This window comes from Stegastes partitus, unplaced genomic scaffold (genome assembly GCF_000690725.1).
Source record: "Stegastes partitus isolate 25-593 unplaced genomic scaffold, Stegastes_partitus-1.0.2 Scaffold113, whole genome shotgun sequence".
NCBI lineage: Eukaryota > Metazoa > Chordata > Actinopteri > Pomacentridae > Stegastes > Stegastes partitus.
This window is the reverse complement of record NW_007577844.1, coordinates 591,482-660,651: the sequence shown is the minus strand read 5'-3', so window position 1 is coordinate 660,651 and position 69,170 is coordinate 591,482. Positions and strand designations below refer to the sequence as shown.

Sequence of the window (69,170 nt, the reverse complement as noted above, 5' to 3'; positions counted from 1 at the left end):
CATCCATCCATCCATCCATCCAATTTCAAAGTCTAGGATTTGTCTGTTTTTGAAGCAGTGCTGTGGTTAAATAGTGAACAGCCAATCAAATGGTCAACTTGACTTTGCGTTGGATCTAAATGCACATTATGGTCTTGTCTTCTCATATACCTTCTGGATCCCATGCTCTGATATGGTTGGGGGCAGGATGGGCCTAAAAGTTAGTCACTGCTAGAGGTAGTGCCTGTAAAACCCTCCATCTTTATGTGCTTTTACTGCCATATAAAGTGACATAATCAATTTCTAGTGATTCCTTTAACTGTTTTGGAGTTTCAGCGTTTTGGTTTCTATTGCAGTTTACGGTTCATCCCATTTGACTGTGGTGGTATCTCAGAGTAGAATAAAAGTTTCTGGACGTAACTCCAGTTCTGTGCTCATAGAAAACAGAACAATGGAGGCTTGTTGTTGGCCTGCGTGGAGACATTGAAAATGGCGACACTGGAGATAAGACTGTTACTTGAGGGGAGGCATTGAGAGGGCAGAAAAAGTAGCGCTCATTATCTTTTTCCGAGCTTCACCAATTGGCATTAGTTAGTCTTCTCCGAGTCCAACCAATCAGCTTACGCGGTTTTTCAGGGTCACTCAGAAGTATCTACCCAGCAGTAGGTTCTTAAGAAACATTATCCTTGAATTATCCATTATTATTAACACAACCAGCACTCAAAGTTTTCATCACACATGTAAAACACACACACACACACACACACACACACACACACACACACACACACACACACACGTGTCTAACAAAGACATTGAATCACCACGAACACGCATGTACACGTGGACCAGTCTGAATTATTTATCTGCTGTTTTATCTTGATTCTGTTTTTTAGTTAATTTGATGTTTTGAAGAATGTTTTAAAAACCTAACGTGGGCCAGAGACTGTAAAGTAGCTACAGTGAGTAAAAAAAAGACCCATAAACACATGAAACTAATGAAGCAGACGCCTTCGCTGTCCGTGCACACATAAAGACCAGGAAACATGAGCGCTGCTTCGTCGGTGTTCATGTGGTTTCTACTGGCTGAGAGGAAACATCAGTCTGTCTGTAGCTGCTATGTTCTCTACGTAAAGCGAGCTACTGCAGATAGTTCAGTACGGTGAGTAAAACATGTTTCACTCATTCTTAATGTGAAAATGTTAATTATTGCAGCTCTTGCACTTGTTTACTCTTCTGGTTAAGATGACTACTCAGAATAGAGGATTGTAAAATAGTTTCTTCCACCACTCAGCCATAATTTCACCTTCAATAAGATGAGATCTTGTGAATATCGGCTCTATTGTGCTGCTCCCTGTGCTTCCCATACCGCCGTCCTGCACGGACAGATGTCAGCAGCACGTGACGGCGACGTGATTACTCCAACTGTATATTAAAATACACGGTTATCACGTTGGTATTTTTTATCATTAAATCAGAAAGGTATGAGTTTTCAAGTTATATTCAAAGTGAAGCAATGTGCCCCTGATAAAACAAAGCAAAGGCACTTAGCATGTGTTCTCCTAGTTAAGATTCCCTCTCAGCAGTAATACAATGTTTCTGAGTGTCTGCTGGAAAACAAGTGGAAGGTCAAGAACACGAACAATAGATGTTGATTCCAATTATGTGTAAAGCATTGAACAAGATGCGCTAATGATGGCGTTGTCGGGAGAAAAAAGGTGTTTATGTGCTACTCTCCCAAAGCCTGTGAAACAGTTTATTAAGCAAAGGCTTTATTTCCATAAAGGCTGATAAGACTTCAAATGATTCACTGAAAAACAGTCCTGGCATCAGCACAGCAAAGCGGCGTGTGTATTTATCTCTCCCGACGCTGGGAGACAATCAAGACAAAGATGATAGCACATTTTGAAATGCAGCACGGAGACATAATGAGATTGCAGCTACTTCAGGAACAAAACCAGACAAAATGCTTTTTTTCATAAATGGCTCCTTGTTTTATTCACACACACCAAAAAAAGGCCATCGTTTTCAATTAATGAAGCAGGGAATTGAGTCCGAGGTCCTGCGGGATATGGATTAACCATGATGGCTTGAGGGCCCAATCTCACACTGAGTCTGTGCCGCGGTCTGCATGGAGGAATTTCTCATTCAAGGCCTCCACCACCCTCCACCCTCCCTCCTCCCTTCCCACTGCCTCCTACCTCCAACTCATCCATCCATTCCTCATCCTAAGGTGAGTTGCTTCAGTGCAGACCGCTATTAGTGGTGAGGGGAGATAAAACTGTAAGTGTTGCTCCCAATTAGTGCATCAGTGACCGCTCTGTGCCTCCACCATGGCGAGGCCTGCGAGGAGGGGAAGGAAGGGATGGATGGAAGGGGAAGGGAGGAGGGGCGATGACAGGAAAAGAGAGAGAACGGTGGGTCTGAAAAGGAATAAAAAAGAAGGAGCCAGATAAAGAGAGGACAAGGAATGAAACAGGAAGGGGGTAGGGAGGAGAGTGGTGTAGGGGGAGGAGGGAGGAGGAGGCAGAAAAGTGACTAAAAAATGGCTTAAGCATTCATTTTGAGTGGCGAGACAGGTCCTATTAACATTTAACAGCGTTTGCGCAACTTGGTGTGGAGGTTAGGATGCAAATGAGGAGGAATTAAAACTGGCCAGAGGTTTGTCATTGATGGATTGCAGTCTGGCGGTACTCACCACTTCCTAGTGTCCATCACAGACGATTACTGTATAATTAAACCTTATTTCTGGACTCTCCGACGCATAATTACTTGTGTGGGAATGTAACCATCATCTAAAAGCTCCAGCAAAATGCTTTAGCATTTAGTCTGGCAGGCTGCAGTCATTTCACAGAGCAGCTAGACAGATAGAGCCATCTGATGATCGGCAAAAGAACAGTCACTTTTAATAAGAGGTGGGAAAAAAATATTAGGCGACAGTGTGCTGATTATAGGAAAATTAGGCTTTCAAGTGGTAAAGTCCTTTGTGTTATTTGCATAATTTATTCCAGCTTTACCCCCATGTTCTACCACCTCTGTATTTTCTTTTTTTTCCACCACGAGCTGTGGGCAATTTCCTCTCATATTTGAATAGATTGCACATTTAAGACTACTTAAGGAAAACGATCACTTAGCATATTTTAATTGTAGTGCAAAAGAGTGAACAGAGGTGTGAGGCGAAGCTTATGGAGCGAGGACCCTTCAGAGTGAGGAGGACGCGGCGGTGTTGTGGCAGATAACCCCGGGGTGCACGGACTCAGGGAGACCTGATCCAGGATGTAAACCTTTAAATTGTGAACAAAGACTTCACACTAGAGTCTGGCTGCTGAATTTGGATAAAAACTTGTGGATATAATTTCCTTTATCGCTGCTGAGCCGAGCCCAGACCTGCTGCAGGTGTTTAGAGCGTCTCGTCACAAAATCTGCTAAAAACAAAAAAAAAACTAAACATATAGCTCACCTTGTGTCATGAATTATTTCTGATCATGGCTACGGCATGTTTTAAAGTGGAAAATAAAGAAAACAGCAGCCCTCGGTGCACTCTGACCTGTGGTGAAGTGTTTGAGTTTTCACAGATAATTATAGAGGCTATACAGCAGCTGCCCACACCTCAGCGCCGTATACACACATATATATAATGATACCTTGGAAATGCGGCGGACAAATGCACATCATTTTCATTAAGAGCGCTCGCGTAATCCAAATTCTTTGTGATAGAGGAATATAATTAATGCTTTAATGTTTTGGTCTTGCCACTCTTAGCACAGCAAGAGAAATGAATTGTTACATTTTAATGAGAGAAGCGACAGCTCTGGCTTCCTGCGCTACACGGATGATTTTATAATTGCACACAAGGGTGACTAACTCAAGGCTCATTAAGGCAATTTTTCAGCTGGGCTATTTTTTGGCAGGACAATACATTTATTTTCCATTCTACTGATAAATAAATTCTGTTATTAGTCCCCCATTTTATCCCTCGGAGCCTCAATGCAACCAGTGCCAATAAACAGCAAAAAAAAAAAAAAACGACATGTACAAGATATAATCTCCCAAGAAAATGTCTTTAATGAATCGTTTGTTGCTGCTTGTACCTCAGATTACATGAAAATACATTTAAGTTGACTGCAAGTATGGCAACATATTCACACATATAAACAAGTGGTGCATTTTGTATTGTATGTATAGGTATGTACAACAGAAACACGTTACACTCTGGTTTAAAGTTGTGCAAGTGTGTTATATATACTAACAATTTATAAAATTCAACACACTAAATAAAAAAAAGAAGAGAGTGCCCACGTATATACACATTCACACGCGCACAACCACAGTAGTTCACAAAAGATTAAAGCAAATGTATTGGATTATACATTTCCGGGTCGCCTCCGGGTCGACCCGCGCTGTTCCCGCCTCACAAGTCGCTTGTGAGTGTGTTTTCCACGTTAGTGTGTTATCTCGTGTGTGTGTGTGTTTTTGCCAATCTGACACACGGTGACAGACACACGCTCGCTCGCACACATACATACACACACGCACACACACGCACACACACACACACACACACACTAGGCTATGCTGCAGCCTGCGGTTGCACCATCAGCTAAATGTTTTAAGTACAGTCATCTGAGGTAGACTGCGCAAAACTTCACGGTGTCGTTCTCTCCTCTTCATCTTCTCTCTCCTTTTTTTTTTCTTTTTTTTTTTTTTAAATTTTCAATATATTTTTTTCCACAAATGTCTGACATTTGGAAAGACGAACAAATCAAATACCACGTGTGTTTTGTAGCCATGAGGTAGAAATGCTTTAAAGAAGAACTCCGTTTAAAGAAAGGTTTTCAATTTGTCTTTTTTTTTCCAAAAAAAAAGAAAGAAAGAAAAAAGCTAGATTTTACACCATGTAGAAAAAAGACACAAAAGAAGGAGCACAAACAGGAACCAAACAAAGCGCAGCGCTGACCGGTGTGTTTGTGGCTGGACGGCTGTGGAGAGCAGGAGGAGAAGAGGGAGGACGCCTGATGCTGCTGCTGCTGCTGCTGCTGTGTGCTCTGAAGTGCATTAGTAGGTTTTCTGTCCAAAGGGACTCTCTCTCCAGAGGATTTGCTGACAGAAGGAATTCTGGTACAGATTGTTTTGAGGGTGGTTTTCTGACGGACCACTCTGCTTTCCCCCTTGTGCTGCCGCCGCCGCCGCCACGCTGCCTGCCTGTCTCTCCTTTCCGTCAGTTTTGCTGATGCTCAGCAGAACTTTTCCCCACATCAGGTGCTGCACTGATGGCGCCTCTGAGATACAAACAGTCCACGTAGCTCCGCTTTCATGGTGTTTGGAAAAGCAGGAAGCACAACAAAGGACAGATGATCCGTTTGGAGAAATGAATCTCCTTCAACCAAAAACAAACCAAACACAGAGTGGCATCGAGACACTTGAACAGAACATCAGACACAGAAACGCTTCAGTGCAGTAAACGGGCCGAAGTCGGGCTCACGGACAGCGTCACCACGGCGACACGGAGGAGGAGGAGACAAGAATACATTCTAATGGAATACATGGGCAACAGATAACCTTCAGCCATGAAGGACTTCAGGACCAGCGCCAAACCCCCCTCATGTCACAGAGTAGGAACCGGGTCAGGTTCTGTGCTTCACACCGTCTGTGGAACTGGTTCTGTAAATACAGTTCAACAGCGTTCAGTCTAGTTTGGGTCAGATGTTCTGTGGTGGTCATCATGGATGAAACATCTTCAGCACTGTTCTGATTGCAGCCTGATGTGGCCTCCTGCTCGCTGCACGGCGCCACACCCACGGCTCGGCCCGCATCACGGCCATAAACATAATAACGCTAATTGCATCAGTGAGTCGGTCAATCAGAACCGCTATTATAAAGTGACCCGCGACCTGCGGCTGATTTTCTACTTTTCACACAGATTCCAGGATGAATGAGAACGTCTCATTTAAATAAAGTGGAGCAGCAGCCGTTCTATAGCCGACGCACTTCAAAGGCAATCAGCACGAGAACGCCGTGAAATCTGCATTCCTATAACGTGATACCTGTCAGCGCCAAGTCCAACTGAACCACTGGTGTGTTTTCTGTGTGTCTGGTGTCCGTCTGTCAGCACGATGTGGCACCGCAGTGTGATTTAGTCACATTTATGAGCTTTATGTTAGTCTGTTAAATGTGAGTTTGTTATCTGCATAACTAACGATTTGTAGCTCATTCCAGCCGTCACTGCTGTGTGCAGCTCCAGAGGTTAGCTTGTGGAGGAGAATCAGAAGCTTCAGCTTTAAGGTGAGACACTACAGACGTTGTTCTTCCATGTGCTGGTCAGCTCTGAGATATTCTGCTTCTACAACACATCTGCTAAAGAAAACGTCCAAAACACACACCCTGGTGTGTTACATCTATATACTTCAGTACTGCATCTTTAAAGTCCATTTCTCCTAAAATTTGTGTTTTTTTCTCACATTTAGAGCCAGAACAAACTTCAGCAGCTCCTACACACACCGAGCTCTTCACTTTCCTCCTTTCATCTATATGAAGATGTTTATTACAGGGAGGTTTGTTAATATAGTAAATTCTATAATTTCTACTAAATGAAATTAAAAACCTTAAGCTGGCTTTATTCAGTGAACTGATTTCTGTTCTTGCAATTTAATCCAAATCAGGACGTTTTTAGATTTTTACATTCACACATTTGCATATTTAAACTTGAAAAGTCAGCTGGAGAGGTTTCATGTGACATTAGATAAATGTTTGGTTTGCAGCGTGTCTCCTAAATGCAGTTAAACTTGTTTTAGATGATCTGATGCTGATGCGACAGACAGACGAGTCACGTTAACGTTACATCCAAACAGCTCTTGATATTTAACTATCGCAGCTGTTTGTTTAATTCATAGCAGAAAACATTCAGAATTATATTAGTTTGTGTTATTTTCTAATGAGAAAAGGTCATTAAATAAAGTCTCTATCAGCGTGTTTACACTGATTTTGGGGATTTAAACGCTCGTGTTTACACAGGAAGCGTTTCAGCCATATTTCTCTGTCTAACAGATCCGCTCCTGTTTCAGTCCGTCCATGTCTCTGGCTGGCAGCGGAACAATATGGCCGCTTTACAAAAACACAAACGTGCCACATTTCATTTCCAATGGTTATTTTTTTCTTTAACTGTTAACAGTACGTTTAGCTGCAGAAACAAGAAGCCAAATGTGATTCAGTTGGACTTTTAACTGGGAGGTAGCTAACATTAGCTCCTGTGATGCTAACTGACAAACAGGTTTCCCTTCAAACCAACTGGACCAAATAAAACCAACATGAATCCAAGAGCCACAGAACGAGACAGTCGACTGGACGTCGATGTGGTTTGAACGGATACCGTGACCCTTTGAGAAGTTTGTTTTCTTCCAGAGAGTTAGATGAAAAGTTTGTTTGTTGCAATGTGACAACCATTAGCCCGTTAGCTTAGCAGCACGTAATCGTTTATAACACCACATGTTTTCGTTTTTAAACCTCTTTTTTCATACGGATTTAAATAAATTGTAAAGTCACAGGGCCACAGTTTTTATGCTAAGCTAAGCTAGCTTTGTACTATCTTGTCATGTAACTCGAAGTAAAAAAACCAATAAGCGTCGTCCCAAACTGAATTACGTTCGTCCCCTTCAGAGAACACCTTGCTAACAGGATGACATTTTGCGCAGACGTTAGCTGATAGCCGATGGAGCCTCCACGCCGAACCATAAAGCCTAGATCACGTCACAGAAACAATGTCGATTATGGTGGTTTTCATAAATGTACAACTCCCACCACCCCAACACCTGCCCGTCTCTGGAAACCCCAAAACAACAACGCTGGGCAACAGAGTTTTACAGATTTGAAGAGCAAATGGAAATAAGCTTCAGAATTGGTCAAGTAGGAACAGGTAACGAAAGCACCTGCTGTGAGGAAGAAAGAAAACAACAAGACATTATGGTTCTACTCTCACTGTCGATGGTGTTCCATCAGCCCAGAACACATCGAGTACATTCATCGTCACCTCTCTGCTATTGTTCCTAGCCACTTGAGGTACACCGAACACTGCCAGATTCAGATCTTAGTGCTTTTCATCAAGATATCTTGAGGTACTGTACAATTCACAAACGCTTTCCTGAGTGTTGTTTGTTTGTTCGTTACGTTTGTTTGTTTGTTTTGCAGACACAGGATCAGAAGAGTTGAGTGTGAGTCAGGGCCCAGACTACTGCCACCCCATGGGTTAGCGCTCTCAGCGAGACAACAAAGGATGATGACCGCCCGCCAGCGATGGCGCCCGTCGATCGGCGTGTTTCAGTCTCACCGCTGAAGTTTTAAAGCTCTTAATAATCATCAGCTCATGCCATGAATGTAGATTGTGAGGCAAATGAACAAAGAAAATCAGAAAGCACCACTTCAGGCACTTGGATAGCCAACTAAATCTCAAGAACAACAACGGAACGATATATACACAGACACTGGGGCGTCTCTTCTGAAGTCAACTTGCTTGCAATGTGTAAACAATGCCTGTGTCAAGCATTTAAATGAAAACTTTGCTCATTAACTGCAAAATTGACAGTTGTCTCATCAAATCAGGTCTCTTGGTGCATCTAAACCTTTGCTTGTGAGAACTCAGTGGGCTTGTGTTGGCCTTCTGTGTGCCTTTCCCTCCAGCACAATGCTTCTGCCCTGAGGGGAGGAATTGTGGAAGCCTCTTTTTCTCAAGGGCGGAATCTATCTTTTCACTGACTGCAGCCGAACATTTTGTTCCACTCGGTGTACGTGTCAATCTCTTTCTGCGATATACTGGCTTGGAATTTACAAAAGACACTCTCAATGTCCGGGTAGGTGAGGGGCCTGATCTGTCCCCGGGGCATCATCCCCGTCATGTCCATGCCCTGTGCAGAGACGTGTAACAGACCTACGAGGGCCTCCTGGCAGAGTCTGGCCAGGTCCAGTCCGGAGAAGCCCTCGGTACGCTGGACCAGCAGCGCCAGCTCCTCCTCACTCAAGCAGTATTTGTGCTGAGATTGGACCAGGAGCTGGTTCATGATCTGGTGTCGGGCTGCGCTATCCGGGAGGGGCACCAGGACCCTCCGAGCAAAGTACCTGCGCAGCCCTTCGTCCATGTCCTGGGGTCTGCTGGTCGAGCAAACCACCAGCACTTGGTTGCCTCCGTCCTCCCCTGAGCCCATGAGAAGTGAGTCCAGCTGAGCTAGCAGCTCCCCCTTCAGCCGGTTGATGGGGCTCTCCTCACTGAGGTGGGCTGACAGGAGCATGTCCACCTCGCTAATGAACAGTACTGAGGGCTGCCGGCAGCGCGCCACCAGGAATGATGCTCGGATGATTTTTTCTCCATCTGCCACCCACTTGGTGGCCAACGTGGACCCGCTGAGCTGGAGGAACGGGGCACCCAGCTGACTGGCCAGGCAGCGGCCCAGCAACGTCCTGCCACTGCCCCGGGGCCCGAACAGCAACACGCAGCGCGGGGCCGGTCCTAAACTGCTGAACATGTCCGGACGCAGAATGGGCCACAGCACCTCCTCCTTCAAGGTGGCCTTAGCTATTTCTAGACCTGCAATGTCACTCCAGTCCACTGGTGGGCCCTGCTGAACGATTTCAGAGGTAACCATGTCCAAGAGGTGAGGGTCACTGGTTTTTAGCTGCTCTTCAGCAGGCCGGGAGGAGGAGGTGGACGAGGAGGAGGTAGGCCCTGGTGCTGAGTGGGACAGGTGGAGACGGTGATCATCAGCACCCTGCTCACTGAGGGACGGGGAGGTGAAGCTGGCGAGAGAGTCCGCTGAGCGGGAGCCCCCCAGGGTGGATGAGACGTAGCCTGGGGGGGTCAGCGGCCCACCTGTGGCCTGGCTGCTGTACTTCCTCTGCTGCTGCTGCTCTGACGGCATCGTGGACTGCTTCTGAGGATTAAACGGTAAAGAGGACTTCTCAGCACTCCTGTCAAATCCACCAGCGCTGGTGCTGTTGGAGCCTCCGTTAGCGCTGCTGCTGTCTGCTACCCTGTACATGGGGCTCTCCGCCGAGCTCCGAGCCTGGCTGTAGCCAAAGTTACCGTAAGCGGAGTCCAGCTCTCCTTGGCCTGTCATGTAGAAGGCTTTCCTCTTCAGCGAGTTGGAGGAGCTACTGTTGAGAGGGGTGGGGGCAATTGGGGTCAGGTTGTGGCTCTGGTAGGGGTATCCAGGTAATGCAGACGAGGGCGGAAGGGGAGTGGGTGCAGCGATGCCTGAGGGGAGGTATGAGGAGGGAGGGGGTGCCCCCCCAGGGCTGTAACCTGGCCCGACTGAGCTCTGAGCGGGGTAGCCTGCTGGGGGGTAATTATAACTAGACAAGTTCGGGGAGCCTCCATTGTAAGCTGGAACTAAAGTGGGATGGGAGGGCGGAGGAGGGGGCGGCTGCAGAAGCCCAGAGCTGTGCAGCGGGGACGGAAGTGCCGGGGTGGGGGCGGACTGGGAGCTGTAACTACTGTGCAGGTAGGAGCCGCTGTACGCCGGGCCGTATTCCTGAGAGGGCATGGAGGAGGAGTGCAGGGCGGTGGCGCTGTGGCTCCCACAGCTGCTGCTGGAGTAGCTGGGCTCGCTCAGGGTGCTGGACGCCAGGCCCGGGGAGCTGCACATGCCAGACACAACCTCTGAAGCCGCCGCCACGCCTCCTTTTCTAACAGAAACCCCCTCTGGGATGCAGCTCATGGGGTAGACGCCATCTTGCCAGGGCTCGGATTCACCTTTCCGTCCGTTCATCACGCCGGGCGCCTCAGAATACGAGCCCGGCATTTCCAGAATACCGGAGTACTTCTCGGCGTACTTCTTGAGCAGGTTGGAGGCGGTGAGGGCGGAGATGTCGTCATTGGCCCAGGCGTACTGGTAGGTGGCCGAGCGCTGCAGGTGGCCCGGTACCGCCCGGTAGGCCTCAGCCTTGTGGGCTGGTGAGCGCGTGGTGGAAGAGATGTCAAAATGCTGTTCGGCCCACTGGCTGTGCTCTGGGGTCCACTGCATCTTTAAGCCTGAGAGAAAAACAGACAAAGACACGGTGAAATACTAAAATCATTGTAGCAGTAATTAAAATGACAACACCTTCAAATTGCCTGAATGAGAGGCTGGTCAATTAAAAAGGTGACATTTATCTGCTAATGTCTGCAGCGCTGAAGGAGAAGCATGAGCAGGTATAGTGTGGTGCAGAGGGACGGCTGGTTACGGCAGCCTAATGCACCCTGGGCAGACCAATAAGACAGAGGCATTGAGGGTCACTCTATAATCCCTGGCTCATCTGAGGTGGCTGGAGATGGGTTTGAAAATGCGCCTCGCCGAGTGCCACAAAGCAACACACACACATCCACCCCCCTCTGCTTTCATTCAGCACATACACACAGCCCTGTGCTCAGACTCACAGGCGTTTAAAAAAACTATCTATGCCGGCACTCATGCGTGCTGACGTGCACACGCTCACACACGAGCTTACATCCACTGACCCAGACGGACAAACACAGGCACGCACACAGGAGCTGCAGCCAGCTATGAATTACAACACATTGTGTCTCAAGCTTAGTTCCTGTCTGCACAGCTCCACCTTGACCTCCTCTCTCGCTACCATTCTCTTTACCTTTCTGTCTGCCTCTCTGTTTCATGCCTCCCTGCCGCCTTGTCTTCCCTCTCAGCCTCTCCCCTCTGCTTCTTTTTTTTTTGGTCATCCATTTTCCACCTCCCCTCCTGCTAGATCTGTCTTTATTTCTCTTCACCTCCTTTTATTCTGACTCCATCTATTTCGATATATATCTCTTTTTTCCATCCCCTTTCTTCACAGCCACCCCTCCTCTTATTTACTCCCTGTGTGCTTGCTTCGCCTCCTCCCCTTCCCTCCTTCCTTGCTCCATCTCATCTCAGACACACTCACCTGGCTCTCCCCTTTATTGCCTCAGGAGGCTGGAGAGCCACTGTTTCCTTTAATCCCAGCCAATGCCATCTGCAAACACTGACAGTCACACAGCGACTCCATCGTTGTCTCACTATCAAAGCCGAGGCGCTATCAAAGGCTGGACAGGGCGTAATCACAGCAGCCGCACGGCAGATTGAACCCCGTTTGATTTGACTTAGTGCACACAAATAAAGGATAATATCGGTGTCATTTAGGCTGCTTCCTCCGACTTATTGACTGGCAGCGGTTGCATGTAGAGACCCACAGCTGGGGGTCTGGTGAGCAATCCCTGCTTCACAATTGGTTTATGTGTGTGTTCTTGTGCTTGTGTGAGTACAGCAGGCACGCACAATAAAACCCATTCACGGAGGAGCACATCTTCCCTTCCTCCCATCCATTTATGCTACTACAAACACATACATGTGAAAAAAGCGCACGGCGGCGGCGGCACAAACACACGTTCACACTGTGGTGCTCTGTTCTGCGAGGCCTGTGTTTGTTTGGTAACAACACGGGCAGGGAGGGGGGAATCCCTAGACTCCCATTTCCTCTCTGATTCTCCTCTCTAGCCATCTCTCGGCAGACGCCAGTGGCTAATTAGCAGAATGGCGATCTGCTAATTGTGTTAATTTACAACATTTTAGCCGAGGGGAGTCTTGCAGGGGCTGGCAAGCCCGTCATCCTCCCATTGTACAAGCAGGGAACACCTCAGACAAAGAGCCAAGCCGCAGAAAGTTTTGTATTAGCTGGGAGGCTCCTTTAATATTAAGAATATATTAAAGTGGAAGAAGTGCTGGAAAAGGGCAGTATTTCAAGGAGAAAATTACAAGTCAGAAAACCAGACAAAAATAAAAGAAAATGAGGCTTTAGGCCAAATACAGATTCCACAGCAGCTCAGTTCTGATGTTAAAACGGTTAAAGTGTCTCTTATTTTTAATAGACAATAAGAGAAACGGCTGCATATTTACCAAACACATGCATGAGTCATGAGTGAGTCAAATATCTATTATTTGCACAGACCTAATGGCACAAAGTCTTTGCACACCTCAGTGATGACTACTTGTGATTCCATGCAGTGATGTAACAGCAATTTCAATCTCACTAACTTCAGAGCTGGTGGAGAAAATTCAATCTGAGTGTCGGGCTTCAAACCAGGACGTAGTTTGTTATTCTGTCAATAAAGCATTATTATCCATCAATACTTCATATCACAGCATCATCAAACATATCCAACACTTTCTCTCAGATTCGTGCTGTGAAGCTTCGCGTGTGATGCGTAGCCAGAAGCCAAATGTTCTTCTGCCAGCGTACATGAAACCTCTATTGTTCCAACATGAGCTGTTCAGCATCACTAAATAATACATGTGTGAAGAGCAGCGTGTTCAACCATCAGTCCAGACACACACCTTCTCGCGCTATTCCAAAGTCTGCTTCCCATCCATCTGCTCCAGGAGCTATAATTACTGGACGTCTTCTCACCACCTTTCAGCAGCCAAACAGGCCCAACAGCCTGAGTGACGCGAGGTCAGTCCACACTGCTGCAGAAAGATCCACCTTCGCATGTCATTTAAAGGCGCATTCAGCAAGCCTCCATTCACTAATCTAATTATTGACCTCTTCTGGCCATCGAGCACAACGTCATCATACAGAACTTGACCTCTGGCCTCAAGCACACATGATAATAAAGTCGGTTTTTATGGTGCAGCCGCTTCATGATTATGGTAAGAAGTGAGGATTTAAAGCAGCAGGACACAGAACAGTGTCATAAATATAGATCTTATGATGTGACACCTGCTCTTGCTTTTATTGGGCCACTTCATGGGTGCAAAAGTAAAAATGACAGATCTCACAGTGAGTTCAGCAGCCGATCAATAGAACTACGAGGCGGATGATAGATGTCGGCCCTAAAACACACAAACCAGTACGTTGGTTAGCACTGGAACAGAATGGGAGTGTGTGACGGCTGTATTACCATATAGAAAACATACTGTCAGAGAAATATGTAATTTTCATGAACGTGGCATCTTACATTTGCATCAGAGCTAAAACCCGACTGCTCTGTAGCGCTGCCCAAACGGCTGTTAGTGTCTGGCTGCATCTTTTTACAACTCTGGATGGACTCTGAAGCATTTTGTCTGACGGGGGAACGGTCAGCTAATCATGTCCCCGGCAGTTATCTGGAATTATAAAACCAAAATGTGATAAAGTGACATCCTGGTGATTTGGTGAGCCATCCCATATAATGAAGGTGAACTACATGGAGAAATAAACACCAAGCACAGAGAAACCACCTCAGTCTGATAAGGCCTCATTTAAATGGCATTCGTTTGTTTTGGTCTAAACCATGTATTTATATGTGATTTAAATATAAATAAGATGAACAGACAGTCACAATCTAAACACACATTTAATTACAATTAATTATCAAACTAAAATATTAGAAATAATGTTTATTTTCTTAAATACACTTCTTAATCTGCACTATAATTGAATGTTCGTACTATTCAGCTAAAGCTAGAGAGCTACATCAAGCGAAAGCTAGCTGAGACATTAGCCACAACTAGCCTCAGCTAAAGCTAAGGTTAACAGTTTCTCAAGCTGTTATATATAAAGTTGTGATAAACTGTGACATTTGGGAAAATTAGTTAGCCATCTCATTTAGCAGAGGTAGTCAAGGAAAAAATACAATATATTGAAGAACAGCAGTCAACTAGTTAGCCAAAGTAATGCCAAGCTGGAGCTAACGAAGGCTAGCATAGCTAAAGTACATTTTTTCCTTTTGTTACATGCAATTAAAAAACTAAAATGTGACAAACTGACATTTTGGTAGCTTAAATAGTATTTCCAACAAATTACGTTAGTGCAAATACGTTAATAATTATAAGTTTGTGGCTAAAAACTGTCCATTTTCATAGTTTAATTTAAGTAGCTAGCCTAGCTTAGCAGTGTAGCATCATTGTTTTGTTTGGCTGAATCAGGTATTTAAATGTATTTACGGGTTAGTTTCTTTCACAGTGATGTACAACGCAAACAATAACAAAAATAATAATAATAAAAATGATGCTCCTTTGCAGAAAATCCAGACTAATGGAATAAAGAAATAAAAACAAGATGGAGGGAGGGATGCTGACGAGGAAGAGGGAGGAAGATGATGGGGGGAAATATCAAAGCAGGACCGATAGCTGGAAAACACACAAAAACATCCTCGTAAGTCATCCCTCCGCAGAGCCTGACACTCTATCAAATCCCGCTATGTGCTCTGTTTAAAGAAACACGAATCTTTCTAATTCCATCATTAATAAAGATAACATATATATAAAAGAGTGTGTCAGGCTCCATCAGGGCTTTCATCTCTTCTATAATGAGGTTAATGCAGAGACGCAGTGATTACCCCAGCAATGCAAATGAAGGCCAAATGATAACTTGCACTATTTAAATAAGGTAATAGCGATTACTCTACGTTATTCAAATGAGGACAGATGCTTTGAACTGAGCGCTTTGAACTCGCTGCTCCTTCTCCAAAACATATGGACGAGATGGAGGAGGATTGACTTTGGTATCGTTCAGGGGTGTATCCTCTAATTCAATGTGATGTAAACCAGGGGCAATGAGCACAGCAAAGTCGCTTAACGTGGCGGCGCAGGAAGGGCGGGGCCTTATTACAGCCCTTTGCTCACCCTGAGCAACCTTGAAAGTCATTGAAAAAGTCAGTGGAATCATTGTCAAAGGATTCAAAGACACGGATCCAAATCAACACAAATATCCGTCACAGTGTTTTTCTTTGGGTGTTTGATAAAAACATCCCCCTTTCATTTTTAGAAACTGTCAAGGCCCTTTCCTTATTTAAAATATGAAAAGAATTCAGCTACTTGCGGAGCCCAATTTGCGCGAGCTTTAATATTGCAATGAGTGTGTTTTGGGTGCAGTGGCCTTCATCAGGGTTACAGGAGGCTTCATCCAAATTTTAGCAGAGCAGCTGAATTCTTTCCATTCATTTTTTTTTTGTCTTATTACAGCACTTCGATGGAGCTGCAAGGCTGCAGCATATTTGATTTTCTCTATGTCCAGCATCTTTCAGGGGTTGTAAGGCCTGGGGGGAAATTTGCAAAGCATTTGGATGGACACATGCAGTAAAGTGTGTGAGTTAAAAAAAAAAATATCAAGAGATGTGTGTGGTGCAGAGAAGAGGAGAAAAAAAAAAAAAGGGAGGGAGAGAGATCGTGCACTCAGCTGAAACAACATCCAACAGAAATCTTCTCCACCTTCTGAAGCGTCAAGTCTGCCAGTTTTTTTCTTTCTCCTCCAGCCTCCACATAGAGAAGCCTAATCATTCTCATTACACTCGGCGTCCATCTGCATCAACAGAGCTGCCTATTACTGTGCGTGTGTGTATGTGCAGTAAACAGCTCTTTAGAGAGAGCTAATGAGCTCTTTTAAGTCTGTCCGCTGTGTGATTCTGCAAGCGGGGTGTCAGAGCAAACTGCCCATTTTGGTAACGTCATAATTAAGCCGTATGTGTATGTGTGTGGAGCAGAGATGCCGGCACACATGTTGCCGCCGACATGCCAGCGCGCACAACACACACACACACACACACACACACACACACACACACACACGATCCGAGACAAGACGTACCGACGTGCGCGCCCTTTCTTTGTCTTTCTAACATAAACAGACACCGGAGACCTTCAAAAACAAACTATCGTGTCGTAATTCTGTTTTAAAAATCTGTTCCGGTGTCTCGGGGCAAGCGTTGGAGGAGGAGGAGGAGGAGAGGGAGCTGCATGACAAGCGATAACTTCATCAAGAGAGACCTGTTTTAACACACCACCGGGGAAATCTAACCAGCCAGTTATTCAAATCCTTATCAAATACACCAGAGGGCATCTTTTAACCTCTAAATCACTGCACGGAAAAACCTCAATAAGCAGCGTACAGTACGGGGGTTTAGTTTAACATCCTCTGTGTGTGTGTGTGTGTGTGTGTGTTCTCGTGCACACGGGCCTTGTGTGTGTTTGACAACCTGTGGACCGCCTTGTTAATGAGTCCGGCACACTGTGACTAAGCCACGGGCTACGCTGTATTGGCACACAACCTACAGTAGAGAGTCAAATAATGTGATTAGGTCCTCCAAAAGGCAATTAATTATGAAATTAGTCATGAGCGGGTGTCTCTCTCTCTCTCTCTCTCTCTCTCACACACACACACTACAATCTAAACTGAATCCATCCGTCCTCTCTGGAGCCAAAAAGTGACACAAATGTCATTATTAACAACGTTTATTTGTTTAAAACTGAACTACAAGAAAAATAAACACATGTTAACAGATGAACTAAATTTCATTTCCATCCTCGGTGACAGAAAACAAAATCCGTCCTCCATGCCAGACTCCTTCCTCTGAAAATAGCCCCGAATTCACATCTTTGAAGCCTCCGATTCAAGCTCAGCCACAACTTACCATTACAACGACGACTAGTCTGTCGGAAAGCGACGACAATAACAACAACAACAACAACAGATAAGGGAGTAAACAGAGCGAGTTCAAAGTCTAGACGGCGAGCAGTGACCGGGAGAGATGAGCTGTCACTAACTCAAAGACAGCGAAGGGGGGAGAGAGATTGCTGTAAAGATGACAGCTCGGAGCGGCGATATAAGGATATTTGACAAATGACAGCATCTTAAAAAAAATCTGATATTCATTGTAATCAGTGATCTCTGACCTCCTGATTAGTTTGCTGCAGCTTTGACCATCACACTTTGAAATGTTTGCGGAGCAGGAGCTCAGCTTCATGGCGGTATGGAGGCTTTAAAAATATTAGTGGATGTTTAATGACGACTCTAAATTTAGCTCGCTGAAGGAATCGGACTAAACTGCTGTAAATCTCTAACTAAATTCCGGAGGCGTATCGGCGGCGGCGGCGGCCCTGCCTGCCGGTATCAGATCTTCCTTAGAGCTGTATAAATTGACACTGTCTAAATTTCCTTTTACTAGACAGACTATTGAATGGGTGGGTTAAATGGGTAGGGCGCAGTTAAACAAATGCTCCGGATCAAGGAAATTGTGCGTGGCTTCTTTTGTCATTCAGAGAGGAAATTGAGAGATATTCGGCGGGGGCTCGGAGCCGCTAACGCATGGCATTCATCTATAATGCACTCGGCCTGTCCGTCAGATACTCCATTTCCTGTGACTAGCGCAGCGTGCCTAATCACCCGGCTCCACGCAGGGTTCCTTCCTCAAAGACAGCACACACACACACACACACACACACACACTGGCGGTCGTGTCGGCAAGAATGAAGACAGACACACGCAGGACACACGTAGAAACATAAGGCTTGCTGAGGCAAACAGATTATTCTTATCTGGCGAACAAAACATCTGTAAAGACTCTCACCACCACTGTGCTCTAACAGTGTCACGACCCCGGCAGCATCTCCACAGCTCCTCTTTCATCACTCAGAAAAGCAAAAACCTTTCACGAGCCGGCAAAAAACACACATCAACAGGGGGAAACACATACATGTAGCTGCCGTGTTGCTGCTGCACATGCACATAAACATGAGAGTGGGCCTAACGGAGGTGTGTTTCCTGTTTTTATATTTTGAGGGGAAAGTTGACCTACAGAGTGTTAATGAACAGTTTATTAAAACACTTATTTACCTCATAAACTCAACTTATCAAACTTTCTAGTTGCTTTAGAAGTTTTTGCTCATGACATTTATTAGAAACTATCGTTCAGGCAGAATTTACTTTTTAATAACGTCTTCTTTATATTAATAGGCGACTTAATTATTAATGTCACTGACCTACTGGGCTTCCAAAATCATTTAAGTCATTAATAAATCATTAATAAAGTGTTTTTAAAAAATAATAAATCATTTATTAGCTCTTAATACTGATGTATTAAAATATTAACAGAAAAAAACATTTCTAGGTGTTAGTAATGTAGTTATTAAGTTATAAATCATTTATTAGTTACTGGCTAAATTACAGCCTTATTACAAACCCGTTAACTCTTAAGAAGCCTTCGTTAAGGGTTCATTAATATATTATGGTGTACATTATAAACAGCTTTAGTGTAAATACTTTATTATTTAATAAACTACATACTGACAAAATAAAATCTATGAGTAAAAACCCAAATAAGTGCTTTTGTAAGTGATTATTAATGTTTTATTAATGCACCTTTAACATGTTATTGACGTAGCTACGCCTTGTCAGGGCGTGTCAGTCCTAATAATAGTAATAAAAGCTTTATAAATTGATTTCTACGTCGCTACATGAAGACACTGAGTGTGTTAATAAATCCTTTACTCACTCGTATCACTGATCCATTAAACTCATAAACAGGCCATTATCTTTCACAGGCTTCCAGATAATGCTAATGGCTTATTCATGATGATAAATTACTTACAAATTAATACGAGTATTACTAATAAACACCTCGTCAGACTCCACTTGCAGTTTCCTGCGCTGATGGATAACTTGAACGCCGTTGATCTGGAACATAAACCAGCGTCAGTAATCCAGACGGTGAATAACTTGTAGAACTAACACCGTCAGTCAGACCTCCACCCTCCACGGCTGCAGCCTTTGTCAGGTGACGGCGGGAGCAGCCGTACGTCTACATCGGCATTCCCTCCAAACCGCCTTCTGGCTGCTGCTCCCACCTGAGGTGCAGCCGGCGGGATCTTAGCGAGCGGCCCCGGGGTTAACATGGGGCCACATACTATCAATACTCCTCTGACGCCCAGATCCATACCTGTGAACCACCACCACTTTGTTTACCTGTGTGTTCAGTAATTAAAATAGATTTCTGAGAGGAGGCCTAATCCTTTCAGAAATGACATCGATCCGACCACCAATGCAGGAGAACTCGGTTGTAATTTTGTCGTCTTTTTTTTTTTTTTCTCTTTGCACACAAGCGGCGCTGAGGACGCGCTACCCCCTTCCTCCTCCATGCAAACTTTGGAAAGTCCTCGACATGAAGGACGTCATTTAGGGGCAGGCGGGGGAGCGGGCGGGGGGAGGAGGGGGCTGCAGTAGAGGGGTGGCAGGTGGAGATAATAGAGAGGAAGCCTCTAACCCCGTCTAAAGCTGTCTGTCTTCGTAAATAAAATGAGATAATTATTGAGTGAACAACATTATACGCCGACGACGCACTCTTTCTTCTACCCCCCTCCTGCCGGCGCAGTTGTAAATCTCAACAAACACGGTGCTTTTGGACATTAAGTGCTCACTAAGCACAGTGGATGCATCATATTTCAAGAGCAGGCGTTGTGTGGGTGAGGAGCTGGGGAAAATGGAGTGTAATGGTTATCCATTATCTTATACGGCAACGGCGGCAATGATCATTTTCAAGTGACTCATTTCTGGAAGTACCTATCTATTGGCCACTTCGAGAGAAGACTTTGATGGCTAATCCAAAACAACTATTCAGAGGTCATTTACTGCGGCAGCGCGGAGACACTCTGCACAAGAGAACGCTCCAGCCTCCCTCATTATTCAAATACAATCCTCAGGAAGATCCACATCACAAACAGCGGCGCAGCAGCCCCGGAGTGGGCGATTACCTACACAGCACACTCCGAACCAGAGTGGAAACATTAACAATGCATCAACAAATGAATATATCACAATCCAAGTAAGAGTTTGAAAGCGCACAAGAGATATTTGTCATGGGAATTAAATAGTGATACTGCAGCCGGATTAACATATCAATGATCAGTGGTGGAGGAGCTTGCTCGTCGGTAATACGTACACAAGTCCTGACTGCGGGAGAACTTTCATATTATTCAATCACATTACATTATTCTGGTGAGGTAGATGTATTTTTAGAAGTGTAGGTGCGCTGTTTGTTTGTGTGTGGTCTCGGCTCCACATGAATGGTTACTTAACACCACACTGATTTCCCCTCAGCAGTTAGAGAAAAACCAGCCGATGCTCAATGATGCATCACCGTGTTTGTTGCCGCCAGGCTGTGTGTATGCGTGTGCATATGTCTGTGTGTGTCTGTGTGTGTTATCATCGCTGGCACGTAGACAGACAGCCTAGGAGTGACTGCTGGAGTGTCACCATCTGTGGATGCATTTATGTCTGTCTGCACTGGGCTGTGTGTGTGTGTGTGTGTGTGTGTGTGTGTGTGTGTGTGTGTGTGTGTGTGGGTGGGTGATTTGGAAGGGGAGGGGGGTTGAGATGTTGGGTGGGGGGGTGCACTCAGTCAGACAGTGAACTGGACCACAGCTCCATAGTTTTCTACTTCTAACAACAGCGGCGGCTTCGCTCGGTGCCAAATAATAACTGCACTGCAAAAACCGGCCCATTAAACACAACTGGCCCAAGCTAAGGGTTTTTATCTCTTGTCTTTCCAAGGAGACGAGAAAATGCATTAAAAAAAACCAAACAAACACCTACCAATTACAGCAAACTGTCTGCAAAGTGTCATTTCATCAGGTAGGCTAATGCATCAGAACCAGGCTTCAGAGTGTCACAACTCGTTAGGATGGATTTTGCAGTGTATCAAACACTTGGCAAGCGAGCAAGATTAGAGTTAAACAGCAGTTGGTGGAGATTAACACCCGCCCTGAGTGGTGCACGTGCAAGCCCGCGTGTGTGTGTGTGTGTGTGTGAGTGAGTTAGTGAGGAGGCCCTGGCTGGGATAACCTCTACCCCCAGCCTGTGAACTTGCAGGATCCTTCACGGTGCATGTTTGAAGTGTCAAATCCTGCACACTTCACATAGATGCTGGCGAGATCTGCCAACTTACGCCTTCTCTCGCTGCGACTGAAGCAGATCTGCGAGTCTCACAGTCCACCTGTTTTCATGCACATTTTTCGATTTTGTGCATAAAAACACCAGGAAAAAAAAAAAAAAGATTCCCCCCAACCTCAAAAAAAAAAAACTTGAAAGCTTTCATGCTCCGACTGAGGAATCAATAAAACGGGATGAATAAACCCTGATGAGCACGGAAGCATGTGATCTGAACGTAAACTGGGAGGGCAGAGATGAGAATGCTCAAATTAATACACGAACACACCCTTTAGATCACATTAAGTCTGACTGGCGCTTATAATTACATCATCATCCGCTTCCACCAGCCACAGAACTGGTGTCAACAACTGCCCGGATACCAGCAGCAGTGGGGGAAATGTACAGCGACACTTTTCTTCCATCGATTTTCTATAAATTTGCTTAAAAATGTCCACTAGAGATGTAACTACAGACTGTTATTGTACCACATAAACCGTACGTTAGGATGGATTCTGCAGCATCGATCACTAAAATATAACCAGAGGTGGAGGCGAGCCGTGCAAATGACAACACCTGGGACTCAAAGTGGCCACACCCCTAATTATGCAAAACGAGTTCATCTCATGATCTGCTTTTTGCAAGAACAGGTAACTAATAATGCTGATGTTACTCCAACAGGACATACAGAAAGAGCACCAACAGTTGAGGTTATGTGGACTAAAACTCTAAACCAGTCTTTCTCAACACCAGGTCCTGCAGTGAATCCAGGTGTGAAGGCAGGTCGAAGGTCACGGCTTTAACCTGCTGTGTTCAAAACATTTATTATCATTTCTCCATTTCTCTGATCACAATGACTCAGAAATAAACTTCATTTATCTTAATGCCACACCTCTGATGGTGGAGTATGAAGGATGACAGGATTCAAATCCCACCGATATCCGCTACGAGCTCCGGTCGGACCCGTCCTGCAGCTCTCCACCTGAACCCACATGTGTCTGGGTACATGCGGAGCTTCAGGCGCTAGAAGGAACCAGGATGCTCCAGCAGGTGAGCAGACACGAGTCGGCGAAGGCTCGCGCGCACGTCTTTAAATCCACTGTGCTTCACATTATGCTGGAATTCACACAGGTTGTCTAAACAGTCAAACAGCGGATCAATACGCCCATCGATCGGTGGCATTGAGACTGAACTGGTCGTGTCGAGGGGGCAGGAGATTCTCACTAGAGCTCTCTGCAAGCAAGCTGCAGGCTGGAGGACGCACGTACCAACACGCATCTCCAGACCGTGGTGCACATAAACATGCAGATCTATGAGCCGCACAGCTGAGGACGGCAAATATTTGTACGTACACAGATTTATGGACACGTATTCCTGCCTCTCTGCCCACTCGAACAGAAATTCGGGCTTCCTTGGGACACACTCTACCTCCGCACCAGCGCAACGGTGCTCATCTCATATGAGCACATTCAGGTCCTGTCTGTTCAAGTCAGAGCAGTCTGCCAGCAGTTTGTCTCAAAGTGAGGGCATCCAGTCAGCTTCAGCAGCTGAATATCAAGCTGGCTGCCGCCGCGTCTCCTCGCGCTCAACTGACACAGTCGATAGCTCTGCATTATTCATGGGGACGGCGGGGGCCGATGAGATGGCCTCTCAGTGAGGGCTGGATTTCAACAGTGCCAAACTTTACAGGGGCTGGCGGACGCATGACACCTTCAACAACTGTTTATCGTCAGCGAAAATGACAACCTGAGGCACGAGAAAGGGCACGCGACTTTAAAGGGGGAGGAATTTGTCAGCAAAGGCGGATTTGTAAGTTTTAAACGAGGCTCTAAGTTTGACATGATGGTTTTAATAAAACCCTTTCACCACCAGGTGCCTTTTAAATGGAGCAAAAATAGCCCCAGTCTGAAAAATAAAGTACATATTATGACTTTCTTGTCAGCTCCTCTTGTTTGCTATCAAGTCAATAAACACGGATCACAAAGTTAACATGAAAACCCGACGCGTCTCTTTGCACTAATAAAAAGAAAACAAATCATAATTTCAAATGTTGCTCATCCGTGTTTGCTGATTTCCATTACACAGACTAAAGACATCAATTAGCTAAACTGCGTCCGTTCAAAAAAAAAAAAAGAAAAAAGAACAGGAAAGGAGAGAAAAAAAAAACAGACAGTTATTTGGAGTAAATCAAACAAGACGCACAGAGAAGTGGAGGCAATAGGGAATGTCAGGCTGCTTGATATCAGATCTCGGAGGAGAAATTTGATGGGCACCGATGAGCAGAAGGCATCTCAGGAGAATTGGACAAGGGAGAGATTTAATGTGATCATAGGGGACGCTCATCTTTCAGGGAACGGGGTAATAATGAGCAATCAATAACGTCCTTAACAGAGTTAGAGCGAGTGGCTGACAGCAGATGTAAGGCTCCGGCTAACAGGCTACGTCTGATCTCACATTACCGCGCTGGATCCGGGCTTAACATGCACCCACACTGCAAACACACAGGCAAGCATGCAGTGTGTGTACACGCACACACACCAGCATATGGACCAACACGCACCAGCATATGGACACACACACACACACTCTCTCTCCGTTCTGTTCCTGGGTTTCACACGGCGCACACTCTCTCCTTAGGTGACATCCAGCAGCATCGTGTCATTGTCTATCGATCAATAGCTGTAATCACATTCACGGGCGATGAACATGGCAGCGAGGCTTCTGTTTATCCGCCGACTGCTGATTTCACGGGCTGAAATGACAACCACTGCTGGCTGCAAGGATATAAAAATACACAGTGTTTACTTGTAAAGTAAATAAAGCTCTGCATCCTGCCGCCGCCGCCACTTAGGCTCGGCTATGATCTGGACTCAACGTGGCTTCGTGTGGAGACGAATGTCACACTCTGATTATTGGTAACAGTTCAGGTGATATAAAAACAGAGCGTCCAGCCTGAATCTCACCATGTCTCCACCCTGTATATGCACACTGGGTAAAGCAGGATCTACAGACTCACTGATGAATATTATCTACAGGATCAATCACTCTAAATCACTGTGATTGCTTTTTAATCAATGTTTAAATTCAAAATCCTGTTTTCTCTACTTCTGTCACTGACACAGTAAATCTGCTCCTAAAATGATCGAAGCACCATGTTGGAAATTCACAACGACAGGAAATAACTTTTAAATGACAGCTTGAAATCTGAAAAACTAAACATACTGACTTTAAATTAGCTTCTGATGCAAATCTAATTAAATATTCATATAAATGTGTCTAAATTAAACATCATCAGTCCACACATACATTCACACTAAAGGTTCTCCTTGATAAGATTAAAAAAGTAGTTTTCAACAAATAACCGCGACACTGTTTTAATTTAAATTTGAACTGCTTTGGATTTGAATTGAAGGACTGTAGGTGGACGGTTGTTTGCAGCTCGACCACCTCGTCACAACAACGTCTATTTAACAACACAGGCTTGAATTTGCAGCTATAAAAGGTCATTTAATCAATATTATTTACAATATTTTAATTAGTGAACAAACCAGCTGATCAGTATCACTTACAGGATCTTTGTTTATTAATTAGGGGAATTAATTTTTATTTAAAATCAGTCGAACGTCCACAAACATGAAGCGTTTGACATGTTAGGGTTACCCCAGTGGGCGACCTGTCCTCCTGGTTCACTAACGAGGAGAACAACGGTGTTAGTTTAGTCTAAACCAGCAATCATGGCACCGTCTGAACTGAATGAAAAATACATGTGGTTTAATTTAAATATCAACTGATCTAAGTCGTGTCTTCTGACTAGTTTCACTGATGTGACTAAAACCAGGCGGCGAGTCGATGCAGGTATTTTATCCAGATTATAATTTCTGATTTAACAATTCATTCAGCTGCTCACAGAATAGAGGAAAAACTCTGCACACACCAAATAAATGCCACACACTCCTGAAGGTCCTAAAGTGACACCAAAACGCTGCAGCTTCCAGCCTGACGTCCACACTAACTTCCCTGCATGTGCCAGCGGAGACCTTCTGCGTAAACATACAGATTTCTGCGGGTTAAAGAGTCCTACACCACCCAGACCCGCTGCAGACTCCACCAGCAGCCTTCCAGCAGAGCATCATGAAGCTCGCCTGCTCAATGCCACCGAAGCTGTGAACCAAACAGAAAACGAGATATTTAATCCTATTCTGCATCCTCCCTTGGGTTCTGCGTGATCTGGAGTGAGGCAGACCGGGACCTTGATAGCAGCGCCGATGCTTGTGTGCACAACTTTCTGTACTTCCACATATTTGCAGTAATTTTCCTCAACTTTATCTCCAAAAGACCGTCTTGTTTGTGGTGTTTTGGTGATGGGCGTACGATCAGGTACAGGAGCAGCGAGGACGAGGAGGAAACGGGTGTCAAGTATTTATGAAAGCGATGGGTTGTGACATAACACGAGGAGGGAGTCTGCTGGAAGGGGAATGTCATTCCTCCACCGAGGCCCCCAGAGGGAGATGAGTCAAGGCTGGGGAACGAACAGCCACAAATTCAAGCCCTGATATTTCTATTTTGGACACTTGTGGTATTTGTTCCTCCTATGGCGCCTCCTGTTTCCTCGTCCTCGCTAATTCCTCCTCCAACTTTCCTCCTTCTGTAACGCTGACTGACATTAAGTCTATAGACGGTTTCTTTTTTTTTTTGTAAACAACATCACGCCGCTGCAGATGCTCCTGCTCTTGTCAACAACTTGTACTAACAGCTGACCAGATGTGTCCGAGGGTTGCGGCGTCTCCTAGCAACAGTAAAATGTTCTGGGCGAAGCTGAACCCACACTACAGACGAGCCGTGTCATCGCTAACGTTTTGCTGGAACTTCAAATAGCGCTGTAACTTTAATCTGGGCTCTGTGAGTAATCTGGTATTCTTTGTCGGGCCCAGATTTCCCTGCGCCCCCCCCTCCACCCTCCTCCTCCCCTCCACGACTTAATCACGGCTTTAGCGCAGCCGTTCATCAGGTTGTTAGTCGTGCCAAAGCTCTCAGACGTTGCTACGGGCCACTTATCTTATCAGTCAATCGGCAACAGCGTGCAGGAAATGAGACACACAACAGTGATGCTGCCAACAACACTCATCTGTCAAGACACACTGGCTCAATTACCACACAAAGACTTACACAAAACAGGGACGCGTGGCGAAGTGGATAAATTGAATTGCTGACGTTATACAAGCTAAGTCATTAGTCGCAGCCATATAGGGAAACCAAAAGCCTGACGGAGCGAGGGGATAGAGGTGCTGCTTTATTCGGTGCAGCAGAGGAAGTGGTAAACTTCCCGCCGCCCGGATAGAAATCTGCATTTTTCTAATCATGAGAGTTTGTTTTTGATGCAGCCCCCTCATATTACTGTACTTGTTTGCTGCTTCTGTCTGGAGAAGGAAAATAAAATAAAAAAAAAAAAAAAGCAGGGAGGAGGAAATATATAAAGACAGATAGAGACAGAAACAGAATGGCAAGCAGATACAGAGAGAGAGAAACAAAGAGGGAGAAAGGGGGAGAGACAGACACATGGAGGGAGATAGGGAGGGATGCTGGATGTGTGTACTGCATCCCAAGGGATCACTTACTCAGTATAGACACAGTACTGGAGGACAGAGCACAACAAGGGTTCATTGGCCAAAATCTCTCCTCTCTACACACACACAATCCCTCCAAGCAATATTCCTGTAAGCACTTGTCCACCGAGAATAACCGCATTGACTGAAGTGGAGAGGAGGAAGGAATGTGAGAGGACGATAGAACGAGGGGTGGAAGGAGAAAATAAAAACCGGGAGGAGGAGTGTCCACCTGGCCGCCGTCCAGGGGAATTAAACAGCCTGTTTACCGCTCTCAGCGCCTCGGCAGCGCCATGTTAGCCTAATGGCACGGACATGAAGCCAATTGATTTGTGGACCAATAGACCTGTCCCACAGCACAGGCAGATTACCTAGATCACTGGCTCCGCATCGAGCAGACATCGCTTCTCATTCGCGCCCCACAGGCAGCGGAATGTGAACAGGGTTTAATGTGTGTGTCTGAGAGTGTGTGTGTGTGTGTGTGTGTGCTCGCGTGTACACGTCACCGCGATTTAAACGCCTTAATTCTCTGCTTGCATACTGTTACTGTCGGGTGACGTCTGCTTTAGCCTCGTTCATTATATTTCCTCTACTTTGTGGGTTTAAAGAGCCAAAAGCTGGAGAAGTAGATCTATTTGGATTGTGGACTTTGGGCGGAGTCGTGATAGGATGAGGTATAAATGACTCCAAGACAAATCAGTAAAACATTTGGTTCTACACTTGTGCAGAACTTGTAAAATTGTGATTTTGCCTCACAAACATTTTATTTACATGGTGAATATTTTGTGAATTACAAGTACATGAAGAACTGCATCTTCACAAAGCTTCAGAAAACCCACGTTTCCATCGTCTACCTGAGACAACATCGATCAAACTTAATTTATCTCTATTGTTGTCATTTCTACTGAGTCAGCTTCAGTTTGATTTTATTTCATCTCAAGCAAACAACAAAAAAACATGCTTTCTTAAAATCTACAAAATTGGAGTTTTTGAAATTGAACGCTTCACCTGTTTGTGGCCTAAAATAATGCAGCATTTTATATTTATTCAAGCATCATTTGTTTACTTAGAAATACTTGTTAACTGTATTTTCTGAACCTTCACACTCTGCTTCTGGTCACATTTGAACATCTGACAGCAGTAAAAACACCTTAAACGTCTTTTATCCTGAAATGTGACGACTTTTCCTAAAGTGACCTGAAATACACAAAAACTTAAATATTTAAAATTATTATTAGGTATTATTAGGTGCTGCACATGTTTGTCCACTGAGGCTGTTTGGGCTCCAATCTGACCCGTATGTCCACTGAGATGGTTTTAGATCCACCAGCGTGGGTCAAATCTGGAAACTGTACATGTTTGTGTGTGTGTTTTATTTATATTTATTAATGTGACACAGGATATTTAAACATTATAAATAGATCTAGAGTTTAAAAATTGGTATAGACACTTAGTATGAGGGATTTGTTGACAGGAATTTTTCACATGATGGGTCAAAATCGATCCAAACGTATAAAACATAAACAGTATATAAGGGTTTCACAAACATTTAGGCTTAAACATGTCGATGCATGATGTATTTAAAGTGTAACAACAGCTCCTCTAACCAGCTGACAGTCAACAACCTGCTAACTCGATGTGAGAGGAGAACATAATGTTTGTGGAAGTTGTTTCTTTGGTAAGACACCGAATGCGTCTGATTTAGCTCCAGCTCAGCAAACCTGCAGCCGTTTGCAAGCTTAATATAAAGACAATTACTTAATTTCATAAGTTACAAACACAATCATGGGTGTAAATATTACATTCTTTGAAATAATGATCCAGTGTAGAGACGATGAACTGTTCAGCCGGGAACTGGAGGTAAGCTGCCATTTAAAGGGATTAAAATAAAAAAAGAAAAAAGAAAGAAAAAAGAAAAAAGCAGCATGATAGTGAAGCTAAAAGCTTTAATATGTTCTCGTGCTCCTAAACAGGTGACATTCAAGAGAAACGAGGTTACCCAGGAACAACATATACCGTCTATAGCCCGTGTTTTAATGCACAAGTGTTTCCACAGTAATATTTTCCCAGCTGCCTCTAATGCATATTTGTGGCATTAACGGCGCGTACTGGTCTAAATTGAATGTAGCACCCAAATAAAAAAGCCTTGCTGCAGGACAATGAAAGACCACACACACTTGAAGCTACAGTTATCCCTGTGTACAGCCGAGGAGTGAAAATAATTCCACATTCTCCACAGTTTTCACTCATGTCACTGTAGCAGTTGATAAGCATGAAAATCCATTTATCTACAAAGGAACTGTACGCTCTGTATTGGACAATGTCTCTTTCATGGTCCCTTGCAGGCCCTTTTTTTTGTCCACAAAGCCACCCAACTGACTCCAGCACGTCTGTAATAGGCCACATTCATTTGATATAGACACATCAAGGGGAGATATTGCAGTGGTTTTTCGCTGTGCATCAAGAGAAGTGGAGCCGGTTCACAGAAGCAGCAATATGCTCTCGACATAAAAGAACAATGGATGCAAGGCAGATGCAGCTAGGCAAAAAAAAAAAGGAAAGAAAAAGACAGTGGACACCATGCGGGCCTACATGAGCACCGATATGTTCGCCGGCGTGAACGCACGGCCAGAAACCCACGCTGAGGATCACTGTCACTCTGCTGTTTGCCTCCTTATGGGAGTTATCCTCCAGACCGCAGGGCGAGCCGGACCATCCAGAATTAGGCCTCTGAGGAAGAGGAAGAGGAGGAGGAGGAGGAGGAGGAGGAGGAGCCGTCAGATTACAGATTAGAGGGTGGGGAAGTGGTGGGATTAAACATGCGGGGAAGATGGTAGCCCGACTAATACAGCTCACAGCTCAGCGAAGGGCGTTGTCAAATTTAGTCCTGAGGATTACAGCGTAGTTAGTGCATCGACAGAAGCACACAGACGGAGACGACCCTCCTGGAGACGCTTATGGAAACACCTCGCACCACGTTATTCACTGCTCGCCTAATCCATATTTGTGTAAATGAGCCGCGCGGAGCTTTACAACACAAGGCAGACAGAAAAACCTCTGAGACTCTGGTATTAACAATGATGCTACGTCTTAACCACCCTCTGGCTAATGCAGCTAATGAATGAGAAAATGCTAGCAGGCTAACGGCTCTAATTCTCCTTCACAGGCTATCATGTTGCAGCCTGGAGACAGATCAATACCATTTGCTCAACACACAGGAGGCCTGGGAATCTATAAAAGGGCTTTTATTGAGTAATTAAACACCCATTACTGTCCCGTGCAGCCAAACAATAAATTTGATCAGCCTCTCAGGCGCAGATCCAGCCGTGATTAATACTCAGTGCATGCGTGACATAAAAGACCACAATGACATTTTGCTAAGTCCTGTTTTAGACCCTTAGAACGGCGCCGGGGCAAGAGTTCGGCTGCTTACACTGGAGGTTTCAAGGTTGTTTAGTGCGGCCGGACCTTCAGGGAGCTCTGAGGGGGGATTTTGTGGACATCAGCAGGCGCGTACTGCCGGCCCGGGGGTCCGATCCCACCAGTATCTCCTGTCCTGAGCCCGCCGTCGCAGCTGACACGCCCTGCGTTCTGCTCCCACAGCTCTCAAAACTCCAGAAATATTGAAACCTCCCGATATTTGCGCTCCATCTCACGGCTGCAGCCAGATGACCAAACGCTGTTCATACTGTTAGATTATCAGATTTTAAAATGAAACTTAGCAATTAGGCTGCTTTGTTACGCTCTCCATTTTGCAGTATATTAAGATTTAATTAATCTCTAACAGTTTATTGTCGTTCTAATTATCACATGTGTAAAGAAAAATGTTTTAAAAAGCTCGCAAAAGCAAAGAACATTCGATTAAGGTCATAATTCTGCACAAATCAGTGCCGAGTCCAAAGAAAAAAGAATAAAAAAGAAACACGCTCTACAGACTAATCTGTCAAATGCTTTAATTCTGTCTAATATTTTGCTTTTAATTCAGTTGTTTCCGTGCAGCAGGAGCTCCATCCTGTCACTGTGCTCTCTGCTTCACTATTACTGACTCAAGGCTCTTCTTTTTTTCCCCCAATTTCCCCAATGTCCTTTTCTACACTTACACAATTCAAAAACCTGTTACAATCCCATCCTTGTTGGAGAATATTTAGCGTTGTTGAGCCAACAATATGGCATCTGGGTGATTCTCCTAAATATGAATGGCCCATTCACGGGGCTCAATGGAGTCGCTTGGCAATGGCCCTTCTTCCCCTCCCTCCTCCATACTCAAAACAATATTCAGCGCAGCAGTCTTGGCACTTTTCCCCGAAATCAACAAAAGAGGAACTCGAAGCTGTCCCTGAAACCCTCAAAGCATTAAGCCTCTGTGAGATGCAAGTACTTGGCACAAGCAGAGCGATTTAATGACAATGGGCAAATCATACAGTGCTTTGTGAGATTTAGGGGATACAATAGCACTCCGTTTCCAAAGCACACATTAGTAAGCATGTCATTGGGACCCCCTGGGGGATTTGAGCAGCCTAGAGGATTGTGTAGTGAAGAGGATAAATATATGTTACTGGGCAAGAAGATGGAGCGCTGCCAGTGCCTCCCTCCTTCACACAGCATACTGTGGATTACAGTGTGAGGAATACATTAATAGAATAATCTTCTGACCACACAAACTAACCCACAAACTGAACCCATTTGGCTTGTTAAGCGTATACATCCAAAATCAATTTACAACCATTTAACAGAGCTCACGAGGTGCAGATGAGGAGAGATTCTCGCCTTACACAAAAAAAAACGAAAAAAAAAAAAAAAAGAGCTCCTGCCATGAAAATAAAACAAACGGAGGAAAAAAAAAACTTGTTATAAATGTGCGGCGCTTGCAGCCATGCTGACCTCTGAGTGCTAAACAAAACCAACAACGGACAAGCAGACACCCACTCAAAAGTCAATACCATGCGTGCCTCCTCTTCCTCTTGTATGGTTAATGCATGATGCCAGGTAGGGGAGACAGACGGAGAGTAGGATCTCATTATACGCTGCGTGCTATCATTAGCCATCTACCACATGTGTCCATCCTGCCAGCGGAGTCATACAAGCAACATCCTAATGCTCTCGCCTGCTTCCAGTGGGGAAACTTGGCCGACACACACACACACACACACACACACGGTGCAGGCGTGCAACAACATAATCACAGGTAAGCACACAAACACATTCCTTCCACCAGCAGCAGGCCCGGCTGCATCAACACACACAGATTTTAAGCAAAAGAGTCTTTACAAATACCAGCCTTTTATGATTCTATTTTACTCCAATGTGAAGTGAATATCTTCAGGTTGTAGACTGCTGGTCAGACTTTTAAATATGTTGGATGCACATTTTTAAAAATAACAGCTTGTTGCAGCTCTAAAAAATAAAAATAAAAAATATGGCAGCAGCAGAGAGGAGCTGAAACTTTTTGTTATTTGAATTTGACATCAAAACACATTAGAGGGCGGCTTTTATTCTGTTATTTATATGCAAAATATAATAAATATCGTGGTGAATGAAGAGGTGTAAAGAGTTATAAGAGTGCAGTGAAATTAGAAGCTTGTGTTAACGTGCTTTAGGAAGGTAGTGGTCAGACAATTCAAACGGTTCGTGATTTAGGAATCAGAAGGATAATAATTGCCACCTATTGTGGTAAACAATTAATCTTCACTACGAGGAGCTTTTGCTGCTTCTGGACACAGTCTGAGGACATCACCTTCCAGGAGACGTGACTGGCATTTCCTGCTTTTTTGACATTTCACAGACAAAATATAATAATTGATGCTGCAAAAATAATTGTTGGTTGCAACCCTGCAATGGATGCTGCTGCAAAAAAAAAATAAAAAAATGAAAAATTGGAGCTCTTCAGTAACAGCAGTTGTGTTTTTTTTTTCTGCTCTTTCTCCCAGTTTGTGTCCATCTCCCAGAGGCCACAGGCAGCTCAGTGATGCTGTGCCACACGCCCAGCCACTCAACATCTTTTGTGTCCATCGCCTGGCAGCCGTCCAAGCTCTCACACACACACACACACACACACACACACACACACACACACACACACAAATTCACTCTCGCACCCAATGAGCCATTGTTCATTAACGCGCATGCACACCTTTGCCGCCTCGCAGACACACACACAAAAAAAAAAAGTGTCGGCGACTTACTTGCCGCTAGATGCCTGGCTAATCAAGACGTTCAAACTGAGCCGCAGACGGGAGGTGGAGGTGGAGGTGGAAGGGAGGTGGGGGGGAGGTGGAGGGGAGGAGGTAGCAGACGGCCACTATCTCGCCAAGGCTCGCTGTTAACAAAATCAGATCATCCAGCCAGAGCCGGAAAGAGAAGAGCAGCAGCAGCAAGAGATTACAGTCAGCCTCTTCCTCGCTCCCTAGCTGTCATTTTCTTTGGCCCCTGTGTTAAAAAAAAAAAAAAGAGGCTCTCATCGGCAGCAGCGTCCTCCATCGTCGGACCAAATGAGTGGCAAGCTCCTCCGCATATCAATGCACAATTTAACTTAAGACTTCCATGGCAATAACCTAATTAGAAACGGCGCCTTCTCATTTGAAGGCACAATGTAAAGGATAAGCTGCACGCCGCCATGTCTATTGAGGTCTAATGGTGCGGAATATTCCAAAGTGGAAGTTTTTTTTTTTTTTTTTCCTTTTTTAATAAGTCCTTAGCATATTTAACGCTTCCACGCGCTGAATGCTTTAATATCTGCCAGAGAATCCGGGCCATGGGTGGTGGAGATTGCTGGTGAAGAGTAAAGGGAGGTGAGCAGGGGTCTGTTTAAAATTCAGAAAAGGGGGCAGTGGATTGCAAAAGAAGGTAGGAGGAAAGGAAAATATATAATATCCACCGCTTTGATTTGATTAAAAACCTACAAAAAAAAATGACGCGTTACATAAAACGAGAAACTTCAAACATTTGGGGGGGATTCGGAGTTCAAAGAAAGGGAGATAATGCTTTTAATGCCGGAATTAACATGGAAATGAATTTGGCGGCGAGCGAGGGAGGAATCTGGAAATTCGGTGACGCTAATCTTCGACCGGTTTTGGGCTCTTCTGGCTCAAAAGGTTCTCAGCTGCTCCAGAGACCTGAGCTGACCCTGCAGCTGCTGCTGGCGGCCTCCACTACACTCTGTTTTTTAACTTTATTTCTATACATCTTCCGCCATCAGATCATCCTCAACTTGAACTTTATTTATTATCTGTCGCTTCAGATCTGATTTTTTTCCACAGATCCACTAAAATCTGCTCTTTCCGGTGTGAAGGCCCTGTGTTGGCCCCGAGCATCACAGGTTGCAGCAGGGTCTGTGCCAGTCAGCTGTGAGTGTTATTCCACCCCGGAGTCAATCTCGTGTGGATACCCCCTCGTCTTAAGTACCCCCATCAGAGCCTGACTGGATAATAACCAGTCAGCGCCCAGAGAGAGGCAGAATGAATAGGAACCAGAGGAGTGTGTGAGAAAGGTTCAGTTGCAACGTGGAAAAAAAAAAAAAAAGAAATCCATCAACCGGCAACCGTCAGTCACAAAAAACAAAACCCCCATGTGAAAAAAACTGCAGCAAGCACCGAGGGGAGGAGGGCGGGGGAGTGAGCGGATCACCGTGTCAAGGATTTTAAGGAATCGGCGTCCGCTCATCTGCGGAGAAACGCGGGCAGCGGCGCTACCGACAGCTGCCTGCCGTCTCTGGGAAGAGGAACTTAGATCAGCGAGGAGGGGGCTGTCAGCGAGCAGGCAGGGAAACACACAAAGACTACACAGCCTCGCTACAGTTAGCTGACACACAGCCCCAGCTCTGTCTTCTGGGACGGAGAGAGAGAGGCAGAGAGAGGAGGGGAAATAAGTGGACAAAGAGTGAAATAGATGAGAGAGCAAGGAGACAAGACAGGCTGACGCACTGTCGAGCAAACGTGGAGGGAAGACAAGGCGAGGGGAGGGGAGAGAGAGATGGAGGAGAGTGAAACAGACAGACAGGTCCGAGAGGGATTTGTTCTATTTGCATGCGCCGGGCTCCCATGGGGTCCAGCTCCGCTCGGCGAGCCCACAGCACAAAAGATAACACTTAACATATTTGCTAAAAGATGACAACCCTGCCTGGATCTCGTTTGAAGAGGCCCTTTGTCAGGAAGCTCAGACAGGAGAAATCCACTGATATGGAAGCGGCGGAGACTAACAAATGTCTCTTTTTCTTTCCCTCCTCTTCCTTTTCTGTGTATCTAAAAAGCACAATATTTCCCCTGGTCGCCTCACATCTGGCAGAAGTCCCACAGGGGCGGGCTAAACCGCACGCCGGTGGCTCTGGGACAGTAAAACAGCTTTTAATGGTAAACATTACAGACTGATAGAAAGTGTCAGGATAATTTATTTATACGGCCCCGCTGGGAGTAGCTTAGCCACCCTCGCAGCTCGCCGGCTCTCCCTGTTCATTTGAGGGAAAAGTCCGTATTTAGATAAATAAAGGCAGAGTAAAGGGGCGCCTGTTTGTAGAGCACTTCTTCTTCTTCTGCTCCTATTATCTCCCCTCTCTGTGTCCCTATTAGCTGTATCGGGGGGCTGCCGGAGATGTGAGGCGATACGTTCTGTGTATAATGAGGGGGATTATTGCTACTGTCACCGCAGCACACGCAGACAGCCGACGCAGATCTGAAGCCGAGGACTGTAGCAAACAAATAGACTTAGAGGAATAAACAAACTGCTGAGCATCTACATTATTTACACACACACACAGAACCAACATGCCTGCGTTTCCTCCTCACACACACACACACACACACACATACACACGGTTGAATTTCAAAACTCGTCGGTACGATCATGTGGGAAGCCTGAATTTCAAACAAAAACAGCAATAAAGCAAGACAACAACAGCATCAACTGATAAATCTGAAGTGCAACCAACCCTCTCCAACTGTTTTAAAAAATAAAAGCTGCAAAAAAACAAAAAAACACACAAGAAGTGAAATTTGACGCATCGATACAGCGAATCTGCAATATGTGGTTTTCTATCATTGTGTCGTCTGTATTTTCTGTTAAAGTCGGAGAATATGAGCAGAAATGCAGCTGCACGTGCTGCATGTGTACAACACACACATGCAGCAAGAGTGTGTGTGTGTGTGTGTGTGTGTGTGTGTGTGTGTGTGAGCGCAGAAAAAGAGATCAAAGGTGAAAGGTCGAGTCCTCGCTAATAGCTGCTGCAAAAACCAAGAATGTGCAACTGTGGATGTGTGCGGTTATTCATTCCTGGACTGTGTGCCGTCACCACAAACAGGCGGCGTGGCTGCAGCTCGCTCTTGTTGTTGTTTCGAATTTGTGCCGCCGCCGCAGCAATCGTTCACAAATTATGATTTTTAAAAAAAATAAAAAATGCTGGATGTATTTTTGCAGCTGTTTATTCGTGCTATCGATCCATAATTGCCCCACATGATGGCATTAATAATCACCAGCACAGTTCTGCTGTAATGTAATAAAGCAAACATATAAAATAAAGTGCAATTAGTGGGAAATAAAAGTCATAAATATGTATTTTCAGTGTGCAGGGGCCGAGGCCTCCATCGCATCAACCTGCTCCATTAAGCGGATTTCTGATTATTCTCATGTTTGACCACAAATTTTAAATAAATCCTTATTAAGTGATTTCTGTGCTGTTTTAAAGATTTAAAAAAAAAAAAAAAGTTCAAGAACAATATTCCACAACTGTATTAATTTAATATCTAAAAAAAAAGAAAAAAAGAATCTAATTAGGGCTGCAAATGAAGCCATGTGTAATTTAAACGTAGCACTTAGTCACCAAATATTAATTACCATGTTGTGTGTGTGTGACTGAAGGCTGCATTTGTGTGAAATATAAAAGAGTCCAAATAAACCCAGATTTGGACATTTATCCCCCAAATCAGCTGATGAACCTGAAACACATCCTGCATCAGCTCCACCAGCTGCTCACACACCTCCTGGTGCACCAACAATAATAATCAGAATAATCACAATAATAACAATAATAATAATCATACTACTGGTGGGAAAGTGCGTGAAAAGTGCAAAAGTTGATGGAATAAAAATGCACCTACCATAGACGCTGCTGCTGCTGATCATGTCGTGCTGGAACAGGGAGAGGAAGAGAGAGAGGAAGAGGAGATGAGAGCATTGGAATTAATTTGTGGAGGAGAAAAAAAAGCGGAAGGAAGGATTCCCTCTCAAGCAAAAAAAAAAAAGAAAAAAGAAAAAGCTTTACAATACAAGACACTTTTTTTTTGTTAAGGGTGCAGCTCTGCTCGGATTTCAAGCCGTGTGAAAGGTGGGCCCTGCGAGTCTTTGGAAGGAGCAACTCAATAGGAGAGGCATCTAACCTACATGCATCTCATTAGAAAGTGGAGCTCGGGATGACAGGCAGCGGTGGAGGAGGAGGAGGAGGAGGAGGAGAGGAGGGGAGGAGGAGGGAGGTGGGGGGAGAATATGGAGAAAATCAACTGGTGCTCAGTCTGTGTGCACTTCAATGTGCTCACAGAAAATGCCCAGGCTTGTGTTTTATTTATTTTTTATACGGACTAAGATGAGAGGCGCTGCGGTGCCACCGGATCCGCCGTGCGCAGGACAACTTGTTGTAACCGCAGCTCGCCGCCTCGCCGACCGAAGCCTCCGTGTGCATGCAAGTTGTGTATTTGTGCCCCTGTTCGCAGAGTGCCGCACAGCCGAAACACACGCAAACAGGGACCCTGTGTGCAGCCTACGTGTCCGAGCCTCTGCGATCTAACCGCGGCGCAGGTGCGCTCCAAAAAAACACCACCACCACATTTTTACGCAGCGATACGCGCTCGGTCTGTCGTTCCGCAAAAACAGAAAAAGAACTTGTCAAATCACAAAGTGCACATGCATTAATCCGAGAGGAGGCAGCTCGGATCTCCTCTACAGACGCGCTGCTGTCTGCTCTGACCGCTCGGTCTAATTGCAGACGCAGCGGATCCCGGACTATCCTTCCTTACCTGCGTTTTTCCTAGCGACAGGTCGACCTCTCACGTGGGGGGGTTAGGGTCGCATCGATCCCGGGGAGGGCTGCTGCTGATGAACGGGGCGCCGAGGTTAAGCCGGGCTGCGTGCGAGCTGAAACCATCCCAAGTTAACGCAGGAAACACTGACCACAGCCACTGCCATGTTGGAATTTCACCAGCCCTGAACAGCTGCTTCTCAGACTGACCAGTACGCTCCCCACTGCGCATGCGCCTGAAGGAGGAAGAGAGGGGGGAGAGCGGAGAGGGAGAGGGGGGGAGAAAAATTCCAATTATTGCCTATAAGGTTATTATGGGCGTCTGGTTTGCGTGGCAAGGTTGGCACAGAGCTGAGGAGAGAAGACAGACATTTAACAAGTCACTTCTGCTCAACTCATCTCCCCCAAATTAACTAATTAAAGGTCACGCGCACTTTTTTCATTAACTTTGAGCGCATTGCCGGCTCCAGTGACGCCTTTAATCCCGCTAAAGATGGACACTGGTTCATTTCAAAGTTCCGTCATAAACTTCATCCTCCACCTCCCAGACAGGAAGCGTCACCCCCAACCTGAGCTGCTCACCGGCCCGGCAGCGCCCGCGCGCGTCTCCCGGTGATAATTATAGCAGGCAATATGGAATTAGCAATTGAAGCCCTAATTAGAATGAAAATGTCCCAGTTAGCGCGGTATCAAAGCATCAGCGGGGAGAGCAGGTTTAAACAAGACATCAAAGATGGAGGAGCTGTCACTTCATTGTTCCTAATATCACCCCCACCACGCTGACAGGGCGCGCGCGTGCGTGCGTGCCTGCGTGTGCGTGTGTGTGTGATGGAGGAAAAAAATCATCCTCAGTGTGGCAAAAAATTCAAGCTGAGGTTAATAAACCAGAGCAAAGTGTGCGATTTTAAGACAAATAATAAATAAAGTGTTTGGGTGGAGTGTGCTGAGGTCAGCAGCTCCACGTCCAGGCCTGGTGTCCTTGAGTCACCAGTGGACGCCTCCATCCTCCTCCATCCTCCTCCAGCCTCCTACACCTGCCTCTCATCCCCAGTCTTTGTTCAAACAGGCCTGAGCTGCAACCCTCCACCTTTCACTCTCAATAATTTTTTTTTTTTTTTTAACAATTCAACCAATTCATTAAAACTGTGCAGCTTGCAATGCAATCAGGAATTTGTTAGCGTAATTAAAATTGATTGAAAACTCAGCTAATCGCTGCGTAATAGCTTCGTGAAGGAGTGTTCTTTATGTTACTGAGTGCTAATTATTAGTTGGCAATTTAAAAAAAAAAAAAAACCCAGAGAAGCCTGCTGCCATGCATCAGGTCTGTGATGTGTCGGCGAGGGGAAGCAGGTCTTTGTGTTACCTTACAGTGTGCAGGTACATCACTGAGCACGCTCTGATTTCCATACTGAAGGCAAAAAGGTATAATTCAAGTGTGTTGAATATGCAGCGTTGCTATAAAAGGCTCCCACATCGCTACGGAAAAACCTTGTGCGAGGATACGTTGTGATTTGTGACGTGTGTGTGGGGAAGATTTAACGGCAACATAAATCTAAATAGATTTTAACTCATTAGCCATTGGAGAGGTAATGATGTAAGTCTGCCACTAATGAGCTTAAGCTCTTAATTGAATAGGAGGGGGGTGGAGGAGCACGCACACACAGCGTGGACATGAACAAAGTGCACAAAAAAGGATGCACACATACCTACAAATACAACCCCGCCTCCCGTGTTGAGTGTTTTTTTCCTCCTCTCTCTCTCTGGGGTCACACAAAGGGGGGAGTCATAGTCACATGACCAGCTAAATTTCAACCCCAGCGCCTGCGGACTTCAGTGTCGGCCCTCATCACTTCAACACTGCACTTTTCCTTTTCTTTTTTTTTGTTGCCTGTGTATTTTCCCCCCTCCTCGATACACAAAACAACCAAAAAGCAAAGCTCATGTGTTATTTATGAAATCACGGCTCTAAATGAAACACGAGGCCTGTTCTTTAATACCAGGCAAAAACAAAGCGCCTAATCAAAGCACTCCCCGAACGTCACGCTAATCAAACCTCCGCCGCAAATGTACCATATTGGTGGTATAAGAGGGAAAACGCTCTGCTTTGATGTCCCTCTTCCATAGTTTTATTGATCTTTTCCAAATAATTATCAGCACTTAACCCGGCGTGTCTGCCAAGACGAGGAAACGTCAGAATCCATTTGGGTAGAAAGCAAAGCTTATAGGATAAAATGTCTATTCTTTACAATACATTGGGAGCAGGGTGCGTTCCCCTGGTAATACAGGCTGTGAAAATGATGATATCCAATTTCATAGTGTCTTCTATCAAATATACCCCGATGTAAACAAAGCCCCAGTGAATGGGGCACAATGGAGGGGGGACGTCAAAGCCAGGGAATCCAGAGGGAGCAGAAAGGAGAGATTAGAGAAGCCCAGACAGTGTTTCCAGTCGCTCAGATAAAGAAGAGGGGGAATAATGTAGGAAAATAGAGGAGGGGATGAGTCGTCTTTGCTCAGAGGCTAGAGAGTGGCCAATCCTCTTTTATGAGCCCAGACTAGCGCCCTGATGGGACACGGCGTAGATTTGAGCAGAGCCTATTGAGCATAAGCTGCTAAATTTGGCAATAAAGGCAATGTGATTTACTGTAAGCTCCAGTGGGCCGAGAGCAACGCCGCCGCCAGCACGCACACACACACACACACACACACACACACCTGAGAGCATAAAAACACACACTAACAATAACTCACTCACTCTGTTACTGTCTCTCGCTCTCTCCCTCATTCTCGCCGACACACAGAGCGAGCGAGCGGCCGGCCCGCTCGCCTCGCAGCCCCGCACACACTCAGGCGGCCACTCATGCGGCTCAGTGGCACTGACTTTGACAAATAACCAGGAAGTCCTGGTGTTGGCTTAAAAACTCCAACTTGTTCAGTTGCAATTCTGCATTTGTCCTGCTTTAATGGCTGTGGAAGTGGCTTTGGAGGTAATCTGTCAGTGATTGATTAGAGGCCGGCCAAATCCCCCCTCGCTGAACGCATTGGTAGGCTGCAGGCCCGCCTGCTGCTGCTGCTGCTGCTGCTGCTGCTGCTGCTGGTCTGAGGGACACAGGGAGAAGAAACGACAGAACAACATCACACTCAGTACATATGTGGAACTATGGAAAAGTTCACCCACGTTACAGGAACTCAGAAGATGATTTCTCCTGTTTTAATGCCCAAACTGCCTTCCTGTGTGTCACACTCTGCTAACGAAGGCGGCCCAATCAGTGCAAAAACACATCTTTTAATATTTCTTGGAATTTAACAACACATTCTGACGTTAGGAAGAGGTCGAGCTGCTGGAGGTTTCTGAGCTAATTCCTACAAAACTCCCTATTGTTAAAAATATTAGACTTTATGGAGGCAGCAGAGCAGAAAGCAAACAAAAGCTGAAGTCGTGTTTTATTCTCTGGAGGATCATTAGTTCAAAATTATCTTTATAAGCCATTTATAAACTCCTTCACACAGCATGAATGTGTCTGAAAAGGACCGAACGCAGCAGTCACGCTACAAGTTATGTTTAAAAATGTGCACAAAATGATAAACGGCATATCAGTAGATTGTTATACATACGAGCTGATGATAGCGCCTGAGAACTCCTCTGTGCAGCTCAGACATGACAGCAGCTCAACAAAACCTTGTCCCAATAAAACGTCTGCATCTTATTCAACTTCCTCCAGAGTTTCTGACGTCTCGCCGCACCAGAAGCTCCAGATCTGTGACAGAAAATAGTCCCTCACACGTGTTTTTAAGTTTTTGATTTTTTAAAATATGAATAAATGATGTTCTACATTTGTTAACGATAATAAAAATCCTCTAAAGCTGATGACACGGAGCTCCGAGTAAATGCAGCCGACTGCTGACGCCTGATGTGATTCACATGACGGGAGACGCTCACGTTGAACTTTCTAGAACAACTGATTGTCTCTTTGCAGCTAAACCTCCATTTTTTCTGACTGCACACATTTAATCCGGTTCCTAACGAACCAGCCGTCTGATGATGTAATTGTTGGTTTTCTATACCGACTGTTGCCTATTTTTGTCGCTCTGAAAGCAATCAAACTAAAACAACGGCACAATGGGTTTAAATCTCTCTGTAATATTCACGCTCGGCTTTTAAAATGGTTTGGCGATATTACTGTCCCCTCGCTAATCAGTCGCAACTCATTTCTACCTTTTTCTTCTTTTCTTTTATTATCAAAGGAGAGCAAGTCCTTTTGCCAAACATGCACAGCTCTGACCATGAAAATGTTCTGCATGAATCTTAATGTCACTTAAGTGATAATTATTCTGCTCGCCACAAACCTGACTAACAAAATGGAATTCAATCAGAGCCTGCGCATAATGACAGTCATTATGAAAATAATGAATAAAAAAGTAATAATGACATCCCTATCTGCATTCATACCTCTTTTTCTCACACATCTCCATGGTGATATGAATTCTTTTTTTCTCCTCCAACTCTACATTCTGGCTGGCCCATGGCCGCTTTAATCACATTGTTTATGGTAAACCAAGCGTAGTGTGCTAGCTCTGTGCGTGGACTCATTTAATTAACCACTTGAGAGGTGTAGCCGAGCCTACAGTAGTTTGGCGTTGTCTCCTGCAGCGGTGAGCGCCGGGTTATTGTTGCTGACCAGTCCATCTCTCAGCAGCTCTCTGCAGCTCGCTCTGCTGGCTCTTTGAATCCACACAAATCTCCCTCCGAGCAAGAATTTGCCTTTCCACCGCTAATGCGAATCAACATCTGACAATCAGGAACAATATAATTATGATAAAAACATCTCACCAGGGTTGTGGAGGAACAGATTACACATGCTGGGATTAAATGATAAATCACTGGCTGCTCTCCTCCATTACAGCCTCAAAGTCAAACGCAATAATTTGAGACAATAAAATGTCAATTTAACTTTATCCGCAACAGGTTCACAATTCAAATAATTTAATTGCCCAGATTGTAAATTAGATTTTTAAACAGGTGCTTATTTTTGACAGGTGTGTGTGTGTGTGTGTGTGTGTGTACCTGCACAGAATACAGTTTCTCGTGTCATTGGTACGTGTGGGGATTTTTCCTGGCTTGCACACGGTGGATGTGTGTGTGGTGGACCATGTCCTTGAGGTTTACTCTTTTGATTCAATAGCGCTCCACATGGATGGACTCAATCAGATACCTCAAACCCAGTGAAGGGTGATGCTCAATGGAGCTGAAGCTACACTACAGCAGCTCCTCGGAGAAAAGACGGCCTGGTTCTCAGACCATGTTTACATGTACAGACGCTGCAGAAACCTGAATTTTAAGCGCGTAAACAAAGCCATTTCTACTTGTTGACATGAAACAACGCCGCTAATTTGCTTAATTGTTGTCACTCGCACGGAAAAGTATTTTATGCCTGAGAACAAACAACATATTGATTTGCAGTTTCTGCTTTTTATAGCCGGCTGATTGTCGGGGAACGTGGAGGATTTCTTGCATGACTGGAGCATGTGAGAATCAAGGACACGTTTAAAATAAATCTGCGTTGGCTGTTTTTTTTTTTTTTTGGTTGAACAAATTATAAAGCAAAAGATTCAAATGTGTGTTTAAACCATCAGAGATGCAGAGACGGCGTCATTTATTCTGCAGAATCACACAGAAGAACAATAACTACCAAGGTCTGGCCGGAGAACTTGAAATGGCCAGCGGGCTTGTGGCCCTAGAAGCCATTACTCTTTGAATACCTTGAGGATAATGAAAGTGGGCCAGGGGAGCGCGGCGATGGAAAACTGTGCTGTTGGAGTGCACTGAGCCATTGCAAATTTCTGTTTGAACCCATAACACTACGGCCATGTGACAAATGATAGCAAACACCGAGGCCGGACCGCTCACAGAAGATTACAGTCGGCTGGATTTAAACTGAAACATGGAGGTGATTTTTTTATTTTTATTTTCACTGTTCACGCTTTTAATTATTATTTAACCCAGCTCACTTGACAAAAACTTATTTGTATTTCTGCAACCACCTGTCAAGTCACCAGGTCTGGTGCTCTGACACTTGGCTGGAAGTCTGAGGTCTTGTCTGCACAAATACAGACATTTTTGCTGAAATTAACATTTATTTTTTCGTTTGGGCCTCTCGTCTGCATGCAAACAGCTGTTTTAGGTCACATTATTAAAACCTCTGCAGTGAAGACCACGTCACGCTGTACGTAGTGTCACAGGAGCATCTAAAAGTCTGCAGAAAACGACGAAATGCTTCTCTGGTATTTGATGCATTCGTAAAAAACACCGGCCTGGTGTGTTGTTTTGCAAGTCAGCACCGAAACAGTGTCTTTTACCGATCTAACGCCTGCCTGTGAATCTGAATTAAAGTAGACACAGAATAATAATTAATAATCTGCACTGCATAAAATTAAAATAACAATAAAAATCTGATAGATGTAAATTAAAAAAGTAAATTGTATGAAAAGAAGTCTGCAAAGTTCCCCAGAATAAAACATGGCGATACCGTTTAATTTATAAAAGCTGTAACATGATGCTGAGATAGATTTGCACCGAGTTTAAACACATCACAATGATCCTTTAATAGTTAAATACTGCAGAAAATATGCTTTTTAATGCCTAGAAATATCTGAAAAGACTGACACCGGTGTCATATCCGTCCATTAAATATGAAGCTCCGTCACCTTTAGCTTCCTAGCTTGCAGCTTTGTGCGCAGGGCCAAACAGCTAGCGTGCATTCCTCCTTCCATAAAGCTCACTAATTAGCATGGGAGAACTTTTTTTTGTTTAAATAAAATAAATGTGTTTTATCTGCGAGCCGGGGTGGCCGTCGTCCTCTGCCTCCAGTGTCTGGTGCTGAGCAGCAGACCAGCTCGTCTCCCACTAAGTACGGTTTCTAAAGTTTCTGTCATGCCGTAGTAAAGTCCGAATATCGATTTCCCGAGAATAGAGAATACATTTTGTTGCACTTACAGCATGAAGGACTGCCCAGTCTATTTCTGCTGTGAGTCACATGTCAATTTGTACCAGTGCTATGTGAGAAATGAACATTGGCTGGGAGCACACTTCCTGATTGGTCATTTTGAAGCAGAGAAGTACGTCTGCATGTCCTGACCTCTGCCCGTTGTTTCTTCATGCTCTGCTGTATAACAAGACCATCACACGGCACCGACGGGAGACAGGTCTCAGCTGCTCGCACTCTTATCAGAGCAGGCTGCGCGGAGTGAGACGCCTCAAGGAGGTATCAGTAAACAACGCTATAGGGTTCCAGTTGCTATATGCTCAGGCGCTCATGCAAAATTCAGCACTTTTGTATGTAAGACTGAGACGGAGCCGAGGAAAGAGGCAGGGGTTATGTTTTAACTAGTGAACCTTCAGAACTCAATGATTCCCCCTCTAATTCTAACGGAAATGTTTGCGAGGTCGACCCGAGAGCGTGAAACAGAAATATTAATTGCTGCACTTATACATGAAGAAATTCAAACGGCAGCTGCTACTGCTGAGCTCGGATCAGTTATCTCTCCGCTTCCTCCCCAGTCCTTTAATGGTGTGATCGCCCTTAACTCCACTGTAAATCTCTCCCCAATGGCTTATGGTTCAAATTAATGGCCCTGCCATAAGTGTTTGAATTTCATGAATTGTAATAATACTTACATCACAAGACACATGAAGTCATGTCTCCCTCTCCACAGTGGAGATATGATACATTTTAGAGGGATGCACAAAGTGGTCCCCTGGTAGGGTAGTGATGTATTCTAATAGACTGTGGTGACCAACCCCCGGGTGCAGATATTCATGATTCATATTTGAAGGCTGCAGAACATTTAAATGGGACATTAAGTGGCGAAGAAGATTAAAACACTGTTGGCTTTGTGGAATAACTGGGACGTTCACTGGTGAGGTTATGTCTCTTTTATTTTCTCCTTTTTTCCTGCTTGTAGCGAGCCGTTAAAACATATTAAAGTCAAACTGGAATTTGAATCACTTCTCTTGTAAGGAAATATAAATTATAATAATAATAGCTATTGTTTTATTTTTTTGTCTCTAAGCTTCAAGGCTCTGGGGGATGGTTTCCAATGATCAGCACAGAGTCGTGCTGTCACATCTCAGGCTGAAGACACAGAACGGTTTCCACTGCAGGAACTTATGCACTGAACCTCCCTTATAGAAGCTGTTTTGGGCTGTTTTTGGGGGACAAAACACCTGAAAAACTACCGACTTGACAGGGACTGGTTAAATGTGGAGCATCGTTATCTCTGCCCTCTCCACGTCCTTGCTGAGCAGCATCTTCTTCTCGCTTCATCTTCAACATTAAATTCACCGTATAGTGGTTGACATACCAAAAGAAGAGGAGTTGAAGCTGTTGGATTCTCCACCACGTCTCTAAATCTGCCTTCTGACTATGAGTTGTTAACAGTCTAGGTGACCCGTCTATTCAGCACATTCACCTGTTTTACTCTTAAGTTTGGATTTTGTTTGAAGGGAAGCCGAGCCGTGTGAATGCTGGCACTCATTCCTACTGTTTGCTGCTTTACGGAGTCAAACCTTGAGATCAGAGTCGTGCTGAAATGACAGATGAGAGTAACAGCTAACAATGTGGGCCTCTAACCGGATAAAAGGATTTTCTTCATGGGATGCATCAAGAAGCAGGAAGTTGCTCAGTGTTGCAGTCGATGTTGTCACAGCGAGGACGCAGCTGATCACGACTTTTCAAACGGTCAAACGGATTAAACTCAGACGATGTAACGAGTCTTTAGCAGCGGTTGGGATGCTTGGAAGAAGGTTTCCACCAGGAGACAGCCGCTCTTTTTACAATAGTGGTGAAAATTAGTGATGCACGATATTAACATTTCTGGGCCGATACCGATATTAAGATTTCCGATATCGCCGATAACCCGATGTCGATATTCAGTTTTTGTTCACATGGAAAACTGTTCAACAGAAGCCACAGAGTCTAACAAAAGTAAAACAGATTTAAGTCCAGGACCATTTAAGTAAAAACATGTGTGAAATAGCAGCAAAATCAAACGTAGAGACGAAGGCGCTGATGTCAGACAATCATCGGCTAAATTTGTTCATCAGATCGATCACGACATATGGGGGGAAAAAACACTAATCTCAGCCAATGTAGTCGCTGATACATGGTGCATCCCTGGTGAAAATGCTTTTTTTCCTTTGTGGTTACAACTTTGACCAAGAAGCCACTCATCAATGGTAAATAAAACTACTGAACTTTGGGTTTGTTCTCTTGTCTACGTCGGAACAATAAGGTTACAGAACACACAGATGTGCTTGTCTGTCATAATGACTGTACAACTTCCTCCAGCCGTTATTATTATAGGTGCATGTTGTGTGTCTGTGACAGCGAGCGCATGATTGTGTGCAGACAGATGTGTACGTGGTGAAGCAGGAGGACAGACTTGATGATCCCCTGTCTCCTGGTGACTGTGTGGAGCCAGCCAGCCGTGGCGAGGCTGCCATAACTACCAGTTGAGCTCTGTCAGGGAGATGACCCACTCTCTATTCAACAAGACCTGCCACCCTGACAGACAGACGGACGGTGAGACAGGCGGGCAGGAAGACAAAACACACAGCATGTGAATATTTAAACTCTCGGCTGAATCCGAGAACTCGCCGTCTCGCGCCGAACAGCTGAAAACAGGAAAATGCCGTAGGTGTAATTGGACCGCTGCAGCACAGGTCAAGAGTCAATGGTCTTATTTGAGGGCTAACACCATTTAAGACTAATTTGAGACTATGTGTTATTGTGCCTTTAACTAAGTTTCTAACCTGATCTGTACAGAGGTTCATTGTGCTTTTAAAAGAGACCTGCTGCCCTGCAAAAGGCCATCTAATGGTTTTTCAAACCCACAGTATTACTTTAATGTACTGTAGATCAAAGGATAAAACATCCACTTCTGCAGATGAGGGGAAAAAAAAACCGTAGTGCAGAGAAGATTTTAGATTTTCTTTATGAGAAGTCCATTTGGGTTCTCACTGTTACGAATGATTACAGTCTCGCAAACGACTAAAAGGCACTTAAGCAAAAATCAAAGCGCATTTATTATGTATCCAAGCTCATACATTTCCACAACTAAAAAATACTGTATATTTAGCACACAGCCAGTGTGGAGTTATTGAATCAGCAGTGTTTGGTCTGTAAAAATAATTATATATATTTGGCACTTTTTGAGAACTTGGAGGTTTGAAGCATGTTTTGTACATTTATAGTGTGATGGATGAGTGACGGACGTCAATGTGGAGCTCAGATATCGTGGGTTTGAAGAGCCAGGTGAAGCGCTATGGGGGGTTCTCGACATTAGCACATATGCTAATGGGCTTCTCATTGTAAAAACAGGAGCACCCATGTAAATACTGGACTAATATCTGTGTGTATTCAGGCACTGTTGCTTCGCCGTGCGGGTGTGTGTGCATTAGTGCGTTTGTGTTGTCGTTGGTGTTTGTGTGCGAGCAGCGAGGTCAGGACCCGGGCTGGAGGCCAGTCCCCGGAGAGCTCGCCTCCAGCGTGGCCAACTAACACTACAAACAATTAAAAACCGCTGCTGCCTCCCCCAGGGCGTTCGGCTTCATCCAACTCAGGTCGGAGAAATCGCTGCTCTGCGCTGCACAAGATTCCAAACTAAACCCTCGGTATCTGGTCTATAACGATGCTGGGCAACGCTGAAGATGGAGAGGCAGAATCGATACGGCTACAGCCTGTGGACCAGTGTGGAGACAGGGGGCTATTATTAGGACGTCCTTTCTTTACCACCTGAGCCACTTACACACTTAGGATAGTCACACACACACACACACTCTCACACACACACACATTCATCTCTTTCTCGGTCAAAGGAGTTTGCATGTAAGAGCAAATCATAATTCTGCAGAATAATTACTACAGACAGGCTTCATTCTGCAGCAGCAGCTCCAAATATTCACATTAGTGAATCAACAGCATCTCTGTGTCCGCTGCTTTGAATTCACTTGAATAGAAGCGAGGCTGCTGCAAAATTAATCAGAACTTTGAGAGAAAACAAATAATTCAGTCTCACGGTCTTGCCTGATGCAACACAGACGTATCAGCTACACGGAGCGGCCCGTGCACCCGCAGCCAAGTCCGTTTGAATTAAAGGATGTGGATTTATTAGTGAAGTGGACGTGGTTAGCGTAGCGGCCAGCCAGTAAGATAACCAGTCAGCCAACCAGCTATCTCCCTGGGCATATGCTGTGTCCACTGCTCCAGAGCCCCGCTGTCAAAGCCATTGTGAATCCTAATGATCACAGTGCATCCCAGCCGCTCAACACACACACGCACACACACACAAACACACACTCACACAAACACACACACACACACTCCCCAGTCTTCGCTCCAGGGGTCCTGACAAAACAGGAGACGGCGGGGACTCGTCAGAAGACAGCGCTGCCGGTGCGCTCCACCTGCTCACTGATTCTTACGCCTGGAGGAGCCTGAAGGCACTGCCATCACACACCCTCCCTGTCCAGGGCGCGCACACACACACACACACACACACACACACAAATACACAAATCGATAGACACACAGAGGCCCACACACTTACACATAGATCCACAATGCACATATACACCCAGTTCCCTACATCTCCTACTTACCTCCCACTTCATTTCTTCCTAGCATCCCTTCCCTCGCGCCCCCTCCAATTCGACCCTATCTATATCCTGTTGTTTGTCCTCCCCCCTCCCTCACCCCCGGCCCTCCTCTTCCTTTGCCCCCAACCGCAGAATGCATGAAACGTATACACACACACCTACACACACACACACCTACACACATACCCTAACCTGTCAGGTAACATCAGAGAAAGGGAGAGTTGAAGAGACGTGACAGCGTGCTGAAGGAATCGTGTGCCAGGAACACAGACCTCTCTCCGTTCACCTCTGCTGTGCTGGAACACAACGAGCTCCAGCCCCTCACCTTTGTTAAGGATCAGACCTGTTTGGAGAGTGCTGGAGAACCTCCAACAGTCGGAGCAGCGAAGACACGCTGAGGAGAGGAGATATTAGAGAGGAAGTTGTTGAGAGGAAGTTCTGATAATCAATAGGCGCAGAGAGTAAGTCGGAGAGGAAGAAACAAAGACAGAAAGAAGGAAAGAAAGCATGAGGTAGGGAGGGCCAACACACGCTGCCCGAAGGCCTTTTCACTATCCATCAAATTCAACAAGTTGGCCCGAAAGCTTGCAGCTGCCATATGTAGTGAACCATCTACACAGTGAAGTCCAACAAGTCAGCAACAGCCCCTGCAGATAATTTGTTAGAAAAAAATAAAAAATAAATCCACAGTGAACAACTTCAACACTGTTAGAAAGACTAAAAGCTAATGGAGCTGCACTTTACATTTCTGTGCCGAGGTTATGTCACGTTGTTGTGTTCGCAGGAGCCCAGATTGAAACTGACATTTTTTATTTTTATTTTTTTAAAGATATCATACAGGCAGAATCAAAGAAGTCTGGAAAGCTTCATTCCTGCAACAAGAATGAGATTTTTAGTCAATATAATTTAGTTTATTGGAGACGAGGCCTAAAAATGGAGCCCAGTCTGCGGGTAGCTTGAAACCAACACGATCCCCGCTGTACTGCTTCCTCATCAGGGTCTGCGATGGCCTTTTATGAGATTCTGGCAAGGGTCCAAGGATGCAATACAAACATAATGACAGAGATAAGGTGCTTAAAGCGACGCTTTAAACGCAAAGCAAGCAGCCTGTCTTTGGACACCTATGCTGCAGAAACGCTGCTTTTCAGATGCTGATCACCCAACGTGCACGGCTTGGTGCTCCATTTATACAGATTATTATTGATTAGCTTAATACACGAACAATAAGTGGTTTGGCAGTTGTCAAGATGCTCTCTGCTGGACCACCATGTAATGAAACGGCTCCCCTGATCCTTTAAAAGGAGAATTCCCGTGTATGTCCACCTGGTGTCTTTCCTGTTAATGTGGCCGCTGTGTCACTAAGTATAAATGCTAACTTGCCCTTTTAGCCTGTGTTTAGCAGTTTAGCAGGGAGCTATGAGCGGGAGCTTCTTGCAGCTTCCAAGAGAAGATGATTTTAAACATTTGTTTTCAGTCAGAACAAAGTTAAACATCAGAATTCGCCCCCTCTGTTTAACTGTTGGTGTCATTCACTCACTGCTTCATGCCTTCAGCTGCTAAACCAAGCTTCAGGAAGAAAACTGCTTCTGAAGAGCAGGACCTGTTAGTAACATCTCCTTATGTCCTCGGATAAGAGCCGAGCTGTGGAACTCCATGAATCTGTAGATCTGAACACTGACGCTGTGGAGATTGAGTTTCCTCTTCCCAAAATCAACCGCAAGACCAGATAAAGAGCAGCTCGATCAAACACTCCATATGGCAACTAAAAGCTAAGATTTCTCCACCAAAACTGGCCCAGAAGGAGGTTCTATACGGGTGTTCTCGTGGTCAGAACAGAGGTTCAGGATCGCAGCTTCCAGCCTCATGAGAAAATGACCCTTCCTCCCACCTGACCTGTAATGACCAGTAAAACATTTTCATTACGGCTTTATGGTCTCAATCTCTAGTTTCATGACTTCTTGATTGTGGATTTCATAAATTATGGTCCCGTTTCGAATAGAATAAAAAAATAAAGGACGGTCTGCTTTAGGCCTTGTGATTGGCAGTTTGTTACCGTGGTGATCTGCCTCCATAAGTTCTCAGTCAGGTCCAGAGCTCGCTCACTACATCTGGTTTCAGGAGATGGTGACACACATGATCCAAACTCAACCACAGGACGTGTTAAAGAGGCCTCATCTATCTGTTATATTCAGCTTCATAAGATGACCAACATTGCATTTCCTTACATTACTTTTATTTTACGTAACAGCTTGTGTGGATGAAACTGACATGAAATAAAACCCACCAACAACTTCAGAAATAACCTGCTAACTCATGTCACAGCCTGACGTATCTGCCTGCACAGTAAATAACAACAGTGTTGGTTGGGTTACTTTGGGCATCTTTGAGTCTATTTGCGATAGATCAATGGAATAAATAGACCTGCTGTTGACCCTGTGATGGACTTCTGACCTGCCTCGCACGCAAACTATGCCTCAGCCTTCCGTGACCCCGAGAGGAGCGATGAGAGATGCTTTTTGTCAAGCAACGATCAATGATTTCTAAAGGTGATCACCTTTTAACCCTTTATGAAAACCATAAGCACAAAACGCCCGGTCATCAATCCGAAAATAAAAAACATGTGGCTGTGCGTGCATGGAAACCGCGGCGCACGCACAGCTCGATGCATCCACGGCAGCAGAATGAATTAGTAATACGTCTGCATGCGCTGGCCTTGGGAAAACATCCCCTCTTTATAATTAAGTCAGTGGCAGTATCAAGCAAACCTTAGCGTAAACCTCTGCGTCTGCTCTCGGTTTGAGGGGAATGTTAAAAGCCGCCGCAACTAATTGGTTCCCCTGCCTCCTGTTTGTCATGGGAGCGACACAACAATCAACGGCCTCCATCAACTCCTCCAGAGCTGGGAAGGGAAACGACAGGGCGGTTGTGTCGTGTCAGTCGGGCATTAGTGAAGACTGATGCTGTGCATTAGGGGAGGGCTTCCACTTCTGTCCGTCACATGCTGCTTCTTCTTTATCTGGGCAAATGTAATTATGATTAAACAAAACAAATCAGAACTTTATCTGCCGCTCCTGCTTCCTGCGAGTGTTGGATTAACTTCTCGCACTCTGCAAACGCCTCTGTTGTCTAATGTTGCTTTTAATTTCTTTACTTCATTTACTTTGAGGGAGCACTCCAGCAGTTATATTCAAGAAAAAGCCCTCCACGCAGATTTGAGGGGCTCTTTCCAAGTTAGAGAACACCACTTGAACAATAACTACCTATCTCTAGTGTTGGTTATCCTCTGTATCCACAAGAGCTATTTGCGCCGAGGGAAGGGGGGGTGGGGATGATTTTGCTTCATCAGGAAGAAGTGGATCTTCTAAAAACAGTCATTCTGCTCCCCACGTCTTCCCCTCACCCTCCCGTCCTTACATCTCGAGAGACGGTGCGGCCCGATTCTCTCCGTGAAGTGGCTCTCGACGCTCTCAAAACTTACATCACGCATTGTTTCGCCGACTGGCATGTTTTACGGGCTCTTGGCCCATTCGGGTGCCAGATCGAGTGCGAGCAGGTTAGTGGGTGGGCAGCAGGAGTGGGTTCTCTTTGAGGGGCGGTAAACGCTGGAATTCCTAATAGAAGGTAATTGAAAATGAGCACTTAGGAGCTGTTGGCCGGTGTTTTCCTCGTGCGTGATGAAGGGCCTCGGTAATCATGTGCTAGAGTCTGTTGTGCTCAGCGGGCGTTGGACGGCCTTATTGGAGGATGCTATACGTTAAACATGCTAGGTGTGCGTTCAAACAGCAACACAAATAGCTTTCTCAGGATCTCTTCTGCTGATGAACTTCTTGTCGCTGGTGGGCAGAAAGCAGCGGCCTTGAAAAGTTTTACTGAAATGTGACAAAATTTGACAAGTACATTTCTCGAGCACGTTAAGTGGGTGGCTCACAGAAAGAGCCTCCACTTCAGCTCTCTGCCCGTCTTTCCTTGCTGTCTCCGTCCTTGGCTCTCAGGATGAATGGCTCCCTTACCCTTAGCTGCTTTTGCCACCTCTAGAAAGATTTGAGCAGTCGGCACGAGCTTCTCGCGGACGTTCGGCGCGAGACAAAGCTCCGTTCGCGCAAGTTGAAAGTAAACAATTCGAAGAAAATGTGGAGCGTGAGGAATGGTCTCTACCTGAAGGACGTGTGAGCAGGAGATGCTCAGAAAACTGTGCTCAGTGGAAAAATAATGCTTCCAATGGGCTGTGAGGGCGTGTGCATACAGGGGTAACCTTGGGATGAGAAAAACTTGATTCAAAGAACAGGAAGAAGAGAAGAAAAATATCAGACAGATAGAGGAGCTGCCTGGGAAGCAGAGCGTACAGACAGAGGTCACGTGATCCAGTTCTGATAATCCACACATTTAAACGGTTCGACAGCGACGGGGCTGAAATTCTATAGCTGCGCGCCTCGCTCAATCAGCGACAATATCTTGCTCCAGCAAACAGAAGCTGCGGTGCTGCCGCTTAGCACCGGGATAATGATCAGATTAAAAGCTTTGACTGGTGAGAGTTGGACTAATGCCAGGTGATGGGAGCAATTTGCGGCCCAATCAACAGCGAATGAAGGAGGGAGAAGTGCACCATTGGCTAGTGGCGGCGGCGGGGAGGGGTAAAGAGGGGCCAGAGTGTTGGAAGCATCCCAACCCCAAAAAGCAGCTGGTGATTCAACAGTTCCTATTGTCAAATTCCATTACATCCCCCCAGCCAGCGTTGTCTTCTGCCTCTGCTCCTCTGTCCCTCTGTCCTCCTCTGCCTCTAATCAAGTGCTCTCTCTGTCTTCCTCACTTTCGCTCAAAAACAGGCCGGTCAGCAAAAGGCCTTCCCGCTGAAGAATATTTCTGGTCGGGTTCAGTCGAGCGTACACCGAGAGCCGGCGCAGCAGCAGCAGCAGAGGAAGGAATAAACAGACGGAAGTGAGGATTAAAACACACACACACACACCAGCGACGAGCAGAGAGTGAGGAGATGTCTTTGTCAGCGAGAGAAAGACATGAGTGGGCCGGCGCGCTAATCATCGATCGGATGATTAAGGCAGATGAGGAGGGCTTTTTCCCCCAGTGAAGGATCTGATTGTCGGTCTCCTCCCGCCTGGTGTCCAGGGAGCACGCCGGCGGCAGCGGCTCAGGATCAATACACTCAATCACTGCTGAGAGGGGCAGCGTCAGTCACGCTGTGCCAGACTATTAGAACCAAGTAGGCAGACAGTGAATAACTCCATGCTTCCCTGGTCCTACCTCACACCACAGGGGGAAGCCATGAACTAGCTGGCTGGCTGGCTGGAATGTGGTTCAGTGTGTGCAGGTGCATCTGTGTGCTCTGGAGTGTTTGGGGCCTTTTGATACTGAGAGTTAGACGAGAATATTAAAACCACTGTGTCTCTTGGTTAAGTAGGAGGCTACAGTCTGGACATAGTTAGCTTAGCACAAACACTGGAAACCGCCAAACAAAAGTGTCTAAACAAGTGAAGCTAACGTGGAAATGATGTAAACCTGCGTTCTGTCTAACAGCCAGTAGGGGGCGACTGATTGTATAGAAGTCTATGATCACAAAATCTGTCTTTTCACTTGATCCAACACCTCTGTAAACGGTATCCTGACGTGTTTATGGCCTCAGTCGCTAGTTTCAAGTCTCCTCCAATACATCAAGGTGTTGATTTTGACTTTATGGCTCATTTTAGAGGAAAATCGTCTCTTGTGTTCTCAGTCAGATCCAACCTGACGCTTCTAAACAGTTATCCACGTAACACCATGTGACGTCAGCATACATCTTTCATATACAGTCTATGGTCTGGTTCTGAGTTTTCTTTCCAGCACTGATAAGATCAGTAAGTGTTCATGTAGACTTCTGACGAGTTTGTTCTTACTCTACTGGGTTTACGCAGCATGACTACCAGCCCACAAACTCATTCACCCACCCGGCGTATTGATGTTGACGTTAGTCATCCTGGCCTGAGCACACTTCAAATGTTCTGCCTACCAAAATGCCAATTTACATGCACAGCCTCTACAGCAGAAATCACTTATATACATACACACATATATATATTTGTGCTTGTTTCAAACACTTTAATTTAACTCTCAAGCTTGTAGTTTTGTTTTCCAACTACAAAAGGAGCTTCTCAGTTGCAGCAGAGACAAAGATTAGTGACTTATCCTTTCTTTTTCATGCAGAGTTTGTAATTGCTGGTTATTGTTGGACCATTTGGCCACAAACACTTTCAACAAGCTCCTATATCTGGCAGCAGAATCAGTTCAGATTGATGGTAACAGAGGGAACCTTTGTCTAAATCACAAGCGACGCAGTTTAACCACTGATCGGGGCTTCATTCATGGAAGTTGAGTGGAGACTTCCCAGTTCTATCAAACCATAAGTTCCATGAGTATCACAGTTTTACAGGACGTTACTCTGCTGCCTCTACTCGTCATCTCTCCTCATCCATTTGCTGCCAGACTTTCTACTGTGGTTCTAATAAATACAATCCAGGTTTTTAAAATATCCTTCTATCACTAGTTAATCTCAGCATGTTTCTGGACTGTGGGAGGAAGCCGGAGAACCCGGAGAGAACCCACGCTGCACGGGGAGAACATGGAGACTCCACACAGAAAGATCCTCACCGGGACGCCAACCGGCAACGACGCTAACCACCGAGCCACCTCATCCATGTTTGATTAAACATTTCAGCCGTTACAACCTTTTCCTTTTCTCAACACTCCCTTTAAACCGTCCCACACTTTAACAAAACAGCGTCACACTAAATCCTTTTTCATCTTTCCAGACAAAAGGAAACTGGATGTGGCGCTCTGGCGTGATGTCAGGAAACCAAAGAGGCAGCACATCTTCATCCAGAAAACCTTGTGCGCTGACAGGAAAAAGCCTCCTGCGCCTATGGACGGCATGCGGCGGCTGAGAGACTCGTTAGCGGCGTAAGAAAGGAGAAGAAGGGAGGACAGCACTTCTCAGACAGCTGTGTCCCTGACAGACAATGGATGGCCCGGGTCCATCTGGATGCTGCAGCCCTGGACCAACATGATGTATACATCTTCACCAGCCAATGGGTGCCATCAATCCCTGCCTCACCATGGTGACCGGTGGTGACAGCGAGCCGAGGACCACAGCCTCTCTCCATACATTAAGGACCCAAAAGGTGCAAACACATTATTCTGCATGTAAGGTTCTGATTTAATAGAATTTTTTGTAGAAATGTTTGTTTTTTTCTTCCCATTGACTGTTTCTGATGATTTTGAACAGCGTCATGTATAAATCTGAATAAAAATATTACGTTTTATGTGAATTTATTTGTTCATTTTTCTCTCTAAGAACAGAAACATAATATACTGCATATTAATTGATGATAGGATCCTCATGTGTTGCATCATTTTACAGAAACAGGAGAGTTAAATTAGGGACCGTCTGAAAAGTGGCGTTTTCACATTTTTTTGTAATTAGGTTTGTTCACATGTGTTGTTCAGTTTTGTTTTGTTTGAATCATACAAGAACCACTGCTTAAGCACCAATAGAACCTCCAGGTGAATCAACAGGTCTGCTAAGACGCCTCAAAGGCTTTGTGTGGAGATGTTTACTGTTTGAGTCAAAGACCAGGTTAGAAATGACCAAAATTAAAACTATTCAAAGTGATCTGTTGTGTTGTGTCTGTAAAACAATTTTAAAAAGGTCAAATATACTTTAAATATTTTCCGAGGTAAAGAAAACACGACAAAAACTCACATCCGGTTGTTGTGAGGAAGCTGAATGAGTTTTATAACACAAGGCTGCATTTCACACATTTCCTGCACCAAGGCTGTTTAGTGTTCGTATTTAGCTGCTATGCTTCCATTTAAAACATCCTTTTAGACGACAGTAATGTGTTTTTATTTGATTTTTTTAAAGCTCCATCCAAACATCCGAAGGTATTTTATAAAACAACTGACTTTTGTTGTTGTTTTTTTCAGTTTTTTTGCTGCTACGGTACTGAAACTGTAGAATATCAGCGGGATTAGTGTCGACGACCACATTTCTGATCCCGTGACATCCCAGAATGGTGATTTGATTCAAATTAATACTCATATGGCTGGTAAAAAAAAGAATAAAAGATAGAACAGAGGAAATTATGCAACCTACAAATATAAAGCCAAATAAAAATATGGAACTTTACATCTATTTAACCATCTGGATATAATTATTTCTACCAAAAAAAGGTACTTTGCAGCAGACATGACCAAGACAACAGGTTCTAAATAGCTCCTAAATGCACTGTAGTGTCATTATATCTATTGTATTTGACAGCAGACGTGAAGCGATGAGCTGATGCGAGGGACCATCTCTAAAATGTTGTTTTTCTCATTTCTGTCTCAGATTTTTCTCTTTTCTTTCTCAAAAAAACTTGTTTTGAGTCAGCATCTTTCCTGTTTGATTATATTTTATTTATACGGGACACTATTTATACTAAATCTTCTAATTTCAGACAAAACTTCCAGTAAATTTGTAAATAAAAGTACAAAACTTTCCCCCTGAATCCTCTAACTGCAGCTATGTGCTATTATCCTTTTAGCAGACCCTGCTTTTGAGTTGAGTGTTTACAGCATTCCTCTCTAATCTTCTCCTTTTAAAAAAAATCACAGGCAACCTTGTCAGCCCAGCGGTGGAGATGCAAAGAGGAATTGGAGGAACGGCCTTGCTACAGCGCCATTCTGAATATGTTAACAGCGCCGCTTCCCTTGAACTGTCACAACTTGAAAATCCACCGTGTTAAGAGCTTCACATGCAGGCAGCCATGAATATCTGCCGTTTCCATAGACTTGGCCACAGAGGCTCTTAAAAAGCACTTGTTGTAATACATGACCAATTTCCCGGCAGCGAGTGCAGGGGAGTATTAACATCTCCTCAGCCTGGTTCGGCTTTAATGTGATGGAGATGTTATTAGAGCCATCACGGGCCCAAATGAATGGCCGGTGGAAGCACCACAGCAGGAGAGAGAGGGGGGAACACATCGACCTTCGCCTCGCCAAGGACAAGGACACTTGTGCTCGTAAAAAGGGGTGGTCCGATTGTTCACACTAGCCATGGCTGCTGAACCAAGCCTTGGAGTCAGGCTTTCATGTCCACATTAGACCCAGTTAGTCAGCTCCTATTTCACTCATTCATTTACTTATCTTTCTGTTATTTGCTTTTTTTTTTATCGCATGTTTAAGATGCCACTGAATGCATTTGGAATTTCCCGTCGCTCAGTCCGGCATTTATTTTTTTTGATCACAGGCCCATTGAGTGTCGTCCTTTTCTTATATAAATACATCAATAAAACTCAAGGATGAAATCTTTTGAAATCTATAAACGATTAATCCTCAGAGAGGACCAGGAATAATTTTCTAATCATGAGAAGAATGTGGATTATGAATAACTTTGCGGCGTGACAATGGATTCAGGTCGTCCAGTTGTGATGTACAGGTGTTCCAAAATGTTAATTAACACGTGGCGCCGTATACGTGGGCTTCTGTGCGGCGTCGCACTTTCTCCCATGTAATAAATAGGCTTAATATCTCTGGCAAGCCGTGTGATTAATTTTGCTGTCCTGCATTGTTGTGGCGAGCAATTCTCCCCGTGACAAGAGGTGCTCTTGTCTTTGAACAGTTATGCCGCCTCCCTGCTCCTTTGAAGTATAATTATTTCACTTTAATTAGAAGCGAATCATGCTTAGTAAACACAAAAACACGGTCTCTTCAGATTAATAAGCCGGGGTAATGCGTTAGGCACGGGGAGCTGCTCTGAATGGGCTTTGGCTCCGCTCCAACTCGGGCATGGCTCTCATTGTGCGGCGGCTCCCAGCCTTGACGAAACTGACCAGTGAGTAGCAGTTGCAGAGGGGGGAGAGTGAAGATACGGCAGAGAAAGCAGCCCGGGCCTGTGTCCGACACCCAGTCCTGCTATTGTTTCAACACAAAACATGTTGTTCTTTGTTGTCTGCTATTAATAATACATCGGGCGAAATCTGGAAGTCAGATCCAGCAGAAGTGGGCATGAGGCACCTTGTTCTAAACCCAAACTGACGACCACAGAACTTCCACTTTACTCTCAGACAAACGGGGAGATGTGGAATTAAAATGAAACCTTTTACCTCCATTTAAATTAGAGCACAAAATAAACCTCTAATGCTGTTTGCTCGGGTTCTTCTAAACACTTTTTTCAGCCTCGTAGTTGAGTCCCTTCAGCAACGTCGGATTATTTCACATCAGACGATCTTCAGATGAATTCAGATTACAGGAACAACCTTTCCTTAACACATTCAATTATACTATCAAACTGAAAAGATAAAATGCTCTAATATTTACTTGCCGGTTTCAGCTGCTATGCGGAGGGAGGGAGGGAGTGGAAGACGGGGAGGAGGTGGTGGTGGTGGTGGTGGTGGTGGTGGAGGTGGTGGTGGGGGGGGTTTCGCTCTCCCAGCAACTAATTACTTAAGCAGTTGTCAAAGGTTTGAAGCTCGCTCTTGAATTCCAATGAACACTGTCCATGGACAGCGGTGGTTTTGCATATATTATGAATATTTCAGCTTCTCCCAGTAACCTTGGTGTCGTTTGGCAGATAGGGGCTGGCAGAGAGCCATTTAAAAGCTTCTCTGTTGCAGAAGGGAGGAGACAGGGTATTAAGCTTTATCTATACTTGACATTTCCAAGCATTTGTAATTAATTCATATAGAAAATCTTGCCCGGCTTTCTCTAAATGACTGGTCGTGGCAAAAAGGTAACTGTTTGTTCCCTATTGTTTCAGCGAAAGGACCCGAGCGTCAGAATCACACATCAGGAGAGCACATCAAACCAAACCATGCAAGACAGTGTATGTTGTACTCACGCTCATATAGACGTCCCTGTTTACAGGCGCTGCTGCTGCTGCTGCTCAGGATTCAAGGTAGGAGCTCAGGCAGCCTCTGCATACAATCGGACAGGTTTGGGATGCTGAGTGGGAATAAAGATGCACATGTAAACATTAGGAAAAGTGAAATGTGAAGCCAGATGGACGGAGCTACAGGCAGCCCGCCAGACACACACACACACACACACACAGGTGTGTGTTGGTGTGTGTCAGACGTCACATCCATTCTGATATGGAGAGAAAAAAAACACTTTTATTCAAATCTTTATATATATATTATGATGTATAGTTCTCTGTAAAGTCTGGAAACCAAAAGCATTCATCGTGTGTGTGTCCGTCTGCTCATTTCCGCACAAAACCACTGTTTCCATCTTTTCTATAGCCCACTTCGTTCTGTTTGGGTTGAAACACAGCAGCGAGAGGCAGACCTTCACATCGTCTGAACAATCCAGCCTTGCATACACTCTTGTCCTCCAGAAATGGCCACCAGCAACCACTTGCATCAGCCTTGAAAACATAATAGGCACCAATCTGGACGAGCCGCTGCACGCTAACTGCTTTAACATATTGTTGTCTTTTCCAACACGGCATGAAAACGCTTTATTTATTTTTTACCAACATTCTGAATAGCCTCTATAGCTAACACCTGCGCTGCCCACAATGCCGCTCCGTCGTAGGTGTGCTCATCGGAGAGGACATAAAAGCCGGCAGCAGGATTTCAGCCACTCATTTGAAGGTTGCTTCCAGTTTGCCATTTTGATCTTTTAAAGCGGAAATGATGAACAAAGGATGAGTTAGAACTTCATGACAACAACTATTATATCTATTTCACTCTAAACGGGGCTATAAAAATTAGACTAAACACCCGGATGTGTTGAAGGAGAGCTGGAACTAGCGGTTGAGACCACAACAGATCAAGTGAGCAACCAGAGGAGTCGCCCCCTGCTGGCTGTTGGAAAGAACGACCCAGAGGATATCTTTAACATACGGTTGTGTTACGCTAGCTTTACAGACAGCTAACTACAGTAATCCGGAGAGCTTCAGTATAAATCAGCTGGACCTTTCGCTTTGGTTCTTGAGGATGTTTCACCTCTGATCTAAGAGGCCTCTTCAGTTCGTGACCTGAGGTGAAGTTGACATGAAAATGACTCCAAATGAATAATAATCCTGCTCTGCTGCCTGGCGTAGGCCTACTGTATAAATAATCTGCTGTACTGATGGGTTTCTGTGGGGCTGAGTCGGGGTAGAGAAGCAACACAAAACGGCCGAGCGCTCAACATGACAGTTTGTTTTTGTGCCTACACACAAAAAAAAGCAAAAAAAAAAGCAGTAATGAGTCGAAAATGTTCATTATCCCAAAGACAGAGAGCTGCCTGTTGGCTCAGAGAGCAGCTCCTGTGATCTGATCAGAGTTGCAGCTTTCTGAAGGCGGTGGACGGCTGCAGGACTAAATGGCTGTTAGCGTGTGTCGACGGCGGTTTAATGAATATTGCAAACATTGGTCAGGCTCTGCTTTTGACATGATTAGAGTTTGGGTTTGGGAGTCGGTGACAGCTGATGGAGAAGCACGCCGACGACTCGATGATGAAAAATGTACCACGTTGGTAGGTTAAAAAATAAATAAATGAACAGCCAGTCTCTTCTCATGATCCGCTGTGACTGATCAATAACAATGATTAAATTCCAAATTAACGCAGTTTGTCAGGACGGAGGGTTGCCTGTTTGCACTGCAGTCGTCTCTCATATGAGTTTCTACATTGATGGAGCACATAGATCCAGTACAGGTATAGACCTGCTGACATACACACTGTCGGTGCTTTGACTTGTGCAGGAAACATTACTTTTTACGTTAACTGCTGTCGGTGGATGTTTTGGGACAAACACAGCTTCCCCTTTAACGTGGACTTAACTTCTTTACCTGTTAGCTGACGCACATCTAAGCTGCTGTGAGGTATTCACACTAAACAGTCTGTCACAGGTTTCAGAATAGCTGCTGGAAAACAAGTCCAGATATAAAGCGTGTTGTGGAAGCTTGTTTTCTATCGCCCAGTTCCTCCACTCCTGATGTAGCGACCTCCTGACCTCACTGATTCTGGGTCCAACCCTCCACTGAGCCGGCTGAAGCTCTCGTCTTCTCCACATGCTGCAGTGCTGCTGCCATGTTGTCTGAATAGAAAGCTATCTAACTGCCATTCTACGACTGCACGTCCTTTTATTAACACTAAATATACACACAGCACACCTTTAAGATGAGCTCTGACGCCAACACAGCTGATTGGACACCCTGGACCTCGATTCAGTTTTATTTGTATGGTGCAGTTTACAGCACACGTCTTCACATGCTAAGGTATAGACCTTACAGATTTAAACAGAGAACCCAACAACCCAAACTTTCCTTAACACTCCCTCTGAGCAAGCGGTCGGCAACGGTGGGACGGAACCAAAAACAAACCTCTGACAGAACCAGGCTCAGGGAAGGCGACCGGTTGGGTGAGAGTGGGGATGAAGCCAGCCTAGGGGGTGACGGATCACTACGCTAGCTAGCCTAACCAGGCCTTCAAAACCTGGATGCTACATATTTTAGAGTTTATTTCCAAAGCTGTAGCAGTCCAGCACGTTTCAGATCTTTTTAGAAATACCCCCACCAGAACGTTTCATCTTCACATGTCAGTTTACCTGCTTTACTGCGAACTTCTAACTCACCTCCATCCATCACTCCATCCCATTTCTTCCGTCCACAGTGGCAGCAGAATGCTCAGTTGGAGGCAGTCCATTCAGGGGCCTGAACCACCTCAGCCGGCTCCTGTTGTCGTGACGGAGCAGCGACTCTGAGCTCCTTCTAGATGTCCGAGGTCCTCGCCTGATCTCCAAGAAAGAAAGACAAAAGAAAAACAGTTGGTAGCTGGAGTCTTTCAATCACTACCCAGAGCTCATGACCGTAGGTGGGGTCTAGATTATGGATTGTAGACTGAATGGCTTCCAGCTCAGCTCCCTGTACACCACCACAGTCTGGTGCAACACCTACATCCCTGCCCACGCTGCACCAGTCCGTCTTACAATCTATTTATCTGTCACTCACAAACAAACTCCTTCACTTTGGAATTTGAACTCATTTCAATACATTTGTTAGCGACTGGGGTTTAAGGGTTTCCATTTCGACTGGCGAAGAGTTGGTGGATGGACGTAGCCACCGTGAAGACTCTCACTGTTTTGCTGACGACTGGTTTGAGGCGTACAGTTTGGAACTTCATCATCTTTAAAACTAGATATAAGAGGTGGACGAGAACTCGAGGACGCGATGGAGAACCACGCCCTAAAACAAACCCCTCTTTATGTTGCTCTAATCATTTAAAAAATAATCCTGCTGCAGAAATACTTCTATTTGCATCATCTACGAATCTAGAGTAAATGTTCGGCACATTCAAAACTCTGTTCAATTGTTCTCATCCCAGTTATAACACAGAGCTGATCTATTAAAGATGTTAGAAACACTAAAAACAGAGAGAACCATTCATGAATATTGTGCATGTTTTTAAATACTTGCTCTGGTGACTGAATAAACATCCTTCATAGAGGGCTGGCTGCTGATATTGGGAGCAGCTCAGCCTCTTTCCTGGAGGTGATGTCAATCTGCTGAGATGACTACACAAGTGTAAAGACTTCAATCTGCGCCTCTGCCTCATCTAAAGCCGAACCCATCCACACCATTGTGTCCGTTTTCTAAAAGAGTGAGCGAGTTAGAGCGGCGTGGGGGTGGTGTGTGTGTGTGTGTGTGTGTGTGTGTGTGTGTGTGTGTGTGTGTGTGGAGCGAGTGTGCCTGTCCAAGAGGTTGCCAACTGGGATTAGGGGAATGTGAATCAGTGAGGGACCACCGCGGTGGTATCCAGTGGTGTTGAGAGTGTGTCCCCTCCACCACCACCACCACCACCACCACAACCCCTGTGTTCTCTTTCACAAGCCACCCTTTCCCCGCCTCACCCTCCACCTCCCCCCCTCACCCATCCTTGTCCCTTGTTTCTGCCTCCAGCTTTAGCACTTCCTAGTTTAGTTCTGCCTGAGCGCAGAGCAGCTCTCTCTCCAATTTAGTGAGTGGCAGGGAAGATGTTGAATAAAAACAACAAGGAATAAATGCATCTTTCTGTGTGTGTGTGTGTGTGTGTGTGTGTGTGTGTGTGTGTGTGTGGTGGGGTGTAATTGAAAGGGGGACAAACTCCTTAGCCAAAGAGGACGGAAAAAATGAAGAAATAAATAGAGTTAAGCGTGTACATGTGTGAGAAAGGGGAACATCGCTGCATTAGCGGCTGAGCAGGACGCTGATTTCACCCCATCATCATGACCTGTGTGTGCGTCTTTCCTAATTAATAACCCGTTGGTGTGAGAGAATAAGCAGACAAAGCCGGGCTTTTCTTATCTTCAATCAGCTGTGATGCCATATCTCTAAATCCTGCCTTTTCATAGCGGCTCTGCTGTTTGCTGCTTCCATGTGAAGCCGGTATGTGTAGAAAGCTATAGCTCTCTATGAGAAGGCCAGCGCTCAGTCTTCAGGGTGCCATCCTGTGGCAACATCAGAAGAAATGTCAAAGATTTTGAAGGCTTGGTTAAATACGACTGGATTTCTTTGCCTTAAACCTTCAATGACATTTTTGGCTGTTGGAAAGGTCAGCATGCAGCTCCTGTGAAATGCTAGCTCTTTTGGGGTGAACTTCAATACAGGATAATAAATCCCTCTCTCTATTTTTCCTTCCATACTTACAGCGGCGGCCGCGCCACAATAGCCCTTCAACAAGTAGGAAAACACACAGGATTTGATGGATATTCTGTCTGGGGCCTGATAAATCTACAAGTCCTCCAGCAATTATGATTTATTGCTGCTGAATTCCACCACCTCGCCGAGCAACCGTCGTATTAACGCTATGAAAATCATGTTTAAGTGATTTTTAAACATGTAATGCGTTTGTCATGTGAGTGATGAATCTGTGACATCAGCTTAAACCGTGTCGACCCAAAGACACAGCGGTGACTGAAGGCTCAGATCATTTAATAAAATAACTGTTAAATAGAGGATCCACCTCTCTGGACCTTTCAGCCACATTTTATGGGCCTCCTCTGTCAGAATTCATATACAGGAGCTACCAAGTCATCCTCTGAGGATTATGAACCTGATCCTCATTAGTCGGGTTTCCATATAATTGGCAAATTGGAGCAAACTTTTTAAAATTAGAATTAGAATTGTTAGACTAGGTTGTGGTCAGAGGGCGGTGCCAGCAGACGAAGCTCTACCAGCTGTTTGTCACTCTTTAAAAAAAAGGCTTATTTCCTGTTTTTCTTATTTTTTGACTTACTGAATGTTAGCAAGTGAATATGCTGGTTTAACCCTCCTCTTATCTTTGGGGTTTTATTTAAAGGGCTACTTACACATAAACGTGGGTAACAATTTGGTTATGCTATTTCCTGGAGGTTTAGATTTCTGGGGTCAGATTGAACTTAAGGATAAAAGAAGTGAAGGTAACAGGAGGCTTCAACAGGCCTGAAGCTGTGGAAGTGTTGGACTCAGCAGCTGATGCTTTAAAAACATAGAATTACTTTTGCTAACGAGTAAGTAAAGTACCATTTTTCCAGGAGTAATGAGGAATTGATTGAATCCTTCTGTAACTTCCTCCCACACTCCACACCGACTCCACGCCGACAACAAACCCGCCTCCATGACGACGGACTGGGAAAGGCCGCGGACTCCGGTTCTTGTGTTGCTTCCACTTCTGCGTGAATAAACATGTTATTGGTGAAAGAGCAGCGACGCGGTGCATTCGACAAAGATGTAATTAAAATATCGATCATATTGCCAGGTATTGGTTTACAGTCACATTTCATCAGTAGCAGCTGTTACACTGCTGCGACTGCTGAGTCACTGTGGCTCAAAAAAAAGAACATTACCACAGTTTCTGTTGGACTTCAAGATGATCAGGGACAGTACAGCAAGCTGCAGCCTCCCTCGTACTGTATAATATGTTTTGTTCAACTGTCCAGCTGTAATTTTAGCCCCGGCTTTACCAGAGGATGCTGCACTCCACCATCCATGATGCACAATTACCCCTTCAATACGATGCCACACAAAGACGATTTGGAGAGATGGAGAATCTGATGAAAAGCATTGAACAGGAATTAAATCATGTTTTCCACACCATAGGTTTAGAAAATGGTGCTTGAGACACTGGAGAGCCCAGCGGCAGATTCCAATCTGTGGGCTGAAATTGGAAATGAACAGCGGCGCCGTCTCCATTCTGACAGTCTCGTGTCAATAAAAGTCAGTTTCCCTCCATTGCTTCCCATCGCTGACCACAAAGGGACTGTCAGGCTGCAGTCGGACGGCTAGCTAACGTGCTAAAAATAATGATGATTGCGTTCGTGAGATTTTGACGATGAATCCGACGGTTGGCCTAAATGACAGGAAGAGGCAAACAGAGTCCTCCACCTGGGCCCGTGGTGAGTTGTTCATTTTCTGCATTCAGAGGGAACAGCGAGCTCCCCGTGAAGAAGAGAGGATCATATAATGTGATTTATGGGTCTGGAGTGAATTATGGAAACACTGACCTTCCCTTTACATCCCATCAAACAGATAACTGGCCAGTAAGTTGCTGTTATGATAGCAGGAGGAGGAGGAGGAGGAGGAGGAGGAGAAGGGGAGAACGCTGTCATGCCTGTTTACATGTTCTAATGTAGTCGGACGGCAAATAGGAGCAGATCCATATCGGACGCTGCCTTTGATATATGAACAGGAGTCAGAAATGTGACTGTGGGTTTCCAGCGGATGGTATTTTCCGTCGTGCCCACACGTTTGCGACGACGCTACCAGCTCTGGCCTTGGTCTCACAAAATGCCATTAGTGGCGGTATCTCACATTTTTTCTTTTCCAGCAGAATGTCATGACAATACCATCTCAGAGTGTGTGGTTCTTTTTTTTTTACATAAAAAAAAAAAAAGAAAAACCTTCATCTCCCCCACCTTTGTTTGCACTTTCAATTTGCATATCAAAGAAATCCCATTGGGACCTGCTTTGCATATTTACATCTGATTAGTAACTTTAAATGAACATGTCAAAAATGGTCGAGTTTTCTTTTTTGAATGTGCGAGGACTACCTAGCTTGTATAATTAGTGCCAGCACATGTAACATAGCCAAAAAACAAAACAAGCTGATTTCAAACAGCACAAGAGGCACCTTTTATATTGCCTTTCATTAGGCATACTCAAATACTCCTGTCTCACCTTGGACCTCAAAGCTTGCTAAATGATAACTCCCTTCGAATGATAAAGACAAAAATATGTACTGTATGTTTGTGGTAATATTTCTTTGCAATGACATTAGGTCTTGTAAATTCTATCAGTTTGCTTCTGATGGGAATATTTTTAGATGTACGGAGGAAGAGTTTGAAAAGAGAACAGTCGGGTTCAAGGTCAGTTAGTTCTGTGACAAAAACAATCTGTCTGCTTACCGTCATATAGTTCAAAGTCACAATAGGGTAAAGTGATATTCTGTCTTCTTACCTGACAGCAGAGTATGTCTCAATGCTGACATGTTATTCCTCTCATTCTGGAGACCAGAAGTGAGATCTAAAACCAAATTTAAACATTTTTATTTTGCCTGTGTTTTGTCACATGTGAGAGGGATGGGAGGGACCGACTCCAGGGCCTGTGCCTTCTTATTTGCACCGAGTTGAAACTTGACATGTTTGACGCCTTGTGTGTGTGTGTGTGTGTGTGTGTGTGTGTGTGTAGGTGTGTGTGTGCGAGAGCGTGTGTGTGTGTGTGTTGCGGAAACTGATATCAAACTTTCCCCGCTCGAAACTTCTGGTAGGAAGGATGAGATGTTGTGCAGGCCGCGGCGCACACACCGGGCGCCTAAAAACGAACTAACTATGTGATTATTAATTGGGAGTCTATTTTGATTCAGTATTCCACGCTGCATATCGTCACGGGTCCTCGGTGGGATTGTGTCTGCGTAGCGGTGTGTTGGACGGGGGGGTGGGGGGCAGCAGCAGTCTGGAAGGCTGTGCCGTTTGGAGCACGGCTCGCTACCCGCACATCGGCATACCAATGAGTGGGGTTAAGAAGGCACGGCTCCTCGCGGAGACACCGTTCCTTCAGCAGACCCAATCCGCCAAGTCTCCACGGACCCATTTCCAAAAGCTGCTCCTAATGTGGGCCCGTGTCAATCACCCCCACAGACAGCTCTCCCCTCGCCCCCTCTCCTGTCCATATGAAATAGTCATACATTAGGAACCAGGGGAGAGCACCTCGCTGTCTAGGAGTCCTCATGTATTCTAATGCTATTCAAAAGCTATGGGTAGTTAAGTGCCAGGCGGCAGCCGGTTGCTACAGCC

General features: G+C 45.1%; 1 protein-coding gene across 2 annotated transcripts; it reads right to left on the bottom strand.

Annotated features, from left to right (window-relative positions):
* Positions 1-8,717: 8,717 nt before the first annotated feature.
* On the bottom strand, positions 8,718-38,379 carry LOC103354599 (fidgetin-like). Of its 2 annotated transcripts, XM_008278035.1 has the most exons (5): positions 38,292-38,379; positions 21,011-21,076; positions 18,079-18,092; positions 17,044-17,095; positions 8,718-10,993 (listed from the first exon to the last, which is right to left on the bottom strand). In XM_008278035.1, the coding sequence occupies exons 1-5, from the start codon at positions 38,377-38,379 to the stop codon at positions 8,718-8,720; spliced, it is 2,496 nt and encodes an 831-aa protein (XP_008276257.1). The 2 variants fall into 2 exon arrangements, with proteins under 2 accessions (XP_008276257.1, XP_008276258.1); XM_008278036.1 differs by lacking the exons at positions 17,044-17,095; positions 18,079-18,092; positions 21,011-21,076 and adding an exon at positions 37,340-37,370 and having other exon boundaries at positions 38,252-38,329.
* Between the last annotated feature and the right edge of the window lie 30,791 nt (positions 38,380-69,170).

Bases quoted from the DNA above. Each gene is read 5' to 3' on its own strand.
- LOC103354599 (XM_008278035.1), bottom strand. From the start codon at position 38,379: ATGGTTTCAGCTCGCACGCAGCCCGGCTTAACCTCGGCGCCCCGTTCA. The intron at 21,077-38,291 runs CCCCACGTGAGA...TCCCCTTCCAAA, and splicing joins GATCGATGCGACCCTAACCC to TCACCCACCCACACACACAC. The intron at 10,994-17,043 runs GCCTTTTGGAGG...TTTTTCTCTCAG, and splicing joins GACTAATTTCATAATTAATT to GCTTAAAGATGCAGTGGACC.